This window comes from Arvicola amphibius, chromosome 1 (assembly GCF_903992535.2).
Source record: "Arvicola amphibius chromosome 1, mArvAmp1.2, whole genome shotgun sequence".
NCBI classification, from domain to species: domain Eukaryota; kingdom Metazoa; phylum Chordata; class Mammalia; order Rodentia; family Cricetidae; genus Arvicola; species Arvicola amphibius.
Genome location: NC_052047.1, coordinates 154,301,437 through 154,362,384, shown reverse-complemented (window position 1 = coordinate 154,362,384; position 60,948 = coordinate 154,301,437). Strand labels below are relative to the sequence as shown.

Here is a 60,948-nt window from a genome sequence, read left to right as displayed (position 1 = left end):
TCTCTGAGTTCAAGGCCAGCCTGTTCTACAAAGTGAGCTCCAGGACAGCTAGGGCTACACAGAGAAACCTCGTCTAGAAAAACCAACCAACCAAACAAAGATTTGGAAAACTATGCCCCAGTATATAGAGGTGAATGTTAGACTATCTGTAACTTACCTTGAAATGATTCAGCACAAAAGGCAGAAAGAAGCAAGACAGTCACTCAGTGTTAATTGTTATCAGTGAGACAGAGCATCTGAGAAATGACTTAGAGTAGGAAGAATTTGTTTTGCCTTATGGTCGGGATCTCTTTGCTCCATTGATTCTGGGCCTGTGTGATGAGACAGAACATGGGGAGCGTGTAATGCAGCCGAGTGTGTAGCGCAGCCGAGTGTGCAGTGCAGCTGAGTGTACAGCGCAGCCGAGTGTGCAGCGCAGCAAAGCACCTTACTTGTTTAGCCAGCGGTCTCCAAATCTTAGAGAGATGACTCTGCAGTAAGAGTGTTTGCTGCTCTCTCTGTCTGTCTGTCTCATTTCTCTCTCTTTCTCTCTAGTTTATTGACACAGGATTTCTGTATGTAACAGTCCAGGCTGTCTTGGAACTCACTTTGTAGACCAGGTTGGCCTGAAACTCACAGAGATCTTCCTGCCTCTGCTTCCCAAGAGCTGGCATTAAAAGTGTGCGCCACCACGGCCCCACCTTACTATACCTATAAAGGACGAGGCTCAGTGTCCAGCACCCATAATTCCTACCTGTCTGTAACTCCAGTTCTAGGGGAGTTGGTGCTTCTTTTGACCTCCTTAGGCCCCTGTACACACTATGTGTATAGTGCACATACATTTTCTCAGGCACATACAAGTGTACATACAATTTTTAGAAAGAGATTTGTCTATTGATTAGTTCAAAGCCCTTATGAATCAATCACCTCCCAGTGTTTGAATCCACCACATGGGGGAACCAAGCCTTCAAGAAAGGAGCCATTCGGGAGGCACTCCATGTATGTAAATCATTACAGGGGAGTGTACTCTAAAATCTGCACATATGTCGACGTACATACCTATGTGCTTACGTACAAAGCAAATATAGCAAAAATGGAGTGGGTCTTACATCGTTGGTTGGTTGGTTGTTCTTCTCACAGGTGAAATATATCACTGTCCATTGTGCTACAGTTTTTATTTTTGTTCAAAAAGATTTTCAAGCAGCTGCATGTGCTGAAACAGGGTTTTCTCCTAGCACGTGGCAGGCAGAGGTAAGACAATCTCTGAGTTCGAAGCCAGTCTGGTCTACTGAGCCAGTTCCAGGACAGCCAGAGCTATGCAGAGAAACTGTCTTAAAAAACCATAAAAGAAAAAGACTTGCTGGTTGTGGTGGTGCACACCGGTAGGATTTGCTGAAGGAGGCAGAGGCAGGAGGATCTCGAGTTCAAGGCCAGCCTGGGCTACACATTAAAAAATACTAATTTGAATTACTGTTGTCACCGCACACCGCCTCCAGAATACAGCTCAGAATTGTCAGTCTGGCAGATGAGGCCCTTCTGTCAGTCATCTCTGCCCTCCAGCCTCCTCTCCTGCTTTTGTCTCCACGCCCCATTAAACCTTAATCTACACACTTTCTCCAGGTGGGCCCTGGGTTTCTGCCTGGTGCCCTTGTAGAGACTTTCTGTCCATTCCAGTGGCCAGTGTGATTAGTGTTATGCCCAGATCACAGAGTTCCCCCAAAACCAACTAGGAGACTTGAGTCCTGTATGTAAATGTAAAGAGCCTTTATTCTTATGCAAGTTTGCAAACTCGGACTTTTCATGTGTCCAACATGATCAAAGAGCCCAGAGCTCAGTTAGAGTTGGGTTTTTATGTTAGTAAAGGTGGGGGTGAGGAATTTCTAAGGTTCAGGATCCCTGATCGACTGACAGTTGTCTAGGGGTGTCCTGGTGAAAAGCAATGGGTATGTGCTGGCAGGTGATCCTATCTACAAGGGTTGGAACATTAGGAATTTCCTTTGGATGGTCTGTTCCTGGGTGGTCTCAGTTTGTGGTCTTTTATGGGAACCAGGTATTGCCTCAGGGTAAACTGCTGAGACTCAGGCCTCCATTGAGTTTGTCATGGCTGGGTCCTACAATCAGCACATGTTTATAGGGTGTCCCCTGATTTCCACACTTTAACACTCCCCCTTTTTCAGACTCAGACTTTCCCTGTGATATTGTCTTAAGTGTTAGTCAAAACACCAGAGGAAAGCAACTTGAAGAAGGGGACATTAGTTTTAGATCATAATTTTTTGTTGTTTTTGTTTGTTTGTTTGTTTGTTTGAGACAGGGTTTCTCTGTGTAACAGTTCTGGCTGTCCTGGAACTTGCACCCAAAAGATGTGTTTCCATGGATGCACCAGAAATAGATGCTGGGAATTTTACCTGGTAAGTCACTGCCACATGGCGATACACAGATTAATAGAAATGGGTTAAATTTTTTTTCTGTTTTATGATTGATAAGAAATGGGTTAAATTAAGATGTAAGAATTAGCCAATAAGAAACTAGAGCCAATGAGCCAAGCAGTGATTTAGTTAATACAATTTCTTTGTGGTTATTTTGGGGCTAAGCTAGCCAGGCCGTTGGGACAAACAAGTGGGCTCTTCTTGCAACAATGATACACTCAAAAGGTCTGCTTCACTAATCTCTTTGTCAATCCATCCAATCAAGTCAACAATCAAAATTAATCATTATGGGGCTGTGAGATGACTCAGGGTTAAGATCATGTACCATTCTTACAGAGGACCAGAATTCTGTTCCTCGCTCTTACATCAGGCAGCTCACAACTGCCTGTGACTCCAGCTTCAGAGGGACCCAAACCCTCTGGCCTTCAAGGGAACTCATAATCACACTCAGAAAGGTTAACTTGTCTTACAAAGTTTTATGTTTCAGGTATATCTCTCCCACTACAGGGTGCCTCCCTCTGCGGTACCATTCACCCCTGAATTATCCTTGGTTTTCATATTCACCCATTCAACAGTATTAATTGTGCATATGTTATCCATTTGAAGCCTCAGTCATGTGTTGGAAACACCAGAGTAAACCTACGAATGGACTGGCTCCACGTGAAGTATAAAGAATCTGAGGGTCAGATGCATACTCTATATAGGATACACAAATGAACATACACAGTATTTGTACAGAGAAAAGATTTATAATAACTATACAGGAAAAGCTATGGAGGGCTACTGGGGTATTAGGCAAGAGAGTACCACGTGTAATTTGTTTCACAGAAGAATAGACATCTTTTAAGCTGTGATCTGGCAGTTGAGGATGGAGTTAGGAAAAAATGGAGAAAGTCATGCATGTGAAAAAGTCTGAGGAAGAAAAGGACAGTGACCTAGGTGGAGACAGAACATGGTACTCAAAGATCTGAAGGGCTTCTTTCTTAGTGCACGGGGAGTCAATTAAAGCAAGTGACCTTAACCTTTGTTTAAAAACCACAGGTGGGGGCTGGAGAGATGGCTCAGAGGTTAAGAGCGCTGCCTGCTCTTCCAAAGGTCCTGAGTTCAATTCCCAGCAACCACATGGTGGCTCACAACCATCTGTAATGGGGTCTGGTGCCCTCTTCTGGCCTGCAGGCATACAGACAGAATATTGTATACATAATAAATAAATAAATATTTAAAAAAAATAAAAATAAAATAAAAACCACAGGTGGCAGGTCCGAAGATATAACAGTTGGAACTGTTCTTACCCAGCAGGCACAAATGTTGTAGAATATCATTTTAACGTGTGTTATATTTGTTTATGCTCTGGAACATTTGTTTAGCCATGTAAAGATGTGTTGTTTTGTTTACACTTAACTCTGTGAAGCTGTGATTCTTCGTCTGTCTGAAACTCTTGATGGTCTAATGAAGAGCTGAAAGATCAGCAGCGAGGCAGGAGCCAGGACAGGTGGGGCTGGCAGGCAGAGAGGATAAATAGGAGGAGAAATCTGGGCAAAAGAGAGAAAGGAGAAGGAGAAAAAGAACAAGGAGAGCAGAACGTCAGGGACCAGCCACCCAGCCAGCCACCGGGTAGGAGTGAAAGTAAGACAGAAAGGAAAAAGTCCAGAGCCAAAAAGGAGTTGTGATAAGTTAAGAAAAGCTATCAAAAAATAAGCCAAGCTAAGACCAGACATTTATAAGTAAGAATAAGCCTCTGAGTGTGTGATTTATTTGGGAGCTGCGTGGTGCCCCCCCCACAACCACCACAAAGCCAAAAGAGTAAAAAGAGTAAAAACAATACACAAAGCCCATAAAGCAATCCCCAGCACCCCATAAGCTGAGTGTGGTGGCACACACCTGTAATCCCAGCACACTGCCCTTGAGTGTGGTGGCACACACTTGTAATCCCAGCACACACAAAACCAGCAAAGAAACAAGCAGGAATTGGTAACATTACTGAATATTGTGGCAACAGATATGGGAAGATGTTGACAAATTCCAGATCATTTTGGAGTTAGGATTTGTGCATCTCAGTGGCTCAGTCATTGTGTGTGAACGGAAATGTTTATAATTACTATTTAGTGTTCTCATAGAGTCCTGAACTCATCTTCGTAGTCAGTCACCAAACCCCATGAGATCATCCATATTGCCCTTCTCTCCCCTCACTTGGGGGTGGGAATTTTCTTTCTTTTTTTTCTTTTCTTGTTTATTTTTTAAAACTTTTTTATTTATTTTACATACCAACCACAGTTCCTTCTCCCTCTTGCTCCCCTCTCCCATTCACTCCTTGAGAGGATAAGCCCTCCCATGGGGTGTCAATAAAGCCTGGAATATATAGTTAAGGCAGGACCAAACTCCTCCCGGCTGCGTCAAGACTGAGCAAAGTATCCCACCATAGGGAATGGGCTCCAAAGAGCCAGTTCATGCTCCAGGGATAGACCACTGCCAGTGGCCCCACAAACAGACCAAGCATACAACAGTCACCCACTGCAGGCTCCCCAGCAGTCAGTCCAGAGTTCATGAGCTCCCACAAGCTCAGGTTATAGGACCCAGCCATGACAAACTCAATATAGAGGCCCAAGTCTCAGTAGTTTACCCTGAGGTAATACCTGGTTCTGATTTAAAAAAAACACACACACACAAACTGAGACTACCCAGGTATCCCAGGAACAGACCATCCAAAGGAAATTCCTAATGTTCGAACCCTTGTAGCTAGGATCACCTGCCAGCACACACTCATTGCTTTTCACCAGGACACCCCTTGACAAATGTCAATTAGGGGTCCTGAACCTTAGAAATCCCTCACCCCCACCTTTACTACTATAAAAACCCAACTCTAACTGAGCTCGGGGTTCTCCAATTATTCCAATTGGACGCACGGAGAGTCTGAGTTTGCAAACTTGTATAAAAATAAAGGTTTTTTGCTTTTACATATGGAACTCAGTCTCCTAGTTGGTTTTTGGGGGGACTTCACGGATCTGGGCATAACAAGATCAGCTGGCTCTGTGGGTTTTCCCATTAAAATCTTGACCCTCCTTGCTCATATAACTTCTGTTCCCTCTCTTCGACTGGACTCCAGGGGCTTGACCCAGTGCTTTACTGTGGATCTCTGTATCTGTTTCCATCAGTTACTGGATGAAGGCTCTATAACAATTAGGGTAGTTACCTACAGGAGAAAGTCAGTTCAGGCACCCAGTCTTAGCTGAAGTCATCCTTGTGGATTCCTGGGTTTTTCCCTAGCACCAGGTTTCTCCCTAATCCCATAATGGCTCCCTCTATTAAGATCTCTCTTTCATTGCTCTCCCACTGGACCCTCCCCTAACCCAAGCATCTTGTTCCCTCTGCTCTAACCCTCCTTCTCCCCTCCCTCCAGTTTACCCAGAAGATCTTATCTGTTTCCCCTTCCTAGGGCCATCCACTCTGCAGCCCTTATCTTTACTCTGAGCACAGGAGTTTCTATGCTTTCAATGAGTCTGTTTGCCTCTAGCACGCGTTTCATACAACAGCTTCCAGGGCAGGGCAGATCTTCTTAATCCAGTCTGTTCTTCCTAAGAATTCTAGATCTGCCTCCTGGCTGGGATTAACGATTTGTGTCATCCATCCAGGATTCTCAATGGCTTCCTTGATATGGAGGTTGAAATTCAACAACTCTTCTGCTAGGTTCTAACCTTCCTTTACAATCTCAATTTCACCATTCAGTCTATTTCAGCATACCTACCAAACGCCAATGCTTTGGACATTTATGCACTCATGACTTTTTTTTTAAAGCAAAGACTCCTTTTACAACCTGGGCAGTGGTGGCACACGCCAAGCACTTGGGAAGCAGAGTTAGGCAGATCTCTGTGAGTTCAAGGACAGCAAGGTCTACAAGCGCTAGTTCCAGAATAGGCTCCAAAGCTACAGAGAAACCCTGTCTCAAAAAACCAAAACAACAAAAACAAACAAACAAACAAAAAGACTCCTTTTTATATACCCCTCCTCTTTTTTTGTTTGTTTTTTTTTCCAGAGACAGTTTTTCTATGTATCCCTGGCTGTCCTGGAACTCATGTAGACCAGGCTAGACTCAAATGCACAGAGATCCACTTGCCTTTACCTCTGGAGTTCTGGGATTAAAGGTGTGTATTGCCTTGCCTGACTGGGAATGTGTCATGTTCTAGCAAATAGGAATAAAATGAATATGAAGAAAAAAAATCTGTGTGCAGGGTTTTTTCTTTTTTCTTTTAGTTTATTTTTTAAGTTAACATACAAAGAAGTAGGTTTCATTACAGCATTTTCTTTGCCTGTGCACACGTGTACATGTGGGTACATGTGTGGATGCATGTACACTTGTACGCATAGAGGCAAGAGGTCAACCTTGGGTGGTGGTGTTCCTCTAGAGATGATCACCTTGTTTATAGTGACACGGGTCCCTCATTGGCCTGGAACTTGCTGACCTGGCTGTCATAGGGATCTGCTTCTCTCTGCCTCCCCAGCACTGAGATTACAGATGTGCACCATTATACCCAGCTTTTTGAATAAGGATTCTGGAGATTAAACCAGTGGTTGTTTTGTTTTGTTTTGTTTTGTTTGTTTTTGTTAGTTTTTTCCCAAAGCAAAGCCGTTTACTGATTATCACTCCAGTCCCCATTATAGGATTTCCACACAAATACTTTGTTCCTAATTACTCTGTCCTCTGGTCTGCTGGTGCCTTCTCCCCTCCAGATACTCCCCCCGTCTGCTTCCTAGGTTGTTTCTCTTCCTTCTGAGCATACACATTTTTATAGAAACACGTTTCCTACTTGTCAGGTGAAACCTTTAAACTTGTTTTTTGTTGTGCATGGTGGCATTGGCTCTATGGCCCAGCTTTCACCGTGTGATAATTTACCAAGGGTGTGGATGTTTGTGGTGATGGCTAATGAAATGCAGAGTGGGCACTGGGCCCGATTTTACCCTCACTTCATTTGCATAACCAATAGAACACATTGTTATTGGGAAAGGTAATCTTTTTAAAATTTTAGTTATTGATTGATTGCATTGTGTGTGTGTGTGTGTGTGTGTGTGTTTTCAAAGTACTCACCATATAACTCAGGCTGGCCTAGAACTTGCTCTGCAGACCAGGCTGGCTTTAAACTGACAGAGCTCCACCTGCCTGGCATTACAGGCTTGTGCCATCATGCTCCAACAACTGATTTGTTGTTTTGAGGGACAGCAGGAGTCTCCCCCCCCTCTCTCTCTAAGACAGGGTTTCTCTGTGTAGCTCTGGCTGTCCTGGAACTCGCTCTATAGATCAGGCTGGCCTAGAACTCAGAATGCCTCTGCCTCCTGAGTGCTGGGATCAAAGGCGTGCACCAACACTGTCCAGCTAAGGAGTCTCTTTGTAAATATGAATGTGAAGTAATCTGAGTTTGTCTTAGACTGAATTCTCCAAATACTTTACTGGGAAACACTCCCTTCTGGGAAAAGAAAGCAGCAGGAAGGGTCAGAAACCAAAGAAAGCAATGCCATGGCAACAGAGACCCTCAAGCTCAACATGAGCTGGACCAGAGTCAGCTTACTGAGGTGTTCAAGCTTCAGAGTAGATAAGGCTCAGTCTTCTCCCTGAAGACTGTCCAGGGAGTACGCAATCATGAGAAACAGACACTCAGCTGTGAGCCCTCAGCCACCTACACTTGCAGCTGAGGGCAGTGCCCAGTCCCAAGGTGGGCATCTAGGGGGTGGCTGCAGAGCATCCTATACTTCACAAGCATGTCCCTCTTAGGTCAAGACTTTTCTAGTTCACTTAACCTACATGAAAGACCCTGGTAGAAGCTGCACTTAGTAATCCCATTGTTGCTTGCGCTTGCCAGAGGGACACTAATTCCAGCTCTCCCTAAGCGTTTCATAATGCCTACCAGTCCCAGGTACTGTTATCAGAGTGGGAAAGAGCTTGGGGAATGAATTTTAATTTTGTGAACACTGGGGATTGGTCTAATTTCCTTGTTTGCTGTCTAACTTTTCCCAGAGCCAGGGCTATCTCTGAGCCTTCTAGCTGTCCTCTTTTGCTCAAGTCTAGGCAACAGAATGATGTAATTTATTGAAACCAAGGAGACAGAGTGAATAAGTTAGAACAGATCCTCTGATAGAGTCTCAAGGGAAATAATGGGCCTTCTGCTTTTGGATTTTTAGATGCAAGAAACACATTTGATGTGTTTTGTGTCTAGCCATGTAGGGGAATCATAGTTTTCAGATAGGGAGAGCTTCACATGCCCTCACAAGAGGCACCATTCACTGCTTATTCATTCAGTCACAATGTCTTAGGGCCTTGGTCACCTGGGTTTAAGTCCTGTTTTCAGTAAATAAATTCAATCTTGGGCTGTTTATACAATAGCTCGCCAATTTTCTTATCACCATATTAATAACTGTTTCTTAAGGATTTGGGGGAAGGATTAAATGAAAACACAGGAAATATGCCTTGATATAGGATACTAAATGCTAACTATAATTATTAATTGTGCAAGATCATTTGAGCCCAACATATCTCACCCAAGTTGTGGTTTGTATTTGAAGCTTCTCTCCCAACAGGCTCATATGCAGAAGGTTTGGTCCCTAGTTAGTGGCCATATTAAGAGGTGATGGGATCACAGGACTCTAGCCTCATCATTTGGAAACTCATAACTGAATGAGCTTTTAGGAGATGAGGCCTGGTTAGAGGAAGTAGATTTATAGGGCTTTAGGGCTGGCATTTGGAGGGCTATCCTTACTCCTGGACTCTTCTGTATGATATTTTCTTTTTAGATTTTATTTATTTATTAAGTATACAACATTCCTTCCATGTATGCTTGCATGCCAGAAGAGGGTACCAGATCTCATTATAGATTGCTGTAAGCCACCATGTGGTTGCTGGGAATTAACTCAGGACCTCTGGAAGAGCAGTTAGTGCTCTTAACCTCTGAGCCATCTCTCCAGCCCCCTTCTGTATGATATTTTATTTGTATTTTAATAAATAAAGCTTTTCTGAAGTTCAGAGAGTAAAACAGCCCTACTGGTCAGTCTTGCAGACCAGGCAGTGGTGACACACACCTTTAATCCCAGTAGTCACACTAGTTACTATAGAAACTGGGAGGTAGTGGTGCACGCCTTTAATCCTAGCCTTAAAGAGGAATATAGACAGGAGGACACAACTCTCTGATGTGGGAGTCCCCTCTGTATGCTGTGAACACCACTGGTTAATAAAGAATCTGTTTTGGCCAGTGGCTCAGCAGAGTAGAGCTAGGCGGGGAAAACTAAACGAAATTCTGGGATAAAGGAGGCAGAGTCAGAGAGAAGCCATGTAACCCTACCGGAGACAGATGCCTGACAAAACTTTGCCTAATAAGCCACAGCCATGTGGCGATACACAGATTAATGGAGATGGGTTAGTTTAGGATAGAAGAGTTAGCCAGAAATACACTTAAGCTATTGACAAAACAGTGTTGCAAATAATACAGTTTCTGTGTGATTATTTCGGGGCTGAGCAGCTGGGAACAAACAAGCAGCCTCCTTCTTATTATAGCTCTCAGACATAGTTTCATTCTGACATTCCTGGAGGCAGGATTGCCATTTTGGACTGAGGTAGAGGTAAGAGCCAGTGGCTGGCTGTTTTGCTTTTCTGACCTTCAGGTTGAACCCCAAGATTTGTCTCTGAGTTTTTATTAATTGTGCTACATTCTTCCTTTGCCTTCTACCTACCATGAAGGGAAATTCTCCATCTACCATATGCTCCTGCCTTGATGCTTTGTCTCATCACACTCGGGCCCAGAAGCAATGGAACCAAATGAGCAAGGGCTGAACCCATGAGACCAAAATCAGCCCTTCATTTCTTAAATTATTGTTGTTAAAATTATTTTTTTATTGTTTTGTTTTTTCAAGACAGGGTTTCTCTGTGAACATTCCCAGCTGTCCTGGACCTCACTTTGTAGACCAGGCAGGCCTCGAACTCACAGAGATCCAACTGCCTCTGCCTCCCAAGTGCTGGGATTAAAGGTGTGCGCCACCACCATCTGGCAACTATTTTTTTTAAGTGTGTGTACATACATGCTTGCTGGTCTGTATGTGTACCACAGGCAAGGACTGTCTGGGGAGGCTAGGAAGAGTGTCAGATCCCCTGGAATTACAGGGAGTTGTGAGCTCCATGATTAGGGTAATGGGAAATACAACTTATCTTCTGAAAGAGCAGCAAGTAACCCTACCACTGAGCCATCTTTCCACAACTCCCCACATTGTTTTATAAGAGATACTTTGTTTCAGCAACTAAATGCTCCAACAGTTTTCACTGAGAACATCAGCCTAAATTCAAACACAGACATGACTAGGCATGTCATATATTACCTATGGTTTTTAATCTTTTGTTTATTTATTTAGGTTTTTCCAGCCAGGGTCTCTCTGTGTAATAGTCCTGGCTGTCCTGGAATTTGCTTTGTAGACTAGGCTTTGTAGATCAGATAGTACGAGGATGGGGGATGGGAGGGATTTCCAGTGAATATTGAGAATTCACCTGCAATTAATTTTCTGTACACTTTTACACCCAATACAACAGGGGAAACTGTTGAGGACCAGCTTCAACAAAAATACCTCTTGCCAGGTTAGGGGCATGGGAATTAAATATATATATATATTTATATATATGTATAATATATATATTACATATATATATATTACACACACACACACACACACACACACACACACACACACACACATATATATATATATATTGAAGCCACATGAAAAAAAGCAGGACCGAAACCATAGAAAGGACCCAGGAGAGCATTCCAGTGAGTACTAAAAATCACCTGTGTTTATTTTCCCATAGCTTTTATACCCAGTGTAAAGGGGGGGGGTGGAGTAACAAAAGACTTAACATGATACAAAGGACAACTCAAACAGTCAACCGCCTTAACACTTGGAGACATTGAATCATTAACATTCTGTTGTCTAGGTAGCTAAACTGCTCTAGATCACATATGCTGAAGGCAGTCACTCCCCAGATGACCTCATGATTACAAAAGAAGGAGCAGAAATACATTTGCATATCCTGACCACCTGTCAGGATGACATGGACCTACTTGAATGAACTTATTTTAACGTTAAAAGAACCAAGCAATCACATCCTGAGTTGGGGCGTGCAACTACACTTGTCAATCATTTGAGCAATCTCCAGCTCTGATCATTAGACAAGGTAGAAATGGGCCCATATTTTTGGGCCTCAATAGGGAACAAAAGACTGCTTCAACACGATACAAAGGATAACTAGAATGTTACTTGCTTCAATATTTTGTGACATCAAGTCATCAGCATTCTGTTTTGTAGGCAGTGAACCCACCTTAGACCAAGTATCCTGAAGGCAGTCACACACAAGGTCAAACCTCCTATTTCAAAATAAGGAGCAGAAGTATGCTTGAATTTCCTGACCATTGGTCAGAGTGGAGTGGATCTACCTGTATGGCCATCTTAATGTCAAAAGAACCAGCTAACCACATTTAGGTCAGGATGTGTAGCCCTGGTTGTTGTCAACAATTTCGAACACCTCAAACTCTCTGACCTTCAGACAAAGTGGAAAGAGGCTCACACTTTTAGGCCTCCACACTCCCTAAGTCTTAGACACAGACAGCTTCCTCCATCCTGTATTGTTTCTGTTGGTAAGGTTACTTTTTGCCTCAAGGTGGCTGCCAGAGCTCCAGTTGTTTCTAACTGTGTCATAGGCAGCATGAAGAAAAGGAGATCTAAAAGCAAAGCTTCTCTTTCTCTCTCTCTCCTCCTCTCCCCTCTCTCCAACATACAAACTCCCGTCTAGATCCAGTACCATGCCTGTTTGCCTGTTGTCATGCTTTCAGATGTACTCCTTTGACGTCCATTAAGTCAAACGATTCTCTGAAGGCAAGTGACTGGATCTAGCACAATGGCTGCAAGTGTCTGAACAGTCTTGTGCAAGCAAGAATCAAGGATGCTATACAAGGGGTCTTGGCTGGTTTTGTGTTTCTACTTGACACAAGCAAGAGTCATCAGAGAGGAAGGAGACTCAGTGAGAAAAGGCCTCCATGAGATCTCAATTAGTGATCAATGGGGGAGGGCCCAGATTATGGTGTGTGGGGCCATTCCTGGGCTTGAGGTTCTGGGTTCTATAAGAAAGCAGGCTGAGCAAGCCATGAGGAGCAAGCGAGTGAACAGCTCCCCTCCATGGCCTTTGCATCAGCTCCTTCCTCCAAGATCCTGCCCTGTTTGAGTTCCTGTCCTGACTTCATTCTATGGTAAACAATTTTGTGGAAGTGTAAGTCAAATAAACCCTTTCCTCCATAACTTGACTTTTGGTCATGGTATTTCATCACAGCAATAGAAACCCTAGCTAAGACACATGAGTTTATCATCAACACTGAAAAGAGATGTAATAAGCTACGTAAACTTTTAGCATCAGAAGAAAATGAGTATTTTTAAAATGTAATTGAAAGAAGAAACCATTGAAGAGAAAAGAAATGGAATAAGAGAGAGAACCAAGTTATTAAGAGTGAAAAAGGAAAAAGGGAGGCAGGATTTTTGTGACTGAAAAATTAGACCAGCAATTAAGGGAATGCTATGAGGAATTCAATACTAAATTGGTTTGTGTCCATGGGAAAAGGTGGGTGAGGACTGGAAAGTGAAGATAGCATTTAGCAAAGAACTGAAGAGGCAAAAGCTGGTGGAAGAACAGATATTCACAAGACAGATAAAAAAAGTGGGAAGAGAGGAAACAAAGACCTGGTGGAAAACACATCTGGACTGAAGGTCCAAGTCAGCAGCATCTAGGAGCAAAGTCTGCACAGTGAAGGAAGGGAGAGGAGGCCTGCCTCCTGCAGCACAACAATGCACAGGTTAAACTAGGGACCCAACAAGAGAAGCTGCAACAATGGAAGACAGAAACAGGAAACTAAGGCCATTCTTTTTGAAAAGCAAGAAAAGATAATCTATGTAGCAAGAGCACAGACAGGAGGGGCCTGGATGAAACTTGAGGGATGGGCCCTTCCAGAATTAGAAAAGGAGGCAGATAAAAATAAGGAAATGAGGAGCTGGAGAGATGGCTCAGAGGTTAAACACACTGGCTGTTCTTCCAGAGGTCCTGAGTTCAATTCCCAGCAACTACATGATGGCTCATAACCATCTTCTGGCATAGAGGTGTACAGGAGGAATACTGCATACATAATAAATAAATCTTTTTTAAAAAGCAAGAGAAAAAAAGGTAGATTATGAATATCTAACGTAGCAACAAAAGGAAAAACAGCTCAGGAGAAAACGGGATGGAACACCAGAGGACACAAAGGCAAAGAAGTTGGCTAAGGAGGGTCAGGAGCTGGCACTTAAAAGGGGGGCAAGAACGGAACTCATGATTGAGGATATGTGTACATGGAGAACCAACATTCAAGAAAAGCATTAGGAACTGAGTTATATCTATTTTGTTATTTGCCTTTACGTTTTAAAAGTTAATCGCTTACTCCTACTGCTTATTCTCGTGCCTACCAGCATCACCTATCCTTCTGCTGCCTACCTTCTGGCCGGTCGGCTTTTTATTAGACCAATCAGGTGCCTTAGGCAGGCAAGGTGTAACAAATACAGCACATCTTTACATAGGTAAACAAATGCAGCATGAAAAAAATGCAACACATCTTTACATAGTTAGACATTTATTCTGCAACACAAATGCAACACATCTCTACATAACTGATTCAGAAAATATGTTGTGAGGTAATCCAGACCCAGAAATACAAATGTTGCATGTTCTCTCTTATTGGAGGCTCCTAACTCTAAATCTTCAGATGTGAATATATAGCTTGCAGTTAACTACAGAAACTAGGAAAGTTAAATGAAACCATTTCCAGAATAGGGAGATTGAGGAAAAATTAAAAGGGTAATAGCAGGGTACAAGTGATCTGGTAGGGGAAATGGGAAAAGGGGGACTACTTAAGAAGGAAAAAAAGAGGTAAACACACCAGAAGGGAGATGGGTAAAATAATAGTATGGTAATCTAACAAGGCCACAAGGATTATAATACTATTTACTTTAAAAGTACCTACAATACATGTAATTCTGTGTGTAGATATTTATGTATAGTTTTAGGAAACTTTTCTCATTTTGGGCTGATGGTGCTTATTCCAAGAACCAAAGATCACCTAACAAAAACTTCAATGCCAGACATGAGAAGCCTTCTTTTGAGTTGTTGACTAGGACTGTCCAAGAGACTCCAAAAACATTACAAACTATTGACATTGCCCTTGGTTATCCCCCAGAGGTGGAAGATAAGTGCCTATTTCTGAAGATACCATGCACTTTAAACACAGGGCCAGAGGCACCTGAGCTGGAACTGACTTGAAATCCCTCTCTCAGAGGACTATCTTTTATGGTACCAGAAGGCTCCATGTAAGCTTCCGAAGGAGGTAAGCAAGCAACAGTCCTACCCAGCTATGATGTCTATGAACCACATCAAAACCAGCATGGCATTATAATTTTATGGGTGCAGTAGTGGCACACACACCTCAGTGGTAACCAACAGCTCTAACCTGATTTAAAACCTGCTCAACAAGAGGGATACCATGCCTGGTACTGGAAACCTAGTGGACTAGTCAGTGCTAGTGAAGTCATGCTTATTAGAGGAGAATCTATAGCTACTAATTCACTAATCCGGCATCATCCCTAACAACAATCTCTAAGAATTTGCCCATCTATTCACAAGTAAGCGTAGTCTCCACCACTCGTCAAGGAACTTCTCTGCAACAGATGAAGACCACTACAGGAAGGCATAACCAATCCAAGTACAGACTGTGGAGACCAGTTCCAACAGAAACACTTACAAAACACTCCCACACCTAAGGCTCAGCGATTATTGCTGAAGAGGGGGCAGAAAGAGTATAAAATCCAGAAGATTAGGGAGTTTGCTGTGAGATTGCATCTTATAGTAACATCAGGTGCTATACCTGTAAAGTCTCACCTACATGAATGCTCAAACATGAGCTGAACAAGAATGGCACCAATGAACATGCCAAACTAGATGGGGAAAAATCTATGAGGAATCAACCCTACACAAAGAACGATAGGCTAGGGCTGGAGAGATGGCTCAGTGTTTAAGAGCACTGACTGCTCTTCCAGAGGACCAAGGTTCATATTCCCAGCACCCACATGGCAGCTCACAACTGAAGATCTAGTTCCAGGGAATCTGACACTTTCACACCAATGCACACAAAATAAAGTTAAATAAACCATAAAAATATTTTTAAAAAAGAGCTATAGGCTATTGAGGAAAGCTAGTAGTTGGAGAGGTGGTCCTCCCCAGGGAAGAGTACATCAATCAATTGTCTAGCACTAAATGGTCAGCCCTGAAAGCAAACATACCAGTAACATTGTATGGACTCAACAGGTTATATATACTTGTATAAAAATACATATATGGATGCAATAACAATTAGTGGAAAAGGGAAAGGCCATGAATTTGAAGGAGAGTGGGGAGGGGCATAGAGGAGGGCTTGGAGGGAGGAAAGGGAAGCAAGAGATGTTGTGATTAAATTGTAATCTCAAAAATAAAAATTATTCCCTTGGAACTCAGTGGTTAAAAGCATTTGCAGTTGTGGGTCTGGAGGACCCACATTCAGTTCTTAGCACCCATTTGGTTAGCTCACAACCACCTATAACATCAGTTCTTCTGGCTGCCATGGGTACCAGCACTCATGTAGACATGTGTGTACACATGCACACATGCACATATGTACACACACAGAGTAAATAATTTTAAAGTTATTTCCTCAATGCTTTCACCTTTTTTGTTTGTTTGTTTAGTTTTGTTTTGAGAGGGTCTCACGTAATTAGGCTGGCCTTGAACTCCTGGCCACTTGCCTCTACCTTTCTACTGAGATTATAGGGAAGCATCTTCACAACTGACTAGCTAGTCACCTTGCCTTTTAAAGATGCAGAGACTGAATCTTGCAGAAGAGGAAAACGGTGTGAGGTTTCATTAGGGAACCTGCTATGTTGCAGGTGTGGCTTGCCAGTAAAATTTTGTTGAAGTTCGGTTGCCCATGTGAGATGATTAAGAGGCTATGGGACCTTTAAGAGGTAATTAGGTTATAGGGTCTCCACTCGCATGAAGGAATTAATAAAGTGTCACAAAAGTGGGTTAGTTATCAGGAGGGCTTGTGTAGTGGGTCAGTTGCTCTGTTCCTCAGTTCTGTACACTCACTTCCCCTAGCCTTTCCATCACGCATGGAGCAGCACATGGCCCTCGGCTGAAGATGAGCAAATTCTGCAGCCATGCTCTTGGACTCTCAACAAAATGGACCAAAATGCATCTCTTTTCGTTAGGTGTTAACTACTTCAGCTATTGTTACAGTAATAGCAATAACACTTAGGTCTAGTTCTATTTCTGTGCCATGGTGATTAATAATGTTGGATAGCAGGTGTTTTTTATTTTCATTTTGCTCTTAGAAGTGCTGTCTTTCTAATGCAGTGATTAGCTTTTGTGGTCTATTCTGTTCATTCCCATTACTCCAATGATATTGACCTTCAGTGGTTTCCTGTCTTGCTTCTAGATTTACTTATTTCATGTTATGTGTATGAAGGCCTAACCTGCACTTATGTATGTGCACCACTTGCATGCCTGGTACCGGCAGAGGTCAGAAGAGGTCACTGGATCCCTGGGAACTGTAGTTATGGATGGTTGTAAGCTAGTATGTAGGTGCTAGGAACTAAAGCCTGGGCCTCTTTAAGAGCAGTCAGTGTTCTTAACCACCCCACCCCAGCATCCTTCTACAGCCAGTGCTCTTAAACACTGAGCCATCTCTCCAGCCCCATTTCTTCAACTTTTTAAAAATACAGGCTCTCATTCGGTAACCCAGTGCTGTGGGACAATGGTCTTCTACTCTGTAAAGATCTGTCACTTGTATTGCTTTAATAAAGTGCTGATTGGCTAGTAGCCAGGCAGGAAGTATAGGTGGGGCAACCAGAACAGGAGGATTCTGGGAAAAGGAAAGGGTCAGTCGGCAGTTGTCATCCAGACACAGAAGAAGCAAGATAAGAATGCCTCACTGATAAAAGGTACCAAGCCATGTGGCTGACACAGACAAGAATTATGGGTTAATGTATGATGTAAGAGTTAATAAGAAGCATGAACTAATAGGCCAACTAGCTTATGATTAATGTAAGCCTCTGTGTATTTCTTTGGGACTGAACAACTGCGGGATTGGGCAGGACAGAAATCTCTGACAACAGCCCAGGCTAGCCTTGAATTCAGACAGGGATTCTCTTGTTTCAGCATCCCAGGCACAGGGATTACAGGCTTGCACCACCACTTCCTGAAGTTCTCACGGGCTTCTTTTGTGTAGCTGTTCTCTTTTCATTCATGTTTGCTTGAAAAACACTCACTTAAAAAGCCCCACCCCATCCTGTCATTTACAAGCCCCACTCAAAGCCGTTGTCCTAGCTGCTTCTTTCTAGAACACACTGCTGCAAGTATCCCACTAGGAGTGGAGCTGTACCAGAACAATAAGGTTTGGCTGCTACTATCAAATTGTTCCCGACTTGCTAACAAAATGAGTGACAATGTGTTTAGTAATAAGCCTCTGGAAACAGACTTCACTTTTCACGTCTGTTTAAAGGGGTTCTTGGAATATCACCTTTAAGCTCTGTCTCATCATAGTCTTGGCATTTCACAGCCAGATGATTTTTGGTTGCCTGCTACGTGTCAGCCCTATGCTGGGTTCTGCAGTGAACAAGACAGTTTCTGCCTTTGTTCTGCAGAACAAACCGTTTCTGCATTTGTGCAGCTCAAATGTGAATGCAGTAAATCCCAGAAGGAACAACCCACTTATGACCTGAGTTTTCCACAACACCGACAGAATGGAAGTAAGGAACGCCATTTGCGTCTCCTTCCCAGGATCCAGATCCACATCACTACACCCATCCTTGTGATTCAAATCTTTACCGCAAACCCAATTCCCTTTTTGGACATTCCCAAGAGGCAACTGCTTAATCTGCCTGCTGAAAGTGAAGTCATTAAGCCCAATCAGGAAGGCTGCAGATGTTGCCTTCAAGCTGTGCAGCTTCCCAGCTGCTTCTACACAAAGCTCAGATCTAGGATCAGGAAGTATCTTCCAGCTAGGACTCAAATCCCAGTTTTAGCCCTGATGATCTAGAATTCAGTGGTTCTCAACCTTCCTAATGCTGTGACCCTTTAACACAGCTTCTCATGTTGTGACTCCCAACCAGAATATTACTTCATAACTGTAATTTTGCTACTGCTCTGAATCATAATGTAAATGTCTGATATGCAAGATATCTGATATTCAACCCCAAAGGGGTCTTGACCCATAGATTGAGAACAGCTGGTCTAGAAAGTCGTTTTGGAAGTACAATTATAGTTGGCTATTCTCTTTCAAAAGGCTAGAGGATCAAAATAGAAAAGATTTGTTTGGGGACATAGATATGGCTCATGGCACACACACAGGCAAAACAATCATATGTATACAAATCTTTTTTAAAAAGTGTAGCTGGGTGGTGTGGCACACACCTTTAATCCCAGCATTTGGGAGGCAGAGACAGGTGATCTCTGAGTTTGAGGCCAGCCCACTCCACAGAGCAAGTTTCATGACAGGCTCCAAAAATATAAAGAAAAACCCTATCTCAACTCCCACGCCCCCAAAGGTGTATTCTTTCTAGATTATAAAATAGCTATAGAAACATGGTTTATCCTTGTTTATTCTTCATGAGAAATGGTGAGATATTTGAAGACTGAAACCTATCGACTGAAACAGTTAAATTTTTACACAGTAGGGCACAGAACCATAAACAGGGTGGCTCTCTGCACTGATGTAAAAAGATGGCCATGGTATATTAAAGGTAAATGCAAAATGTCTCTAATTTATATCTTTGTGTGCATATTTATGCTGAAATCACTTCAAGGGCACTACACTAACTCTTACCTTTTTTTTTTTTTCCTGGAGAGTAGAATTTTACATTTTTTTCCAGAATGATTTATTTATTTATTTATTTATTTAATTTTTGGACAGGCCCTTTGCATAGCCCTGGATGTTCTGAAACATACTATGTAGACCAGGGTGATCTTGAACTTACAGAAATCATCCTGCCTCTGACTCCTGAGTGCTGGGATTAAAGGTGTGTGCTGCACTTGGTTCAAGATATTTTTTATTCCTCACAAAAATTGGTTGCATTTTTCTTTATTATTATTACAAAATTTCACCTAGTGGTTGCATTTTTATACATGTGAATTATCTCTTTGGATCACACCCACCCCTCCATTACTCTCTGCCTCTTTCCCCTTCTCACTAACACCCCCTCCTCTTCCCAACCTGTTCCCCTTTTGCTTTCACGTGTGTGTGTGCGTGTGACTGTCTCATTAGGGTTCCTTATAGAAATGTACGTGGGGTTTGTTTACAGAGGCATGGTCACTTCACCACTAACTACACCACTGAAATAAAAGTCTCTCCATCCATCCATCCCCCATCAACCATTAACTGAACCAAAACTTCAGGGAGGGTGGGGCCCCATGGGCCCCTCCCCCTTCCATAACAGGATGTTGATCTGTCTAACCTTGCACAGATGATCACAGATGCTGCGAGTTCAAGATTGCGATAGTCATATCCTACCCGGAAGCCAGTATACTACCTTGTTTCCCCTACTGCCTCTGTCTTTTACATGCTTCCCACCCCTTCCGATAGTGCCCAGATTTCTAGAGAGTGATATAGATTCTTCATTTTTGGACATTTAATAGTTATTTACTCTCAGTACTTTGACTTGCTAGAAAGAAGTTTCTCTGACCAACAGTGACAGCAGCACTCATTTATAGGCATATCCACATAGCTATTTAGAAGGCAACTTGATGGATACATCATAACTATTAGCAAGACAACACAGCAGCTGTTTCCTGTCTTGGGTTTATGACCTCCTTGGTCATGGGCTTTTGACTGGGTATCAGATAAAAATATTCTCCTGTGGTGCCAGTATCAGTGCCATGCAGAAAGTGTTTGGTTACCTCCATAACACACTTGCCACTATTGTACCAGTGGGCTCACTAGCTTGGCTAGCTCCCTTGTACTGTTGTAGCTAGGGTCCACAACTGATGACAGTTCTCAGCAGCCTGCCTAGCTCCCCGTCCACAAAAGATGACAGTTCACCAGCACTATAAGATCTAGCTAACACGTAGGAAACTTCCAGCTTGATTTATGTCCTGAGACCAAAGCACCTTGAAGTACGGTCTTACTACCTAGTTCTGGTGGCAATTGACTGTTCTGGGGCATCAAGGAACTCCCTCACCAACATCTCATGAGGTAGTCCACCCATGGCACTGGGATTTTCATTTAATAACTTATAACCTCCCCCCCTTTTTAAAAATCAAGTATCAGATTTTTTTCCTCTACTGTCATATATCCCAGGCTGCCCATGAATTCATTCTGCTGCTGAGGATGACACTGAACTCCTGATCTTCTTGCCCCATCTTCCCAGTGCTGGGAGTACCCAATTTTGTGCAGTACTAGAGATCAAACCCAGGGATTTGTGTATGCTAGGTTAGCAGTATCACCAGCATTTCTTGTTCTTCGAACTGATACAATCTAAATAATTTTAAGGATGTTAAATTCACAATTGGCAAAAACAAACAAAAAACCCCAAACAACACACACTGCTCATCACTTAATTTTCTTCTACATAGTTTGGAGAGCTCAAGTCCAATTTTGGTTAGTATCACTTTGGAGAATGAGTTCAGCTAAATTGGGAGCTTGGAGAGTCACGTTGAATAATGAGCAAGCTCCTCTGAACAGCCTTCCGTGCAACATTTGCAAACTAAAAAATAAGGCAGAGGCTGTCATGAGACCTGTAAGCTACTCATAACTGTATCTCTAATGCAAGAGGAAAGGAAGTCAAAATAACACCATTGGATCATTTTAAGATGGTGAGTTGTCAGACTAAAGCCTTGCTTGCAGAAATTCAACATACTCACTTCTCAGAGATCACAATGCCAACCAAGCTACTCAAGCATAGCTAGAAGAGGGAAAGCATAAGACCATTTTGGCCTTCACACACAGTAGACCTCACTGTCCTCCCAAAATAAAAATTCATAAGCCATGTCTTGTCTTCCTAATGTTAAAGAAGGCTACTTCAGTGATTCAATAGCTATAGTTTTGGAAAAATGCAATTTAGGATAAATAAGGGAGCTTACTAGGACCCTCCAGCTTGGATTTATTAAAATGTGTCTTTAAGTCAGGCAGTGGTAGCACATGCCTTTAATCCCAGCACTCGGGAAGCAGAGGCATGCGGATTTCTGTGAGTTCGAGACCAACCTGGTCTACAAGAGCTAGTTCCAGGACAGGCTCCAAAGCTACAAAACAACCTTGTCTCAAAAAAAAAAAAAAAAAAAAAACCAAAAACAAAAAAACAAAAACCCAAAGCAGAACAAAAACAAACAAAACAAATAAATGGATCTTTGATTGTTCAGCTGGTATGCTCTATCCTTTTACTGTATTTTCCCCTGTAGCATTTTTTTTCTGGGGCTGAAGAGATGTCTCAGAGGCTAACAGCACTTGCTCTTTCAGAGGGGGTTTAGTTCCCAGCATCCAACATGGTGGCTCCCAATCATCTGTAACTACTTTTAGGGTATCTAGCACCCTTTTCTGACTTCTCCAAGAACCAGGCCAAATATAGTTGCACATACATTTGCAGACAAAACTCATAGTTTGATGCCAGTTGTTATACCACAAATTATCATCTAATATATAACTATTGACTACATTCATTATTCCTACGCTTAAAAAATACTTTTAACGTAACTAGAACATTCCCTGGGTTTTTACCATTAGTCAACCCAAGGCCTCAGTGAGTTCTGGCTTCTCCTAGAGCCTCAGTTTTTAGGTCCCTAAGTTGTGATGTACTGCATAGTACCACACAGTGTCTCGCTGGACACTTTGAATCTAGCCTTGTGGATCTTCCCCAAGGGCAGCCACCTAACAACAGGATTTATGCTAAAGTTAAGAACACATCTCTTACTTCATTCAACAACTGGTGTATACAGATGCAAAGACCCACAGCCAAACATTGGACTAAGCTTGGGGAATCCTGCTGAAGACAGGTGGGGGGTTATAGAAACCAGAAGGATCAAGACATCATAAGAAAACCCACAGAATCAACTAACCTGAGCTCATAAGTGTTCACAGAGACCGAACCAACAACCAGAGCACCTGCATGAAACTGACCTAGGCCCTCTGCATGTATGTGATAGTTGTGTAGCTTGGTCCTCTTGTGGGCCTCCTAACAGTGGAAGTGGGGGTTGTTTCTGACTCTTTGGCTGGCTTTTGGGACTCTACTCCTCATACTGGGTGCCTTGCACAGCCTTAATACAAGGCAAGGTGCTTAGTCTTAAAACTTGATATACCATGTTTTGTCAATATCCTTAAGAGGCCTGTTCTTTTCTGAACAGAAATGGTGGAGGAATGGATGGGGGCGGGGAAGAGGGGCAGAAGAGAGGTGGGGGGAGGGGTTAAGAGGAGAGGAAGAAGGGGAAGCTGTGGTTTGGGTATAAAATGAAAATGAAAAAAAATCTCCCAGAAGTGGTGGCACATATCCTTAATCCCAGCACTCAGGAGGCAGAGGCAGATTACTGAGAGTTCAAGGCCAACCTTTTCACAGAAGGAGTTCCAGGACAGCCAGGGCTAACAGAGAAACCCTGTCTAAAGAACAAACACAAGAAAATACATCTCTCCCAATTACATTCTACTCCTAGCAGCAGTAACACTCTGCTCTTGGATCCGACTTTCCTAAACAAAAGTGTGTATGGGTGCTTTGTCTGTGTATGTACCTTGACACCATGCCTTTGTGTCCACAGAAATGAGAAGGGGGCAGCAGATCCTGTGGAATTGAAGTTACGGATGGCTGTGAACTGCCAATGTGGATGATGAGAACGGAACTGGGGTCCTCTGGAAGAACAGCAAGTTCCCTAACCACGGAGCCATCTCCTTATCCCTCCTTTGATTGTCTTTACTCGTGTGCTGACTCTTCTTCAATCTTCTCACTTTAAGAGTAAAAATGAATGATCCTTCTGCTTTTCATCCTGCAAGCAGCTATGTGCCTAGCAAGATGGTCCTTTTGTCTTAAAGATTAAACAAAGCTACAGTGCTAGAGCTAAGAGAAATACAAACCACGAGGGCAAATGCTTACAGGACTACCTAAGCCATTTAAAAGTAAAGAGAGATGGGCATCTGTCTAGAAATATGTGAATTTCTTCAGGGTGAAGTGCCATTTCTTAACATTAAGATTTTTGCTAGTGAATCCAAGTATGATAGAAAACCTATTAAAAACAAATTCAGAAACAAAAAAGGTATAAAATACAAGTACACATTTTCAAGTATACAATTTGTTTTTATTTACAATACCCTATAAAAATGTAAATTTAGAAACTTTTATTTTTATTAATTAGAACTGAACAAAAAGCACAATAAGGAAGAAAATAATCAAGTGTTTACTTGATCAGGTGTGAAGGGAGGGTAGGGAAGGCTCAGTGGAAATAGTCAGCAGATGGTAGAGGGGAGCTAGAGACCGTCACTGGGGAGCAGCTGGCGGAGCCTGAGGCCACAGAATGAGAAGAAATGAAGATGAGGAGGACAGCTGGTTGTAACGGAGGGCTTTACTGTATCTAGGTATGTGCAAAAACGTTTATTCTCTTTAAATATCATAGCCTGTCCCGACTACATTCAAAAAGGTGAGAAGAGCAGAAAGTAGGATCAGGATGGGAATATAAAATAAATTCAATTTAGTTTTTTTGAATTGCAACTACTAGGGAGCTAAGTCCCTTATCCTGGCTGACTGCTGAAGGTAAGAAAAGTGAAGGAAAGTGTCCCTAAGATTCAAACCCAGGCCCCAGCTGCCAGTAGATGGGGCTCAGGCAAGACTAAGCAGCCAGGACTGCAGTTCTGCTGCAGGGTAGAGGAGACTGAAGGGCGGAGCAGCCCAAGCTTAGCAGCCATGGCTACATTTTGGAGGCTTCTACCCAAGACACTAAATGAAATGGGGAAGAGAAGCAGAAGCATGGCTTACAGAAGTCACATCAGGAAGACAGTGCAGGCGCGCAAAGCTACACTGCAAAAGCAGGCTCTAGGTGAGGCTCGTTTTGGGTACTCGTGAATGCACTTGAGGGACAGGCTCAAGCACGCTGTAGTCATCACAGGAAAGGCTTAGCTGTGTGTGTGCTCTTTCCATTACGGTGGACAGGAACAAAGGAAATACAGGTAGAGAGAAAGAAAAGACTTCTCAGCCTAGAGCTGGGCAATAGCCAATTAACAAGTTTGATTTAATGTAATGTGCCGTGTACCCTGTATTTATATATTAAAAAAGTAGAATCCACCAAATTACAAGATGGAACAGAAACAGACTAAAAATATATCAGCTGGTTTATTTTTAGAGGTATATGTCAACTAAATATTTTTCAAGCTAAAACTCATTCTTTAAGGACCCTCTGGAGACCACATGAACGTGTGTGTAGGGGTGTGTATATTTACCTATATCTTGACTTCTACTTGGTTTTGGCTCTTCTATAGTCATATTAATAAGGGAAGATGAAAAAAAGACTTCAAAGGGTGGAGAGAACCTTTGGCAGACTACAACCTACTTTGAATTGTATAGTGGTGATGGGATAAAGGGATTATTATGTTTGTGTCTCTAGGGCAAAGAAAATGCAAAATTGAGAAGAATTGAGTAAAAGTAGGACATGCAAAGTGTAACACAGAGGTCAAAGAAACCAGCAGAAGTATTACCCAGCAGAAGTATCAGAGCAGTGGGGAAATACCTGGCATTCAGAGCTAACCTCCGAAAATAGGTCGATCCCACAAGACTTTCCTTTGGGTCATAAGCTACCTCCCCTCCCTCATTAAAAACACTCCATTGGTGATGGCAGCAGTGCAGGTGTTGGCCAAAAGGAGGTGCAGGGCACACCGGAGAGCTTTATCGTATCCCCTGAACCAGCCTACGGGTATGAAGAGAAAGACAACTTTTGTATAAGTAAGTTAAAATAAGATGAATCTTTTGCATTAAAGCTACATCTTTTTAAGAATCCTCATAATAAAAGACCCTAGATATTTCTGCTCTCTCAGCATTTTGTCATTTTCGGAGGGACTGTTGCACACAATACAGTGATTTGTTTTAGCAAACACACAAACATTTAAATGGATGTCGCAACCTTTCACTCCTATTCAGCTTCATCCTCTTACAGTATGATTTTTAAAACACCAAGGTAGTGAAATGTATTTGGAACTTACTGTAGTTTTGTCTCCAGCAAGTTCAGTTTCTGCCGGTCAACATAGCGAGAAAAAAGGGACACTAGATTTGTGGGTATAGAAATTGGCTTGGCCAAGGCTGCTTGGGGTATCTGTAGAAGTTCTCTGGTTGCCATGAACATTACCTCTGTCCTAATAGAGAAAACCCAAAACGTTATGAGAAGCACAAGGGGAAGAGAAAGGAGAGCAAAGATTATTTAGAAGAATTTAAAATACAAGTACTGACCACTGGTTATTTTGCGTTGACTCTATAGCAGGGTCTGAACTCTGTAGGTCTTCCCCGCGGCTTAGGAGGATTAGGAGCAGTGACAAGCCAAACTGTAAGAGAAGCCAGATGGAATCAGACTTAACAATGCATCTAACAGGCTGGAGAGATGGCTTAGTGGTTAAGAGCACTTGCTGTTCTTGTAGAGGATCAGGGTTCTGTTCCCAGAAACTACGGGATGGCTCACAACCATCCACTGATATCTGTAAGGTGCACATGCACACAAAACACTCATGCACATAAAAAAAAAAATCTAAAAGCAACAACAGCAAAAACCAAAACAGTGCATCTAAGCCTCTTACACTTCAGTTAATGGGACCCTGGCACTGATGGGAAGGGCTTTTGTGTAGCCAGGGGTAGGCAAGCCTGGTAGAGGTTTGTCTTTCCTCTGGATTGTTTCTGGCATAGCAGACATCAAGTACAGAAAGCCCTCTTTCTATCCTATTCTGTTTTGAAAAGGTTTTCTTCCCAGTCACGAATAATCATCATTTGGCATTTTTTTAAAGAATCACATAGATTAAGAAGAAAAGTCAAAGTTCATAGAAAATTAGAAGAAAAAATTAAGTTATTTTGTAAAAAAAAAAAAAAAAGGTATTAAGAACTGGAGCTGGGTGTGGTGATGCACACCTTTAATCCAGCAATTGGGAGGCAGAGGTGGATCTCTGTGAGTTTGAGGCCAACCTAGTCTATAGAATGAGTTCCAGGACAGTTATACAGAAAAACCCTGTCCCGAGGTAGAAAAAAAAACTTCAAGTTCAGTCCGAGAACTTCTCTCAAAAAGCAAAGGCAGAGAATGAATAATCAAGGAAAGACGCATGATGTCAATCTCTGGCTATATGGCCTCTGCATACACACCACCAAAAGTGCACGTCTGTACACACAGAGCATATTTTTATCTGAAGTATAAAAACTTACAGAGTGTTAATAGGCATCTAAAAAAATCAGCAACATGATTTTTTTTCTTTTCTTTTCTTTTTTTTTTTTTTTGAGACAGGGTTTGTGTAGCCCTGACTGTCCTTGAACTTAAGAGATCTGCCTGCCTCTGTACCTCAAGATTGCTGGGAAAAAAGGTATGTGCTACCATGCCTATCACAACATGAACACTTAAGGGGCACCAAATGAAAATACCAACAGCACTAGGTTAAATGTGTAAGTCATATCTATAATGGATCATAAATGGATACATATTTTGGGATTTCATTCTATTCTCCTGGGTTTACATTAGAGGGTAATCTTTCTTTTCCACAAAGCTCCCCTTAATGTTATTTGCAGGCAAATTTTCACCAGGCTCATTGATCTGTATGACTTTGTTTTTTTTTTACTGTTCTTATCAAAATTAAAACAGCGACTAAGTAATAGGAAGGTCATGACTGGTCACTTGAGAACCCACTAATATCCCAAGGAACACAGGTATCCTCTCCTATCTCAGATGGCCTGTTATTGATGGCAGGTCAAAGAAGAAAGAGGTCCTGAGACTTCACCTCTGTTGTTTAGTGTGGCCCTAAACAAGTGCCTACTACATACCAGACATCATCTAAATACCAAGACGACTACAAAACCTGCATCAACACTTGCACATCCTAACAAACACCCAGGGTCATAAGGCTAGAAAAGGGCAGGCAAGGACTGACACTGCCTGTTTAGAAACTCAAGATCCTCTTTCCTCATTAGGTTTCCTCTAAAAGGTTTTGAACTAAAAAAGAATTTTTTTTTTTTTAAGGTAGGGTTTATGTCCTCAATATGTAAACTAGGCTGGCCTCAAACTCAGAGCCCCACTGGCCTGAATGCTGGGATTAAACACAAGTGCACCAAGTTTTGCCTTAATCTTTGGATCTTTAACATGACACAACTAAAAGCTGTATGTAGCTTTCCTGCAGCTAGGTACGTCATGCGGCTAAATCCTGGCCAGTGCCACTCAGCAGAAGCTGGTTAAAATTTGCTGTGGGATTTATACACTGTAAAGATTTGTCACTCGTACTGGTTTAAGAAAACGTGGATCGGCCAGTAGCCAGACAGGAAGTATGGGCGGGCAACCAGACTTAAAAATTAAAATGAAAGAAATAGTTAAAAAAAAAAAAGCTACGTAAAGATGGAAAATACACAGAGAGTCTGGATACTCTATGTTATTATGTTGTCTTTGAATTGTTTGACTGCTGAGGAAGGAGCAACAGCTGCTAAAAGACTTGATTAGAGGTGCTGCTGGTTTAATGTAAGCTATATATTTTGAAAAGCCTTGACTTAAAAAATTAAGTCAAAAAATATGTTACTTTGGAATAGAGAGGTTTTGCTTTTGTGTCCACAGAAAATTATAATCAAACATTTCAGAACACCTCTGTTGCACTTTCCTGAATTCTACATCCAGAACAACCTAAAGACTGCTGGCTGGGGCTGGAGAGATGGCTCAGCCATTAAAGGCTGGGCTCACAACCAAAAATATAAGACTGCTGGCTGAGATGATCCAGGCTCACAGAATACTTCAGTCAGGACTTGACTATAATCCTAAATTTTCTTTAGGTCCCCATAAGATTATCAGCACCCTCAATCAGAAGGAAGTAGTCTAGAAAACTATGCCAAAAGTGGATTATGGATGTTTGTCTTTTTTTAGAATGTTGGTTACAAGTTGTTATTGATAATGGCCAGGAAAAAAGTTAAAACAAAGGAGATTAGATTCAGAGTTCTTGCATGGAAAATTTTGAAAAGAGAGGAACTGCTGTGGGATAATGCTCTTGTACACTGTAAAGATTTGTCATTCATATTGGCTTAATAAAATGCCGATTAGCCAGTAGTATAGGTGGGACAACAAGACTAAGAGAATTCTGGGAAGAGGAAAGGCAGAGATGCAGACACCAGCCAGATTCAAAGGAAGCAAGATGAGAATGCTTTACTGATAAAAAAGGTACTAAGCCATGTGGCTAAAGATAGATAAGAATTATGGGTTAATTTAAGTTTTAAGAGCTAGTTAGTAATAAGCCTGAGTTAACAGGTCAACCACTTTATAATCAATATAAGCCTCTGTGTGTTTTGTTGGGACTGAACAGCTGTAGGACCAAGCAGGACAGAAACTTGTTTATAAGAATTCCTGGGGAAAGTCCTAACAAAGAGGACAAGCAGTTAATCATCCATACCCAGCTTTGTTCCTCATGCCAAGACAGTTTTAACTTTTAGAACTGTCCTGAAGCATCATGAGTATGGGAATATACTGTTATTAAAGAGGACCAGAGTAACTGTAAAAAAGACTGGATGCTTGATGCCAAATTTCATAAAGAACTATTTTCTCCAAACCACTGTTTGTTTTCTAGCCTTTGTTAGTGTAATGTAATTCCTGAGTGGAAGAAAGCTATAGTAATCATAATTCTCCTAAGTCAAATTAAGATGCCACATAAGCTGAGGACACTGAAGGACAAGACCACCTTGTTCTGGAGCACAGCAGTGAGGTGAGGATTGGAGGGTGCTGGTGCAGTTGCACTTTGAGGTAGGTTCATTAGCTGTTGCAGAAGGCTGGTGACAGTCACTGAAGGAAGATGATAGAGGAGAAGAGAGAAGGGACTCAGTAAGCATGGCAGCACCTACAAAACATAAACAAGAGTGTTACCTTCTGCCAACTGTCCCTTCACTTACCTCCCAGCAGGATACTCACCATATACAAAATCATTACGATACTACTGTGTGTCAGGATATTTGGCTATAGTGGAGAGGTAGGATAAATATACTTGACTCTTCCTTTTTAGTTTTTGAGATGAGTTACTGACCTAGCACTCACTACAAATGACTGATATATTTTTGGTATTATGAAGTCATTAAATGAAATCTAATTCAGTCTACTGCTGTAATTTTTCTTTCTGATGTTAAGTATACCACTTCTGGCAAATAGGAGTCGCTCAAATTGGTATGTGTATTCCTAGTAACCTATTAGTTACTTGCCTCTGATGTAAGACCAGGATTATCTGTAATCCCAAGCCTCACACCTGGAACCAGCAATTACTGCAAGAAAATGGGTTCTGGGGACACGGTAGATTATTTTTTAATTGACATAGGTTAAAAATTCAGCACACACATGTACACATATGTGAGCATACATATACACAGAGACGGGGGGAGAGCATGACTATAACTCTACGCACACATATTTTTAGGTTAGTCTCAAATTTATGGCAACCCCTCTGTCTTAGCCTCCCTAATGTGGGAAAGTTAGGCATGAGCTACCATATGCAACTTTTCTATATAGTTAACTAAGTGTTCTTTACTAGCAAGTAAGCTTCATGAGGTATTTTTGAATTCCTAGCTTCATTTCTGCGACATAAAATGGTACCTGGTATGTAGATGTATTAAGTGAGTATATGGTAAATATGTAAGATTTTCCCAAACTTGCTTCCACTGACGAATTTCTGTGAGATCATGATCAACACACTGCCCACTGCTGCATTCTCTTCTTTTGGCATTTATGTTTTATTCTCTAGCATAAATCTCAAATCTTGACAATTTTCCTCCATTTCTTTTTTTATTCTTGGAGTCTCTTAAAAATGTACTGGATTTGGGGGCTAGAGAGACAGCTGAGCTGTTTAGAGAGCACTTATAGCTTTTACAGAGGACCCAGATTCAATTCCTAGCATCCAAATGGTGGTTCACAAACTACCTACTCTGACCTCCATGGATACCAGTTATGCACACAACGCACATAAACACCTGCAGGCAAACTCTTCCTAAATAAAACTTAAAACATCTAAACAATTTTAAAACATATTTTTTTTTTCATTCTGGTACATTTTTCTAATGAGATTTAAACTTTTCATTTCTTTCTGTAAATACTAAAATCTCAAAAGCTACAGCAGCAATTTCAGCTCTTTTGTGTTTTACATTATATAGACAAATCTTCTGCACAGATAATTCAGGTAGTTACTACTCAATCTGTAGTCAACTACAATGTTTCCTTAGAAGTATCTCGTTGTTCTGAGTCCTATGCTCAATTCTTTTAGCAATTTCTTGTCTTGAACCTGAAAAAGTATGAGCAATTTTGATAATCTTTGAAAAATTATTACAAGAATAAACAGGGATCTTTTAATCAAAAATTTACCTGTGGGTCACCATTCAACTAAATCTCCAGGCTAACAGGAAGCTACTGACAACAGAGCAGGGAGAGATATTTTACATACACAAAAGCAACTAAAAGCCAAAGTTTCCAACTTGACAAGCCTAAGAAAAGTTGTCCTACATAGTGGGTACCTCATCTTGTGCATCCTTCTTGATAAGGAAAGGGAGGTTCCTGGCAGTTGCCATGAGAATGTCAGCTGCTTGCTCTGTGGAGAGGAAAGGGAGAATGCGGGCAACCATTCTCTTTCCTTTTCGGATACACATGATCTGTATGAAGTGGTCATCGCTTGGCCTGCAAGAAAAATGCCACCTAATGTCAGTAAGGGCAATATAGAAAACCCACATTTAAAAAAAAAATGCAACCCTATTTTCATAATCATCTCTACTACCAACATTGAGGATTACTCTCCAATTCTAACTAAATAATAAAAAGTAAAATTAAGTTTTACAAATATATTTCCCATATTATATATGTGATCAAATTTGATATAAGTAAAAATTAAATGTTAACTTGTGTTAGGAGGGCACATAAAATTTGCATGGTTTTATAATTTGACTTTTTTCACCTTCCTTCCCCCATATGAGGAATTGAGTGCAGAGCCTCCTGTATGCTAGGCAAGTGCTCTACCACTGATCCACAGCGATCTCCAACTTCAGTTAACCTCTTAAGGGAACCAGTTTTCTCCATCAATAAATATGCTTCAGTCAAATGCATTTAATGGGTACATAACATGCCTATCTATGGATAAACTACATTTATAAGACCAACAGCACAAAAGTGTGCCGAAAAGAAGTCTATTTTGTTTGTGTAAGTTCTGACTCAGGAGAACCTGAGTGACGGGAAAGGAGCTGTCAGCAGATGTGGTCCTCTTACATTAAATATTTGGGATTTATAATACATCATCACAACTAGGTTTGCTTCAGACAATGAGCAGGAGAAAGATGACACAGAAAGTCAACATTCTTCACTGGAAGATCGACTGGCTTTCACATACACACTAGAGTATGTCTACAGATGGAAATCCCAAGAAAGTATAAATGTTGCTAAGTGCCAGTTTAGCAGGAAAGCAAATACATAAAGATTACAAAGTTGAACACATATACTCCAGTTATAATTTCTCACCTCAAAACCAAAATCCAGTAACGATCCCTCTTATCTGCAGCACTAGTACAATCCTAGTAGACACTGTATATTGTTGAAAAAATGAATCCAAGAAAGAACTCAAAAGGGTTATGGAATGTTTTATATGAAGTAGCACCCAGGTGAAGACAAAAAGAAAGATACTAGTATAGTATGGTGGCCCACACCTTTAATAAGGACATTTGGAAGACAACTGGATCTCTGTGAATTCAAGGTCAGTTAGGGCCATGCAGTGTGCCTTTGTCTCAAAACAAAAACAAAACCCAGGAAAGATAGATGCAACGCTTATAGAAATGATAGGACAGGGTACACCACAATCCCAAGTATGTGGAGTTAAGTGGCAATGGAAGAGGTCTCCCCTTTCCTTAAAGTGCACCGTGCGTACCTCTCTTGTCCAGGCAATTTGCCCCTCAGGTTGTCATACATGCTACAGATCTTGTGCTTTCTTTCATCCACCAGGGCAGGCCGCTCTTCTTCTAGACTTAGGAGATAGCGCCTTTCATAATCTTCCACATCAAGAAGTAAACTATAGGTCTAGGGGAGAGACAGAACAGGCTATAACATGCTGGGTCAGCACCATAGAGTATTAGATAAGCGTCTTCATAGTTTAGGCCTAACAAGTAAAAATACAAGAGTATAATACAATTTTTTATTTTTATTTTTTTTATTTTCTCTGTAGCTTTAGAGGCTGTCCTGGAACTAGCTCTTGTAGACCAGGCTGGCCTTGAACTCAAAAGAGATCCAACAGCCTCTGCCTCCCGAGTGCTGGGATTAAAGGCCTGTGCCACTGCCACCCGGCTAAAGTGAGTTTTTTTTTTTTTTTTTTTTTTAAAGGTACTTGATTATATGTAGGGAAACATGGTGAAATAATTATCCTTTAAACACCATTCTCTCTCTCTCTTGGACTGATACTCTGGTTGTAAAAATAGTGAAGAACTTATGTTTTCTCAATTTCCTAGCAGCAATGTTAGGCAGAAACACCTAACTTTCATAATAATGCCACCAGTGTCACCTTCTAGTAATAAACGTGCACGTGCGCGTGTGTAAAGAGGTCAGAGCTTGAGTGTCAAGGGTTTCCCTCCATCTTTTAGTACTTTCTGTATTGATGCAGCATCTCTACCTGAACCCAGAGGTTGCCAATTCGGCTGAACTAACTAGGCAGGTTGCTCCAAGGATTCTGTCTCTGCCTCCCATATACTGGGAGGATTGCCATATCTCCCTGGCATTTATGTGGATGCCGAGGATGCAAACTCTGTTCCTCAAATTTATACAGCAAACATGTTATCTTCTCCAGCCCTGACAATCTGTGTGATAGATACGGTCTCACCGTGGAGCTCTTCTGGAATTGACTCTTTAGTCCTCACATTTAGAAACTGACTCTGGGATTAAAATCCACCACACTGGATTCCTGATAAATATTTGCTAATCAGGCCATTTTTCTGTTCTTTTTTGGTTTCTTGAGACAGGATTTCTCTGTATAGCCTTGGTTGTCCTGGAACTAGCTTTGTAGACAGGTGGACCCCGAACTCACTTGCCTCTGCCTCCCAAATGCTGGGATCAAAGGCATACACAACAAAGACCAGGTAAGAGTTAAAAATAAAAAAATACTTTTTTTTATGTACATTGGGGGTCTGCCTGCATGCATGTCTGTGTGAGGATGCCAGATCCCCTAGAACTGGAGTTACAGACAGTTGTGAGTTACCAAGTGGGTCCTGAGAACTGAACCCAAGGTCCTTTGGAAGAACAGCCAGTGCTCTTAACCACTGAGCCATCTCTACAGCCTGACCAGGCAATATTTTAAATTTAACTTTACAGGTGTCAGCCAGTGATCTAGCACTTTGCAGGTAATTCAATTCATTTGCACCCCAAATAAAACTACTACAATCATCCCCATGAAGAAACTGAGGACAGCATAAAAGGTTAAGTAACTCAGCTTCGCGTTATAGACTCAAAAGGGCTGGTTTGCGCTATGTTCTAAACCACTGTGCTCTAGGTAGTGTAGTGTGGCATGTATGCAGTACTGCGCTGTGTAAGTGTGCTTTACAGACTGTCTATATGTATCATTATGTTTTCCTTAGTCCACAGGAATGCCTAAAAGTGCTGTAAAACTAAATCAGTTCATGGAACAACAAAACTTTTACTCTTATTTTTATTAGGCTCAAGATGACTTGGGTTGATGAGATTGCTCAGTGGGTAAAGTCTGACGGCCCGAGTTCAATCCTGCAGGCCATGTGTTGGAAGGAGCTGCATGCTGTGTCCCGCAAATTATCATCTGACTCCACACAAGAGTTACAACACTGACACATGAGATAAACATTATGACCTGCTCAAAGACAATCATCTATTAGCTGAGTAACTGCAAATAAAACCTCAGCGCAGTGTTCTTCCCAGACTCCAGAGACAAGGTATAGAACAATCACTGCCGGAACACTTTGGTAAACAACAAGCACTCAACACAAATTAATTCTTAGGTAATAGAAAAGAACATGGGCCAATGAGATGACTCAGCAGGTAAAGGTCCCTCCCCCCAAGCCTGACAATCTGAGTTAGAGCCTTAAAACCTACATGGTGGAAGGCAAGATGCCACCCCCTCAAGTTGTTCTCTGACACGCATGCACAATGCCACCTCCAATTACAAAATGTAATTACAAAAAATTAATTAAAAAAATCAAAGAACACTGATTTACTGCTCACTTTTCTACTTGAACACACATATATTTGATAGTTCTTTAAATTGAAACTAAATATAGAAATAGATTCTATTCTTACTTTCTCAATTATGACAAGGGTTTTCCTTCTCTTGTCCCGAACTTGTTTTTCTTTTGTTTCCTTAAAAAAAAAAATTAAAGTTATTTAGTACAAATTCTTTACCTCTATTAAGAACATTTAACCAAAAATGCACCTTTCAGTTTATTGGTGAAAATACTTGAGAATACAGACTCCTTAAAAGTTAACAATCTGAAATGACAACAGCACGAAACAAAGGCCACTGACTAAACCAGCTCACAAATTAAGCTAAATTAATAAATCTAAAAACACAGAAATATTGTTTTATGAAGCAAACTGGAGTAAACAGGCACTATTTACAGCCAGAGGTACCAGATCCAAAGATCTCTGCTATCGCAGGCCTGTGGCCGACTTGTAAGTAAAGGCTTTAGAGCCAGCAGGAGAGCTCAACTGGTTAACAGTGCCTGCTGCACTGACCATCTGAATATGATCCGAGTCCCTGTGGCAAGGAGAATCTCGGAAAGTTGTCCTCTTGATTTCCACAAGTGCACCATGGCATGTGTCACATACACACCCCACTTTTTTTTTTTTAAAGGCACCATATTTCAGGGTATGTGTGAAAAATCAAAAAGTCAGGACAGACCAGGTCAACCTAGGTTACAGACAATTCCACCATGCCTCATCTCATTCCAATGACTCCAAAACGAACACCCATTAACTGGCACTTACATCATCCTCACTCCGAGACGTCACAACAGCATCAATCATCTTCCGAGGATTATTCACGCTAGAGACAGTAAGCTTACCCAAAGAGCCCTCGAACTGCACTGCAAGGACAAAGAAGACTCCAGTAAAGACTTGGCATAAAGCAGACAGCATTCAAAAAACTGTTCTTGGTTCTTCACCCATGGTTTAATAATTCACAAGACTGTACGTAGTAAAGCAATCCCTTTCCTTTCCTCTTTTGTTTTAATCATGATCCTTCTGCTTCTGTCTCCTCAATACTGAAATTACAGATGAGTACCACCACAGCCACCTAAAGCAACTCCTTTGCATAATCTATTCTCTATCATTTCATTAAAATAATAATCAAAAGAATATTTCCTCTATCTATTTTAGGAATACTAAAAAAGATCATAGTAAGTTTTTAAAAATTACAGAATCTCAACAAGCAAAGGATCTATGAGTTCATCTGTCAGGTTACTCATGCTCTCCACAAGTTTCTCTTAACAATGGACCGAACCTTACCAGGCTTATAAGCATGCTCCAGTTTGGCCACCTGGGGGGTGATGAGCTTGGTACGCTCCTTCTTAGGACCATCACCTTGTATTTCTTCAGCAGCTGACAATTTCTCCAGTTTTTCAAAGTAATTCTACAAGACAAGATGGCTTTCATTGCAAAACAAGTATAGATCACCAATGTTCTTCACACTAATTACACCAATGGTAGTAATAAAGCTAGGACTCTAGAAATACACTGATGCCTAGGTTTTGTTTTAACTTTATTTTATTTATGTTGTGGGAATAATCTTTTTTGTACACTGTGAAGATATGTCTTTGCCAAGACATCTTCTGATTGGTTTAATAAAGAGCTGACTGGCCAATAGCTAGGCAGGAAGAGGTTAAGCAGGACTTCCGGGAACGAAGAGAGGAAGAGGAGATGAATCTAGGCACCAGGAGATGCCAGCAAGCTGGACACACAGAATGGGAGAGAGCCACACGACAGAATGTAGATTATTAGAAACAAGTTAAATTGAGCTGTAAGAGCAAGTTGGGAAGAAGCCTAAGCTAAACGCCAAGGTTTCATAATTATTAATAAGTCTCTGTGTCATTCTTTGAGGGCTGACAGTCCAAGAAAGTCCAACAAGAAAGCTTACTACATATCTATTTATTTTTGCTTTTTTGAGATAGAGTTTCTTGGTGTAACTGCTCTCACTATCCTGGAATTAGCTCTGTAGACCAAGCTGGCCTCGAACTCAGAGATGCCTGCGTCTACCTCCCAAGTGCTGGGATTAAAGACATGTGCCACCACCACCACCAGGCTATCTTATTTTTTTGATTTTTTTCCCCATGTGCTCTGGCTGTCCTAGAACTCACTATGTAGACCAAGTTAGTCTAGAACTCAGAGATCTTCCTGTCTCTGCCTCCTCTGGGATTAAAGACATGTAAATTCATCCTTGGCTTTATTAAAAACTAATCTATGGTCAGGTGGTGGCCGTGCACACCTTTAATCCCAGCAACTAGGAGGCAGAGGCAGGTGGATATCTGAGAGTTTGAGGCCAGCCTGAGAAACCCTATCTCAAAACACACACACACACACACACACACACACACACACACACACACACACACACACACACACACACAAAATCCAAAACAAAACAATGAAACCAATCTACTGATTATGGGAACACAAACGACAGAGTATGTTTATAGCACATTCAAGGCCCAGCTGTTAATAATGCCCAGCACCACAAACCTGACACTCATACACCCTCAAATCCCGTAGCCTTGAAAAACATTGACTGGTTTAGTAAAATGTTCCAGTGGGCAAAGGCACTTGTCACTAATCATGACGACTGCTAAATAGGCACCTCAGCCACTACTCCTAGGTAAGGTGGAGGAGGTTTATTGTAGAAAAAAAGGGAGACTGTAGGCAAAGACAGGGACATCTGGAAAAGTCCAGAGGGTGCATGACCCTGAGCCACGTGAGAAGGGAAGGGCAAAGGAGTAGATGAGGGAGAGAGGAGGACCCAGGTACAGCAGCCAAGAGGACAAGGATACAAAACAGGCAACCAAAATGGCTGGATTATATAGGGGAACACCTCTGAGCTAAAGTGTTCTGGGGGGAGGTGTTGGGAAAGGTTAAGGGTGGAGTATTTTGGTCATACCCTGTGGAGGAAAAGATTCTGGGAGAACCTGGTGGCCAGGTCCACCTTGATATATTAAATAGGCACCTCAGCCATTTGTCTTGGGGTTTGAGACTTAACATTCAATCTCTGGGATCTACCTTATGAAAGGAAAAAGCTAATTCCCCTTGACAACCATATGTGAGCCTTGACAGCTGTGCCTCAATGCCCACAAAATAAATGCTTTTAAAGAGTATTTTAAATGTGAATTAATGAAAATGTCTTTAACAAGATCTCCTGAGTAAATTGGGAGCATGGGGATAATAGAAGATAGAAGGGGAGGGCAGATGAAGGGAGGGGAGAAAAATAAATAGCTCAATAGAAACAAACAAAAAAAGATGAAGATGTCTTTAAAGTTAGATTGCCAATATTCTTCTCTTTATTTTTTGGTGTGTATGGGGGTACTACAGATTGAAGCCTGGAACTTACACATGCTAAGCAAGTGCTCTCCCACTGAGCTACATCCTTAGCCCCACACCACCACTATTCTTAGATTATTAATGCCAAAATGAAAATATCAATCGAGCACATATAGCTTGACAATATCAAGTATTAAAAAATGGACAGAATCTACTTAGTCAGTTTGCATCCCTGAATAATATCTTAATAGAAAATTCTACTACTAGCATAAGCGGACAAATAAATTGTTCTCAAAGCAAGCACTGGCTATTTACCTGGTAATAGAAATCATCCAGGTAGGGATCAGTGCTCTGCAGCTGCATCATCTGGATTTTAGAGACCCAATCCTTCTCCCTCTGCAACATGAGATTAGCATAGGGATCCTTCCGGAGATGATCTTGATGACTGGTCCGGTGACTTCCTCTGTCTCCGGCACCATTGAGATTCCGATGCTGACTGAAAGGCAAGTGCATGCTGCATTCAGGCCAAGTCAGCATATTAGCCATGATTTTCTTTCTTTTTCTTTTCTTTCTTTTTGTTTTTTGAGATAGGGTTTCCTGGTGTAACAGTCCTAGCTGTCCTGGAACTAGCTCTTGTAGACCAAGCTGGCCACGAACTCATAGGGATTCACCTGCCTCTGCCTCCCGAGTGCTGGGTTTAAAGGGGTGCGCTACCACCACCCGGCCAGCCATGCTTTTCAAAATACAGGAATACAAAAATGCTGGTTCAAAAACATCCCCCTCTGCCTTTGTGAAGAAAAAAAGAATCAAAGGGAAATAAAGCTATGTGATACACAGTCACAGAAATAACATTAAGATCTGAGCACCTCCCTTTGTTAAGTACATCCATATCTGGACTTTCATGCAGATTATAATCACACACAAGAGGTAGATTTCTTCACTTCATACACTGAGGCCAGGAGAAATCAAAGCTGTTTAGCAAGTGGCAGAGTAAGACTGAATACTGGCCAATCTGATCCTGAAGTCTATACTCTTTAATTTTTCCTTAACTCACTGAAAATCATAACACTTTGATGTATCTAGCTCAAGCAAATACTATAATAAATATTTGCCCATTGTCCAGATTTAGAAATATATTTTAGCCAATTTGGTTCACTTTGAAGTCACACAGCCAACCATGGTGACATAAACTTATATTCCCAATACTCAAGGCTTACTAAAAACCGTGGATCTAAAGCCAGCCTGGGATAGAGTTCGAGGCTGGTCTCAACTACACAGTGAGAACCTGCCTCAAAAAACCAAGTAATACAGTTGAGAGTTGAAGGCCTTAAAGATTATGTAAAATTTTTATGTGTATTTGTGCATTTACAAGGCAGAAGAGGGCGTCAGATCTCCTGGATCTGGAGTAACAGGTGGGTATAAGCTAATGATGAATACAGTTCCTGGTAACTCAACTCTGGTCCTTCTACAGCTTCCTTTCCAATAAGAATCACCATGCGGTCTTTAGACGGATTCTCAACATGTTCATACCTTTATACTGCTTGTTCATTGGTCTTTGAATGTTTTTTCTTTCTTTTCTTTCGATTCAGGGTCTCACTATGCAGACCTGGCTGGCCTGGCTATGTATATAGTCTCACTATGTAGGTCAGGCTGTCCTGGAACTCAGAGACCCACAGTGCTTTTACCTCCTCAGTGCAGGGATTAAATGCATGAACCACTATGCTTGGTTTGTCTTTTAGTCCCCACCCCCAAAGACAGGTTTCTCTGTGTTAACAGTCTTGGCTGTCCTGGAATTCACTTTATAGACCAGGCTGGCCTTGAACTCAGAGATCAGCCTGCCTCTGCTTTCCAAGTGCTGGGATTGATTAAAGGAGTGCACCCCACTGCAGGATTCTGAGTCTTATACAGTATTATTCTGTATACTTTTGATTGCATAAATGGTAACAGGATAATTCTACTCCTTGCTTCCTTACATCACAAAAATATAGTATAACGTGAAACCGCAAAGATGTGGTCTAGTCATGTTTGTAACTTTGTCTACTGCCTAAATAAATCCTCTCCCGAGGAGCTACATACTCAATCGTCATCCCAAATAGAGCAGTGAGAAACTTCAAGTTGTGCTTGTCTGAAGATGGTAAATGTCTTAATTTTCATCTTTACACTGAATTAAGTGTGCTTGAACATCTCTTCAGTTTTAGGAACCACTCAACACATTTTCTTTTAATGAGAACTAAATATTTGGGCATGTGTTTTGTTAGTGTTTTCATTTCTTCAAAGAATTTTTTTTTTTAGCCATCTTTGTTTATTATTTGTTTGGCTTCTTCCTTTTTTAGGTCTTTGCCTCCAAGTGACAGAATTACAAGCATGTGTCACCAACACCTGCCAAGAATTAAATTTAATTATTTTAATACAGTTAAATGTATTAATCTTTCTCTATATAGCTTATAGTTGGAGTTTTGTTTATAAGTCCACATTGGTTTCCTTTTTCTCTCCTGCAAAAATATATTCTAGAACATTTTTGAAAGTGAGAATTATACACAGAGAACAAAATCGGATGTTGAGAACCCCTCAAAGCTATACCTAGTTTCCTTAATTTATCTAGGCAAATAATTATAGAATGACTTGATATAGACACAGAAGGAAGAAGCTTTATATATCCTACTGTTTTTAGTTTTCAAAACCTACTAAAGTTTTGTCACACATCCAGGGATACGGACACACACACACACACACACACACACACACACACACGTGTGTGTGTGTGTATACATTTACATTTGAATGAATACAAAATAATGAGAGGAAAAGAATGACCATTGTGCTCACTAACACCTACATTTAGAGCTGGCTACTGTATTTAAGATTACTTCTGAATTAGAAGACAAGAAAAAGGCAGTTAAGATGTGATTATAAATTTGATAAGTAATATAAATGTCAGATATCAACTTTAACTATGACTTAAGGCCAACATGACTTTGACTATCACATACATAAGTAAATAAATGTAACCGAAATCTTGTCATTTAGAGAGCTAGCATATAGTGTGTGTGTGTGTGTGTACACACATATATATAACAAAGAGAAGAGAAGGGCCGGTGAGACAGTTCAGTGGGTTATGGCACTTGACAGTTGAGTTCAATTCCCAGAACCAACTTGGTGGAAGATAAGAACCAATCCCTGCAAAGTTGTTTTCTGACCTCCACAGATACACATATGCATACACACAGCATAAACACAACAAAATATGCTCCGTACTTAACAAATGTAGAAAAAAAAAGCAAAACCAACCAAACAAAAAGTAGCCCGCGTCAGCAGCTTCTCTTACGTGTCAGGAGAACGATGAGTACTCACTTTCTGCTCTGCTGCTGCCTCTGATGCAACAGGCGCCGGTGCTGTGGATGAAGGTGAGTTGTGTCTGGTCTAAACATTGGGGCCTGAGGTCTAAGAAAAAAGGGAAAATGGTTCTTGATTACCTCATCTTGATTTTATTTTTTAAAAGATTGTCAGTACAGGATAATGTCACATATGTTCACTCAAGGGATGGCCAGAGTGTATTCCAAACAGGCTTTTAGAAGGGAAAGCTGTATTTTTAAATTTCTTCCACAATGACCAATCCCTTAACCCAAGAGGATGACTATGAAGCACCTTCAGTGTTCCTTCAATGAACCACTTCAGTGCTTCAGTAGTAGAGTGATGCAGTTCTTCTTGTTCCTAACAGGTTTAATGTATTTAGCTTTAACTTTTTTTTGGTGGGAATGACATAGAAATTGTATATATAGCAGTTAATTTTACATGTCAATCTGATTATCTATGATACCAAAGTTTATATTATTTATGATACCAAATCCCAATACAGATACTGCTATGAAAGTATTTTATAGACATAATTTACATTTATAATCAGTTGACTTTAAGAAATTGCCCTCCCTAATCTGGGAGGCCTAACAGCCAAAACCAGAAGTCCCTCAGAGAAGAAACCGCTATCAAGACCAGAATCACATTCTGCTGGGACTCTAGCCTATGAGCTGACATACTTCAGGGTCAAGACTACAATGTGACTCTTAGTTTCTAGCCTACTAAATGGATTTCCAATTTGCCAGTCAGTTCCTTAGATTAAACTTTCCCCACATATATGTATCTTTTACTGATGTTTCTCTTGAGAACATGAACTGACATGATTTACATAAGACGACACAATTTTATCAGAGCAGAATCCAAGTCTGTCTCCTTATAAAACCAGCAACTCAGCTGGACTGAGATCAGCTAGCTTCTTGGCCCTGTCTTTATCTGTTACTTCTTTGTGGTAATTCTTCAGTCTTCACCACCATACATCTTACTGTATAATATTTGAAAAATGGGTATGAAATAAAACTTTAGTAAAAGAAGCAATTAATCTATCATGTGCAAAATAGGCATAATACTCCAGAGAGCAGTGCAGAGCCTGTAGACTCAAGCAGTTCTCTGACAACCTGAGGATCCAGGAACTTCTCAAATACTTATATCATAAGAGTTTTACATTGTAAAACTAAATGAGAAAACTTTTATACCATAAAACTAAAATGGCTGACAATGGATCAACAGAGACATGTTTTGTATACCTTAGGTTTTGCAGGTGAGGTCCTGGGCCAGGAGGATGCTGCTGGGGGGGTGGTGTAGTGGGGGGTGGAGCACTAAAGAAGGCACGGAAGCCTGGTGCTGGGGGAAGCATCTGCCCAACTCGCCCTTGTAGCAACTTAGGATTCATGGCAGCCAGGGGGCTACCAACAAATCCAGGAACCCGTGCAAACTGGCTGGGAGACATCCGTCCAGGCTGTAGCTGCAAAGAAGAACAAGATCTTTAATATAATAGAATTAGCAATTCCCACTAGCTCCACTCCCCTCTGTGGACAGGGTTTCATTATGTACTTCAGGCTGTTTGGGAACTCCCGTGTAGCTCTGGCTGGTCTCAAACACATGATCCTAATTCAGTCTCCCAACTGTTGGAATTACAGGCAGGCACCATCAAAAAGGTAGATACTATTCCCATTAATGTCCTTGCTTGAGAAAATGGGAGGGGCGCGTGGGGTGAAAACAAAGGACCACGCGCTAAGAGTGAAAGAAGCAGATGTCAAACAATGGATTTTAGGCCAGTACAATTATCTTTATGGGGTATGGCTAAACTGTAGGCTTACCTGTGCTCCTCCAAGAAGCTGTGCTCTCTGCAGGGGACTAAGTACAGGAGGAACACTAGGCGGAAAAGGGTGGCCCAGAAGGGAGGAGTTCTAAGGACACAAAAAAGAGAAATTATGTTCATACTATGGATCAAGCAAATCAATATATTAAGCAAACTCAGAATAAATTTGGTATAAAGTTAGATTTAAAAACCCTCAAACTGGAGAGCTTTATATCAGAAAAGAATGCAAGAAATTATGAAACACTATGTCCATATAAGAGGAAAAGACAGCAACAGAATGAAAGGCTTAAGTAGCAGAAAATAAAAATGAACGCAGATCTTTCTGTGCTTTTCCTTTTGTTGAGACAGAGTCTTACTAAGTAGCTCAAGCTGGTAGCCTGAAACTCACTCACTATACAGACCAGGCTAGCCCGGAATTAAGAATCCTTCTGCCTCAGTCTACTGAGTGCTAGGAATACAGGCATAGATAGTAATTCCCAGCTGAGCTTACAAAAAGTGGCAGACATCAAAGTAAATTTTTCTCCTTTGACCTTGGGACCACAAACCTCAGGAAATAAGGAGATTACAAGGAATACATATAATCTAAAAAGTATCAGCTCTACTACATACTAATGGTGACCATGAAGCTCACATTATACACTCCTATTATGTTATAAAGTGACATACCGGGACACTGCAGAGCTGGTTTGGTGACATCCTCTCACCATAGGGAGCAGGATAACGTGGTGGCATTGGGGGCCGTACATGAACAGGCTTCGGACACAGAATCTATTAAGACAAACATACACAACTACATTCAATGAATCAGTCTTTTGTTTTCCTACACCCCCTCCCCTCAAGTACTGGTAGAGACGCAGAACTCAATGCAAAGCCCTACTTCTAAGCAAATTGCTCTGGCTATGGGTTCAAACATAGAACCTTCGTTCACTTCCTCTCACAAATTACTTTCATCTTAACTGAGGAAGATTTAGCTAATTCTCCAGTATCCCCACCCTTCCATGCTATCTGAGGGAAGTACCAGCAGACATTCTGACTTGAAAATTTTCTCCAAGAGGATATATTCTGGTTATAGTGAGGGGCAAGGAATGATAAGAAAGCTGGAGGATTAACTAAGTCCTATTCTGAAGCCTCAGTGATATGGCCGCCATGCTCAGCAATGTTGTGATACATTGTGACTCCACCATTTCTTAGGGTATTGAGCCTAACTAGGCCATACCAACACCACCCTCCCCCCATACCTTCCAAATTGGCCTTCCTTTTCAGCTGCTGGTTTCAGGTGGAGGGAAGTCTATGGAACAGGACTGCACAGGCTCTAGGGAAAGCAGGGATATCTTAAAGGTAAAAAGGGATGTGGACAATGCTGAGTGCTCCCACTCCCCCCAGCTTTCAGTTCTCTCTGCTAATGTACCCGGCAGCCAGCAAAACACTTCAAAAAGGATATAAGGTACTAATGTGGCTAACTACTCTTTTCTCCCCCAGTTAAAATATATCAGAAGCAGCAGCAGCAAATGGTATTAGGGAATGTGTCTCATCTGCACTAACTTCTTCTCTAATTGGCTATTCTTTTAGTGCCTACCCACAATGTCCACCCTCCTCCCAGTATCCCAAATAATTTTGCCCAGATTCCCAATTTTCTGGGCTGTGTACATTAATGAAAAGTACCTGTTGGTTGAAGCTGGGAATGGCCATCTGCTTAGGTGGGGTGCCTATAGGAACAGCTCGAACAGGAGGACTTCCAATGACAGGTGATGTTGACCGCCTTGGTAAAGCTCGCTCAGAAAGGTCCCGATCATCTTCTGGGCCCTGTGGGGGCCGCTGAGGCAACGCATATTCTAATACAGACACTGTAGGCATTTCCTAATTGAGGAAGTGGTTAAAAAGCATAAGAGAAATTATCTAGCTTGTAATGTTTTAATAATTTCTACAGACGCCAAAGATACCTTGAGAAGTTATCTTAATTTTTATTTAATTTTAACTCATATATAGTAAGTCATCCTTTAGTATACAATTCTCTGACTTTTGATAAATTACATGACCAATTTTTTTTTAAATATATTTTTATGGTTTATTTAATGTGCATTGGTGTGAAGGTGTCAGATCCCCTGCAACTGGATCTTCAGACAGTTGTGAGCTGCCATGTGGGTGCTGGGAATTGAACCCGGGTCCTTTGGAAGAGCAGTCAGTGCTCTTAACCACTGAGCCATCTCTCCAGCCCCAACATGACCAATTTTTTGATTCCCATAAAATTCCTTTATATTATCCTTTCATAATCAGCCCTTTGGCTCTGTGCCCTACCACTGTCCAACAATCTGGCCCTGATCTGCAGTTCTGCCTAGAATTTAACTAGCTCAAATCATACACTGACATCTATGAGCTCTAACAACTCCCTTTTAGCCTTAAACTGAGGGCTGAGGAAGGGAGCATTAGCAGGTACAATTGGCAAGTACTGGATACAGCAGAGAAAGCTAACACTGGTGAATGAGACACACTTCTGTATTATTACAGTATATTACTGTTAATAATATACTATATTATCACAGTAAGACAAGGATAACAACGGGAGCTAACTTATATGTGGATACGAGTCAATGTACACGAAAAGAAAATGTTTAATACCTGAGCAAGAAGTGGTCCACGGATTCGCCTCAGAACTTCAGATCCATCCCAGATGCTGGAATTCAGACTTCTGGGTTGAGGCTGCCAAAAAAGAAACGTACACAGAGTTCAGAAAAGTGTGGCTCTTGGACTTGAACCTCAACTACTTGGGAATAAGATGTCACACTGTCCCAGAATACACAATTCCTCAACTTTATCTACAAAAATGCCAATATCAGGAATTATCAACCTTTCGGTCTGTTTTTTTTTTATCAGATAGGGTCTTATTCTGTAGCCCAAGCTGTCTTTGAGCTTACTAAGTAGCTAGGCTAACTCCAACCCACAGTGATCTTGCATGCCTCAGCCTCCCCGGTGCTGGCATTTTATATGTGAGTCACCCCAACTGACCAATTAATAATTTTCTATGGCACATGTAATTCTGTTATTAAACAGAAAATAAATGACAAAGCTCAGTATTTTTTTTTAATTAAAAATTTCCATCTCCTCCCCTCCTCCTCCCCCTCCCCTCCACCCATACCCCCACTCCCTCCCTCTCCAGGCCAAGGAGCCATCAGGGTTCCCTACTCTATGTTAAGTCCAAGGTCCTCCCAACTCCCCCCAGGTCCAGGAAGGTGATCAACCAAGATGACAAGGCCCACACAGAGCCCGTCCATGCCGTAGAATCCAAGCCCACCGGACTCTCTGAATGTGGCCGACGGTGGAGGCCGACTGAGAAGCTAAAGCTCAGTACTTTATTAATCTGTTGTTATCTGAGCTATTGTTAGTTCCCACATAAGAGTAACTTACTTGTAAAACCGGCTTGTTCTGCACTGCTCTCATGATAGCTGGATCTTCTAGCTCATTTTCAATCACCATCTTACTGAGCCTTTCTGCTAGATTCTCCTCATGGTCACCCAACAAGTCCATCTCATCCCTCTCTCTATCGCCTGCTTGTTCATCAGCTGCCGCAGGTAGCTTCTCTTCCAGCTCAGCCAGGCGCTCATGTGCTTCCTGCCAATCATCATCTGTAAGACAAGTCAGTTCACAGAAGAAATGTAGCTCAGCTGGACAGGGTGGTACATGTCTTTAATCCCAGTACCTGGGAGGCAGAGGCAGGTAGATGTCTGTGAGCTCTGGGTCAGCCTGGCCTACATAGCAAGTAGAACAATGAGACCCTGCCTCAGAAAAAAACAAACAAGCAAATAAATTCTTCTATCTATCTATCTATCTATCTATCTATCTATCTATCTATCTATCTATCTATCTATCACCTATCTATCTATCTATCATCTACCTATCTATCATCCATCCATCCATCTATCCATCTATCCATCCATCTATCTATCTATCTATCTATCTATCTATCTATCTATCTATCTATCTAAACAAAAAGGTTTTATGACAGTTAAGTTTCTGTAAGCAGACACGACATACATAAATTGAACTTTTCACTATTAAAAATAGAAAACATATTAGGAATAAAATACAAGTTCTGGGGGTCTGAAGAAATGACTTAGTGGATAACAGTACTTGCTGCACAATCATGAAGACTGAAATCTGGATCCTAGTACCTGTATAATGGGCCAGGGATCCTGCAGATGCCTAGCACACTAGCTCCAAGGGTGGGACACCTGCTTTGATCTCCACACACAAAAGGGCACGATCCTGGACACTCATGTAGGAATACAATCACATGCTCATTCTCTCTCTCTCAACAGTTTCAAGTATTAACTAATAATGTCTGAATCTTTTCCCAGTCTGAAACTGACTTCTAAACTGTGGATCGGTCTTTATACTACTTTGGATACACTACTAGTTTCAGAATTTGAAGATATTTCAGGCAAACACTACAGGAAAAAGTAAAAACCTCTAGCACTAACACAAGACTTTCTCTTAAATTTAACTGCCATCTTCTTCTAAGCCAGCAGTTCTCCACCTGTGAGCCACAGACTCTTGTGCAAGCCTATCTCCAAAAATATTTACAATTCATAACAATAGCAAAATTACAGTTATGAGAATAATTTTATTGTTGGGGAGTAATTACAACATAAGGAACTATATTAAAGGGTTGAAAATTAGGAAGGTTGAGAACCACTTAGAATTTAAGTCTTTGAATCTATTAAATTTTAGTTAGTATTTTTAAAGCCTTTATTATATGACAAGTGTTTTAGGAATACAGGATCCAATGTACATGACAGAAATGCTACCCTCTCCTAGTCTTCATTCAAACAGGAAAACAGAAAATAAACACAATGAATAAGCAAAGGACACACTGCACTAGAAGAAAATTCTATGGGAGCATGGAAGAAAGGTAGATGAAAATGTAAATAAACAAATGTTCAAAGACAGGCCACACCGCAATGATGACAACAGAGCCAGGATTTTAACTCTCCCTCTGTACACTGTACCTTGGATATCTTCTCGTGTAAATACATGTAAATACATGTAAATAATTCGTTTTTTTTTAAAAGATTTACTTATTTAGTATGTATACAGTATTCTGCATACAGGAATGCCTGCAGGCCAGAAGAAGACACCAGATCTCATTGTAGATGGCTGTGACTCACCATATGGTTGCTGAGAATTGAACTCAGAACCTCTGGAAGAGCAGCCAGTGTCCTTAACAGCTGTGCTGTCTCTCCAGCACCCAATATTGATTTTTTTCTTATTTTTTTAACCACTATATATGATTACATTCTATCAACATACTAATTTAACTTATTCCCTAGTGAAAAGCATTCCGAAAATTTAAAACTACACTGTAGGAAACATGATGCATATCTTAAGAGACTTAAGTATTTACGCAGGCTAACTCATGTTTAGAGTCAGGCTATATATTTAAACTTTACTGTTTATCAAATAGAAATGTATCACATATATAATACTAATAATCCAAAAAGCAAAGCAGGTAGGACTTCCAAATTCAAGATTTTGGTGTCAAAGGACTTTTTCAGAACTCTGTGATCCAAACATTAGTCTTCTTAAGGTGTCCTTAAATGATGTGGATCATGGAGAGATGACTCAGTGGTTAGGAGCACTGGCTGCTCTTCCAGAGATCCTGAGTTTAATTCCCAGCAACCACAGGCTCACAACCATTTATAGTGGGATCCGATACCCTCTTCTGGCATAAAGTCAACAGAGCACTCATATACATAAAATAAATAAATTAAAAATAATTGTGGACTATGCGGGGCAGTGGTGATGGTGCACACCTTTAATTCCAGAGGCAGAGGCAGGGAGATCTGTGTGTTGGAGGCCAGTCTGGTCTACTGAGTAAGTTCTAGGACAGTCAGAGCTGTTATACAGAGGAAACCCTGTCTCAAAAAACCAAACCAAACCAAAACAAAAAGACCCCCAAACAAACAAACAAATCCAAGCCTCTAAACGTAAGCCATCTTTCATGTGGGGTTTCAGCCCCTTAACAAAATACATGGTCAAGTGTCATCTTACAGAAAAGAATTTAAGGAGAAGCTCTGAATTCTGAATTCTGAGAAGCTCTGAAAGATACCATGTTGTGCTCAAAAGGGAAAAAATATACTTCAGATAAAAATTATAGAATTTAATTGGGTGGCGGCGGCTCATACCTTTAATCCCAGCAATTGGGAGGCAGAGACAGACAGATCTCAGAGCTCAGAGTTCAAGGCCAGCCTGGTCTACAGAGTCAGTTTCAGGACAGTGAGGGCTACACAGAGAAACCCTGCCTTGAAAATAAATACACACACACACACACACACACACACACACACACACACACACGTGTATGTATGTATATATATTATGTAATTAAAATTTTACTTATAAGCATATATATATAATTATAGAGTTCACGTGGCTAATTATGAAACATTATAAAGAAAAAGATAACTGGTGTTGGAGAGATGGTTCAGTGGTTAAGAGCACTGGGTGTTCTCCCAGAGGACCTGGGTTCAATTCCCAACACCCACATGGCAGCTCACACCTGTCTGTAATTATAGTTCCAGGGCTTCTGACAACCCTCACACAGACATGCATGCAGGCAGAACACCAATGAACATAAAATAATAATACAACAACAATAATAATAAATGGGTAACTGAACTGGAGCAATGGGTCAGTGGACACAGCACTTGCCACATAAACATGAGGTTAAGAGTTCAAATCCCTAGCATCCACATAAAAATCTGTGTAGTATTCCATCTTTAATCCCAGTGCTGCAGAGGTGGGGGGAAGGGATATCTTGGGGCCAAGTTGCTTAGAAAGGCTAGCAAGCTCTGGATTCAGCTAGAGATCCTATCTCAGCATTTAATAAAGTGGGAGGGTGATTGAGGAAGTTACATTACCCTCTAGCCTCTACACACACCTTCATTCATACAAACATGAACACACACATACACCACACAAAATACACATGATAAAAAGTGAAACTAAAAGCTCAACACACAAACATGCACTTTCACACACAAGCACATACAAATGAACTAAAACATGAACACAAACTAAAAATATAGCTGCTCAGCTATATGCCAATGTCTGACCTAAGTTTACTATTGGTCAAATAGATATATAAAGAATAATAAAAGGAGTAATTTCTTCACTTAATTAACCTGTATATCCTGAATGAACTCTTTCCATAAACTTCAAGCCCATCTTCAGGCTATTTTTCTTTTCTTTTTTTCTTTTTTGGTTTTTCGAGAAAGGGTTTGACTGTTTAGCTTTGGCTGTCCTGGAACCTGCCTGTAGACTAGGCTGTTCTTGAACTCACTGAGCTCTGCCTGCCTCTGTCTCTGCTTCTCAAGTGCTGGAATTAAAGGCATGAAGTGCTGGAATTAAAGGCGTGCACCACTACTGCCAGGCAGCTATTTCTAAATAGAAACAAGAAGTGGATGTCACCTAAGTCATTGAGTTTATGCTAAGGAGAAAAGCGGGAAGGAACACTGAGCTCTTCTAAAATAAAAGCAGATTTCCAGACTTCACCAAATACACCTGTACTACAATCAGTAACTCACACTGTTTGTATTTACAGTTCCTGAACCCCCTGGCCACTGTGCTTATCTATTAAAATTAGGACAACATTGAGGCTAGGGATATAGTTCAGTGGTACAGCACTCACCTTGTGAAGCATTTGTTCAACCCCTAATACAGGGGAAACAAACACTGCTATAAAAATTAATAATATACGTTCAATATAGAGAATGGAGTCTGTGACCAACAGGTTAAGTTTAAGCTTTTATTTTTTGAAAACGGATAGGGATTACTTAACACTGTTTGTTGCTCTGAGATGATGTAAACACTTTTTTTTATACAGAAGACAAAGGTTAAGTTTCTTACAAAAAGGTGATATCAGAACTTTTGTTGCCAGTGACCTAAGGTATCCACTATACCAACAGGTATTATTCAAGACGCTGACACCCACTGAAATCACAAATCATTAAATCGACAATTTAAACCCACTGGTTTAAACTCTCTATATTGCTTGTGTATCTATAATGATTTTTCCAAAGAAGTGACAGATCAACTTAGAAAGCATTTTTTTTTTCATAACAAAGATGTTGTAAAGGAATCAAGAATTTCAGTTTACAATTCCATCTGATCAAACTCTGAATGGAAAACAAAGACCTTTGGAAAACTTTTCTCTAGTATATAACCTTTGTTGGCAAAGAAGTCCTTAATCACCCTTCTGTTCTCAGGTGCAGAGTAAGCTGGCCATGTTATCCTGTTGCCTCTACATCTACCTACCAACTGTTTTATTATGCACCCCAAGAACCTTTACCAGATCACATAGAACAGTTCCATATAATCCAGTATCCTTTCCAAGTCAGTGTTCCTATCTTGTGACGACAAACAAAAATGTAATGGGGGAGGGAGAATATTGTCAAAACTCTGAATGTCAGTAAGAAGGTGAAAACCATTCTATCAAGGTTCAAAATTGAGAATACATTATTATGCTGTCTCATCTTAGTAAATCTAGAACAGAAATCTAGCAAATAATAGAAAAATCCAGAGAAGCATATGCTGCTTGCTGCTTCTATTGTATTTTAGGGGTTACTGCTAAACTACCCGCTAAATACGATTTGCAATTCATATATTCCTCAGTGCCTGTAATTCTATTCTACATAGCTTCCTTTGCTATCTCCATGGAGACAGACAACAGCATCTTGGATCATGCCACTCTCCTGGACAATCTCATCTCCTGAGCGCTGGCTATCCTCCAAAGCTCCCTATGCCCTTCTCTACCAAGCACTGCTTCTACTTTGTTATCTCTTGTTGCTCTCCTTTGTGACAATTTTGGTTTTCTAGACAAAGCAAACCTTTCCATTTTTACCACTTCATTCAACTCTGTGAGCTTTGAAGAATTTAAGCTGTTTAAATTATTGCAAAACCAGTAGCCACTATAACAATTTTAAAGTTTTTTGAAACTGAACACTTTAGGATCATCCAATACTACTGTATTTTTCCTGTGTTTCTTATTTATCTTAGAACACTTGTTGCAGAGACTGAACTTCAGTAAATCCAAAGAAATCACAAATATTTACACACACCCCTAATCTAAACACCGCTATTCCCGGATTTTGACAGCAGAAGCAGGAATACCTACATTTCATGTTCTCATCTGTACACTTTACTTGTTCTTTTTAAAAGCAGAAACTTGTTAGTTTACTTTCCGTAAACTTGTTCTGAGTACTTTTATGAACTCATGAAGATATTCTATTACCAAAATTCTTTGTATAAAAAGTGTTTTCAACGTACTGAAGAAACCTTGAGGCAGCATTAATTATTATGCAATAAACTTGTGATGGTCTAGAATGTTCCCCCGTTTGAGACAGGGCTTTTTCCCATGTGGCCCAAGCTAGCCTAGCACTCAAAATCTTCTTCCTCTTCCTCCTTTTGATTGTGGCAGACTGAATTTTAAAATGTCTTACATAGGATTTTCTACAAGCCATTAGTTTTCCTTTTGCGCTCTACAAACACTCCCTTTATCTACAATTATTTTCATCATCATTTAAATGTCTACTTTTCCAGGGATTTAAATTCTTTACACTGGCAACCTAGAGCTACATTGTATTGAGACATTGTAAGGCAGAGAGAGGCCCAGGTGAGCAGAAGAGAAGATAAACTACTGTGACTGAGGGGAGTCTGTACTATTATATAAGAAACAGAACTGGGTCGGGAAGAAGGCCCAGCTTAGCAGATAAAACCACTGCATGCACAAGTCTGACTACCTTAGTCTGAACCTCAGAGCACAGCTGCAAGCACTGGGCCCACATCTGTAATTTCAACATTCCTACTTTGGAACAGGAGGTGGAGACACAAGAATGACTTCCATCTCTGGGCCACCTCGCCTGGAATATGTAGCTCTGAGGCAGAAACAAGAGATCCTTTCTCACCAAGGTGGAATATGAGAACCAACTCCTGAAAGCTGTCCTCTGATCTCCATGAAACAGCCAGGCACATGCTACTCTGACCTACACTCATGCATACGCACACAGAATAAACAAAAATTCTAATTAGAGGTTGACTTTACTAAGACCAAAGCACTTGATAAGATCAAGAGACACTATAAAAAGAAAGATGCCACTTACCAACTGCACCTGACCCAAAAGTATCATCATTGAATTGGTCGATTTCTTCATCTTCTTCTCCCAGGCCTTGAAATGCATCTTCATCTTCATCTAGAGGACAATCCTCTAAAGACTTCAAAAAAGAGAAAGTTAACTTTTCATGACATTTACTCAGTCATTTAAAGTAAGTCCTAATACTGGTTCTCTTTAATGGCAGTAACATATCTTAAAAGACTTTTGGTGGATAAACACACAATTCTTTTATTCCACATGCTTAGATAGTGCTAATTATAAATGAATACTTCATTATCTTGAGTTTCATATAGTCTTTAAAATAAAATATATTTTCCTCACTACATCCATGCTGTTTTCTCAACCCTTTGAAATCTTTCCATCTTTCTTCCTCTTTCCTGTAAAACTAAACTCTAGGCAGGATGCAGAACTCAAAACATTTTTATCCACAATTAAGCTGAGCATTAGAAAAACAATCACAGGTTCTTACTCTACTCTTACAAAACTGTCTAATCATGCACATAATTAACTTTTAAAAATTCTTAATAATTTATTTTTATTTTACGTGCATTGGTGGCTTAACTGAATGTATGTCTGTGTGAGGGTGCCAGGTCCCTTGGAACTGAAGTTAGTTATGAACTGCCATGTGGGTGCTGGGAATTGAACCTGGGTCGTCTGGAAGAGCAGCCAGTGGTCTTAACAGCTGAGCCATTGCTCCAGCCCCTGCAACTCATTTTTTAAAATTAATTATTCAGCGACACCGTTTGAGGGCCTACTATGTCTCAGGCTTTGTGCTAGGTACTAAACCTCAGTCCCTCAAGCTGTAATTTTGAGCCAAATACAACTTGATTTAAAGAAATTTGTGTGAAGATCAAACAAAGCAAAGATTGTAGAACGCTGAATAAAAGCTAGAATCACTATATCATCTTGGGTATGTTCTACTATTTCTCCAGGTACATACAGGCTGATCCTCCTGCCTCACCTTCCAGCCAGTAAATTAGTTAGGTGTATTCTAATTTCAATCATTTCTCTCACTTCAGTTTAACAAGTTTTCTTTACTTCTGGCAACTTTGTTTTGTTTCTAGACAGGGTTTCTCTGCATAACAGCTCTGGGTGTCCTGGAACTTGCCTGGTAGACCAGGATGGCCTTGAATACAGAAACCTGTCTGCCTGTGCTTCCTGAGTGGTGGGATTAAGGACATGCACCACTGCCTCTTCTGGCGATTTCTATTCACTGTATCTCATCATCTCCATGTTTAGACAAAGTAAGTTGAGTCAAAATGTAAAATCAAGGACCCTACTCTTCCAATGTTCAAAGATTCCAAATTGGAATTCCACACTCTAATAGGACGGCTTGTGATTTACCTCACCTGGGAACTTTTTCGACCCATGCTACGGTCCTTTCAATCTTCCAGAGCCAGGCCCGCAACTACCTCCACACCAGAAGCAACCTCTAGCAACTCTATGAAATCACAATGATCTACTTGCTCAAATCAAGATGACTCTAAGGATTTCCCTAGCTCAGTCCTTAAACCGTAGATCCGGAATCTGTTTCATCCCTAGATTAGGAGTTGCTCAAGGTCACACAGCAGTGGGTGGCGGTCAGCAAACAGCTACATTCTCCGGACAACGTCCCGAACCCACCCTTTTCCTCCACTCACCCCGTTGAAACTTCTGCCGGACACGCCCCCCTCCCCACTCCGTGCCTTCTTCACCGGCCGACTAAAGTCTCAGCCAAAAGGCCAGTCCCTGCTCGTGCACCTGACGGCTGCCCGCGTGCATAGGGGTGTGTGTAACAGGGGAGAAGGGGTTCCGGGTGCAGGGCGGGAAAAGCTTCTGTGGGCATCCCCCGGGGAGTCTGCCTCAGGAAAAGCAACCGGGTAGGAGCAATGCTAATCTCCTCGGCAACTCCGGGAGCGGAGGCACAAGTGTAGGGTCAGGTTACCGCACTTAACGGGCCCTCCCCGCCGCAACCCAGCGGCCGGCTCTCTCCAGTCCCGCCCCTCCGCGGTCCGGTCCGGGCCGCGCCCGAGTCCCACGGCCGATGCAGAGTCCCCAGCCACCCGCGCCCTGCCCCCTCCTCAGCGGAACAGGACCCACGCGGCGGGCGGCAGAGGAAAAAGGGGCGCGCGGGCGAGGGAGGGGTCACTTCCGGTCGCAGCCACTCACCTCGTAGCGGAACATTCTTGGGGAGGGGGAAAGGGAGCGGGGAGGGGAATGGGAGGGAGGGAGGGAAAGAAGCGCCGACTCCCCGGGCTGCTCCGCGCGCGCGGGTCTTCCACCGGCTCGCGACCCCTGGCCGCCGCCGTACGCCGGAGCGTGCGTGGGGACGTGCGCACGCGCGCCTGGGAGTGGGCGGGCGCCCAGGCGGCGGCCGCTACGTGGGGACAGATTTGGCGTTTGGCTTCCCAGTGTGAGCGGCGGAAAGGAAATCCCTAGGCGAGGCACTGCGCACGCGCGGGCTGTCTGGGCTGACCTAGGGAGCTTGGGCCTGCCGCTCCGCCTTTATGCTCCCGGAGGCGCTGTGCTCTGAGTCACGAGGTTGCCGTCAGTGCCTGGGCGGAGAAAAGCCTTGTGATTGTCACAGGATTCGTCCCTGAAGCTTCTCGGTTGAGGAAATCCCGGATTCTTGGGCGGTTTTCTTTAACGCTTAGCGTCCTTATCGGGGAGCCTTGGCTTAGCAGGGGACGGGGAATAATGTGGAAAGTCAGTGATTTGGGGAAGGGAAAGGTTGCTGGCTGCTGAATCAGCGGGCCGAGGGGTCAAAGTGTCCACGGCGCCTGTTTTCTTAGAAAAATGCCGGGGATACATTTAAGGAGGGGTTTTTAAGGTGATTTTACTCACCAGGCACTTCAGGACGGAGGGAAGCGAGAAGAGCACTGTTTAAAAGAAAAGGTGGCTGAAGTCACTGCGCCAAGGTCTGCAAGCCTGGATGCCCAGTAGGGCGACAACCACTTCCTTGGAGTTTGTCCAGCTTGCAAGCCTGTTCTAGACGTCTGGTGCTTTGGTTTTGTTTGGCCCTAGCGTTTCTGGTGTTGCTCTGGCTCAACCTCTCCTCCCCCACCTCAAGTGACTGGGTTTTTTTTTTTCCTTTCTCCTCTCCTCTTTTCTCTCTGTCTCTTTCACCTCCTCTCCTCTCTCTCCGCTCTCTCTCTACTTTCTCTTTCCTTCTCTCCTCTTTCTTCACTCTCCCTCTTTTCTCTCCTTTCTCGCCTTCCCCCCCCCCCCATCTCTCTTCTCCCTCTCTCCTCCCGTACTCTCCGCTTTCATCCCTCCCTCCCCCGTCTCTCTGGTTGCCCTGGCTCTTGCTCTGTAGACCAGACTGACCTCGACCTCACAGATCCCTATAATCTCTGCCTCCCAAATCCTGGGATTAAAGGTCTGCATGACCACCTGACTCTGGGTGTTTTAAATACAGTCTCACCTGGGAATGGTGCACTGTAAATTTTTGAACATATTACTGTGACTGCATTAATCAACTGGTTTACTATACGCATTGGGTTTGAAAATAGACGTTCTGGGTGGGAAATAGCAGCTGTCTTTTCACTGCTGTGAGATACTGGGTATGTTTTTTTCTAAACACCTGACCCTTGGGGTATTCTTTTGTAAAATGGGTATAATTATATCTACTTCACTGGGTGTGGTGGTGCATGCCTTTAATCCCATCCTTTGGAAGCAGAGGCAGGTGTAGTTCTGTAGGTCCAAGGCCAGTCTGCTCTACGTAATTGAGTTTCAGGGCAACCCAGGGACACACAGGTAGGCCTTGTCACAAAAAGAGCTGAGAAGAGGCCAAGTATGGAGGTGGCACATCCGTAATTCCAGAACTCAGAACAAGATAGAGGCGATAGAGGCAAGAGTATCAGGAGTAAAGAATATTTTAGTGAAGTTTTGCAGGTCATGTCATCTGGGCTACATGAGATAGACCCTGCCTTTAAAAAAAAAAAAAAACAAGCCGAGGAAGGGTGTCAGACATCACCATACTGTTACAGGCCAGCAGACCTCAGCGCAACTAATGATATAATAGAAACGCTATTTATGTCTTGAAACCCAGCATGTACATAGGCAGCAATACCTGCAGACACACACACACACACACACACACACACACACACACAGAGAGAGAGAGAGAGAGAGAGAGAGACAGACAGACAGACAGACATAGAGTGGTAAAGTTCCTAGATGTACTGACCTTGCTTTTAGGTTCCTGTAGTTCGGCTTCTGACTAACTGTACTCATTAACTAAGGTGTGTCAACTCAGTATGGTTTCTGTGCTTGTAAACTCACCTTGAGAGGCTCAGGACAGCACTGGGGCCCTGAATACCCATTGTAGTTGCAGGCCATCTAATAAAGAGCTACTAGAGCCGGGCAGTGGTGGCGCACGCCTTTCATCCCAGCACTTGGGAGGCAGAGGCAGGTGGATCTCTGTTAGTTCAAGGCCAGCCTGGTCTACAAGAGCTATTTCTAGGACAGTCTCCAAAGCCACAGAGGAAACCCTGTCTCAAAAAACCATAATAATAATAATAATAATAATAGACCTACTATTGGCTTAAACCTATGTCTAAGTAGTCTTTGGTGGATACTTCACACCAATACCAACTTTCTTTGGATTTACATTTTCTCCAATTTTTAAAGGTAATCCTATTTGTTATATACATATATCATGCATTTTAAAAACTTGTAAAACAGTTGGATGTGGTGTCACATACATTTACTCTCAGAACTCAGGCAGCTGAGGCAAGTGGATCTCTGTGTGTTTAAGGACCAGCTCTATGTAATGAGACCTAGGCTGACAAAAACTATATAATAACACTGTCTTAAAAACAATATTGTGTGTTTAGAGAGATGGTCAGCATTTAAGAGCACTGGGCAGTCTTCCAGGGACCTGGGTTCAAATCTCAGTACCTACAAGTGGGTCACAACTGTAACTTCAGTCCAGGGGATTGGATGCCCTCTTCTGACCTTCAGGGTATGAAGCATGTAAGTGATAAACACCTGTGAGGATGTGACAGCCAGCCCTAACCTGATGGCACTGTGCTCTTGCCTGCCCAGAAATGAATGACCTTATCCAGTCATTAGTGTGATAGTTTACAGAAGTCCCCTGTGGTGACTAAAGCAGCCTTACAGGGAACCAGGCATCCTTTAAGGACCGTTGATCTTTTGCTCTGGAATGCCTGGGAGATGCTAGTGCCTTGCAGATGAGATAAGAATAGGATACTGGGGCTGGGTGGTGGGAGGTGGTGGGGCACGCCTTTAATCCCAGCACTCGGGAGGCAGAGGCCGGCGGTATTCTGTGAGTTCAAGGCCAGCCTGGTCTACCAGAACTAGTTCCAGAATAAGCTCCAAAGTTACAGACAAACACTGTATCGAAAGACCCCCCCCCCCAAAAAAAAAGAATAGGATAATGGGCTGTGTGGCATTAACTGCTTATCCTATGGGGAAGGGATGAAATGCTCTTTATTATTACTACTTAGTGGGAAAGCGAGGAAGAGCTTAGAGAAGTGCTAATTCCAAGAATAAGATCAGTATCACAATCTTGACACAGACTTGAAGTTTGATTTTACTGGGGTGCATCCAAAAGCTGGCCAGCGACTGCCTCTGAAGACTGGTTAAGGAGAGCAGCCCTACATCCATTTCTTGGGGCCTTTTAAAGAGTAAAATCATAAGTTGTTGCAAAGCAGGTTTACAGAAGAGAGACAATGAGCATATTGAGTAGGTCTTTGGACTGTCAGCTCCCAAATAATGACACAGACTTCTTTTTTTAAATTTTATTTTATTGATATTTATTGAGCTCTACATTTTTCTCTGCTCCCCTCCCTGTCTCTCCCCTTCAACCCTTCCCCAAAGTCCCCGTGCTTCCAATTTACTCAGGAGACCTTGTCTTTTTCTACTTTCTATTTCCCATGTAGATTAGATCTATGTAAGTCTCTCTTAGTGTCTGTATTATTGTCTAAGTTCTCTGGGATTGTGGTTTGTAGGCTGGCTTTATTTGCTTTATGTTTAAAAAACCACCTGAGTGAGTACATGTGATAATTGTCTTTCTGTGTCTGGGTTACCTCACTCAAAATAATGTTTTCTAGCTCCATCCATTTTCCTGCAAAATTCAAGCTGTCACTATTTTTTCTGCTGTGTAGTACTCCATTATGTAAATGTACCACATTTTTCTTATCCATTGTTCGATCAAGGGGCATTTAGGTTGTTTCCAGGTTCTGGCTATGACAAACAAAGCTGCTATGAACATAGTTGAGCACATGTCCTTGTGGTACGATTGAGCATCTTTTGGATATATACCCAAAAGTGGTATTATTGGGTCTTGAGGAAGGTTGTTTCCTAATTTTCTGAGAAATTGCCACACTGACATCCAAAGGGGTTGCATTCCCACCAGCAATGCAGAAGTGTTCCCTTTTCCCCACAACCTCTCCAGCATAAGTTGTCATCAGTGTTTTTGATCTTGGCCATTTTTACGGGTATAAGGTGGAATCTCAGAGTTGTTTTGATTTTCATTCCTCTGATGACTAAGGATGTTGAACATTTCTTTAAGTGTCTTTCAGCCATTTTAGATTCCTCTGTTGAGAGTTCTCTGTTTTTATACATGTTGATATCCAGTTATGCCAGCACCACTTGTTAAATATGCTTTCTTTTTTCCGTTTGATATTTTTTGCTATTTATCAAATATCACGTGTTTGAAGATGTGTGGATTGATATCCGGGTCTTTTATTCGGTTCCATTGGTCCTCCTGTCTGTTCTTATGTCAGTACCAGGCTGTTTTCAGTACTGTAGCTCTGTTTTTGTTGTTGTTGTTGTTTTGTTTTTTTTCGAGACAGGGTTTCTCTGCAGCTTTAGAGCCTGTCCTAGAAAGTACTGTAGCTCTGTAGTAGAATTTGAAGTCAGGGATTGTGATGCCTCCAGATATTATTTTTATAGTATATCCCCCTTTCCTTCAGAGATACTTTTATCTAATTCCTTTGTCTAGTTTTTTTCCTGACCATGACCAATAACAACTTTTAATCAACCCTTCCCTAAATGATTACAAATATCTATAACTCATCAAAGGACCAAAAGCCATCCACCCCACCTCTTGGGAATGTGGGCGTTGTGTTCTCCTGACTGCTTCCTGTTGTCTGATAGTGCTGGCTTCTTTAGGAGACCCTGGAAAAATTGGGATAATCATCAAATCCTGGGACAGGTAGCTGTGGTATTTGTTGTCCAGTCTCTATGCAATGGGAAAGTATAAGGCTTATCTGAAGTCTTGGATGGAGCAGTGTGTGAGACTGGACCATTTCAGCCAGCAGCCTTGAAGCTGTTTGGGATTCAGAACTCTGAGAAAACTGCAGCAGAGACACTCTGAGATGCTGCATCACTCAAATCACCCATTTTCATTGGTATTTGGTCCCCTTGCTCTGAAAACACGTAAATCTTTAAAAATAGCTTACA

The 60,948-nt window shown here is 41.7% G+C and overlaps 1 protein-coding gene across 2 annotated transcripts; it reads right to left on the bottom strand.

Moving 5' to 3' along the window:
* Nucleotides 1–23,780: 23,780 nt before the first annotated feature.
* Nucleotides 23,781–55,816, bottom strand: Patl1 (PAT1 homolog 1, processing body mRNA decay factor). 2 transcript variants are annotated; one of them, XM_038309740.1, is made up of 19 exons: nt 55,687–55,816; nt 53,527–53,638; nt 46,775–46,992; nt 45,989–46,069; nt 45,035–45,229; nt 44,039–44,140; nt 43,371–43,460; nt 42,798–43,015; nt 41,551–41,640; nt 38,515–38,695; nt 36,181–36,304; nt 35,662–35,759; nt 34,975–35,034; nt 32,591–32,739; nt 31,197–31,356; nt 29,387–29,542; nt 25,938–26,029; nt 25,694–25,843; nt 23,781–25,401 (listed from the first exon to the last, which is right to left on the bottom strand). In XM_038309740.1, exons 1-19 carry the CDS (start codon nt 55,699–55,701, stop codon nt 25,380–25,382), a joined length of 2,313 nt encoding a protein of 770 aa, XP_038165668.1. In that variant the 5' UTR covers nt 55,702–55,816; the 3' UTR covers nt 23,781–25,379. The 2 variants fall into 2 exon arrangements, with proteins under 2 accessions (XP_038165668.1, XP_038165658.1); XM_038309730.1 differs by lacking the exon at nt 55,687–55,816 and adding an exon at nt 54,888–54,923.
* Nucleotides 55,817–60,948: the final 5,132 nt, after the last annotated feature.

What these genes read in the sequence shown, in the direction of transcription:
- Patl1 (XM_038309730.1), bottom strand. Translation starts at nt 54,908, where the DNA reads ATGGGTCGAAAAAGTTCCCAG. An exon ending in CCCTTGTCATAATTGAGAAA is followed by an intron (nt 32,740 to 34,974) that starts GTAAGAATAGAA and finishes TCTCTCCCCTAG; the next exon opens with ACCTATAGTTTACTTCTTGA. An exon ending in CTGCTGTGCTCCAGAACAAG is followed by an intron (nt 26,030 to 29,386) that starts GTGGTCTTGTCC and finishes CTTCTCTTACAG; the next exon opens with TTTGGCTTGTCACTGCTCCT.